This window comes from Plecotus auritus (assembly GCF_963455305.1).
Source record: "Plecotus auritus genome assembly, chromosome: 6".
Taxonomy (NCBI): domain Eukaryota; kingdom Metazoa; phylum Chordata; class Mammalia; order Chiroptera; family Vespertilionidae; genus Plecotus; species Plecotus auritus.
In genome coordinates this window covers 61,074,124-61,145,588 of record NC_137773.1, presented here as the reverse complement: position 1 = coordinate 61,145,588, position 71,465 = coordinate 61,074,124, and the positions used below count along the sequence as shown (strand labels likewise).

The 71,465-nt window shown below is 47.7% G+C and overlaps 1 protein-coding gene across 4 annotated transcripts; it reads right to left on the bottom strand.

The window, feature by feature from the left end:
- Positions 1 to 27,080: 27,080 nt before the first annotated feature.
- On the bottom strand, positions 27,081 to 67,323 carry FHDC1 (FH2 domain containing 1). 4 transcript variants are annotated; one of them, XM_080673930.1, is made up of 12 exons: positions 67,199 to 67,323; positions 60,160 to 60,788; positions 51,125 to 51,186; positions 50,358 to 50,460; positions 44,198 to 44,283; positions 44,011 to 44,111; positions 41,906 to 41,976; positions 41,698 to 41,805; positions 39,497 to 39,567; positions 36,596 to 36,713; positions 33,071 to 33,235; positions 27,081 to 31,314 (listed from the first exon to the last, which is right to left on the bottom strand). In XM_080673930.1, the coding sequence occupies exons 2-12, from the start codon at positions 60,649 to 60,651 to the stop codon at positions 29,248 to 29,250; spliced, it is 3,444 nt and encodes a 1,147-aa protein (XP_080530056.1). In that variant the 5' UTR covers positions 60,652 to 60,788; positions 67,199 to 67,323; the 3' UTR covers positions 27,081 to 29,247. The 4 variants fall into 4 exon arrangements, with proteins under 4 accessions (XP_080530056.1, XP_080530057.1, XP_080530058.1 ...); XM_080673931.1 differs by lacking the exon at positions 67,199 to 67,323 and adding an exon at positions 66,951 to 67,057; XM_080673932.1 differs by lacking the exon at positions 67,199 to 67,323 and adding an exon at positions 66,409 to 66,442.
- Between the last annotated feature and the right edge of the window lie 4,142 nt (positions 67,324 to 71,465).

Below are 71,465 nucleotides of genomic sequence, written 5' to 3'. Positions count from 1 at the left end.
CTTAGTTGTCCAGACCTTAAGTCTTGCCTTGCTTTGGGGTAAAAGAGTTTATGCTTTCCTGCAGCTGAGCTCAGCTGCTCCTTATCAGAAAGCAGCTCCAGCCCCAGGGGGGACCCACAAGGCAGCAGGCCACAGCTGCCTACACACCATTCTGGAAAGGAGATGAGCGCTTGGCTTGCAGTGGTGGCTGAAAGCTGCTTTGCATCTGCTTTGTGTATGTCACTTCACTGTGGGGCTTTGTAAAATCTTATTTATTGATCACCAAGGCACTGAAAGCTGGAAACCTTTGTTCAATAATCAATATGTGATTAATAGGGACTGTGTCTATTTTTGCTTTCATTGTAACGCAGGGACTAGCATGATGCTCAGCTCAGAGGAGGCTCTAAGAATATTTAGGTAATGAACAAGTGAATACATAAATGAGCGCCATATCAAAATGCGAGTGTTGGTACTATGAACAGGAAGGACTCAGGGGAACCAAAGCGATCCAGGAAGTTTCCATGAAGGACTGGGACCTGGGCCAGGCGGCTGACACTGAGTGGGATTTAACCAAGTCATGAGAAACCACAACTATTTCTGTCAAAGATCTTCTAGGGAGGAAAGGACCTGTGATGGTGGGGATGTTGGGGGCTCAGTCAGTCAACAACCACCATCTTGGAGGCTCAAGGGTATTTCCCCATGGGACCAACTTGGATCCTGCCTTGGGAGTTTTAAGAATTTGCGATCGCACAGTGCAGGACAGCAGTAGAGGCCATGCAACCGTGGGTACAGCAATGAATGTGAACCCAGGGCCTGCTCAGGCAGTGGGGCCTGAGAAGGTGTATTTTATGCGCTCAAGGAGAAGGATTAGGGAAAGTCAACATATTCCTCCCACTCAGTGTCCTGACTCTTACCCATTTGCACTGACAGGTTTTCTACTTGAGCTTCTTGGATTTTCCCTAAGGAAGGTTTTCAACAGTACCACCTACTCCCAGTGTATCATCTTGGTTCCCACATAGACTCATCTATTTCACACATACTTATTGAGCACCTGCCATGTGCCAAGAATTCTCCTAGCGACAGCAGACAGCTAGACAGTCATGGTCCCTGCTATCATGCAGCTTACATTCTCCAGCAAGGAAGACAGAGAACAAAACAAGTAAAGAAAAAAAAAAATAGCATAATTGCTGATGTGAAAGGCACAATCGGGAACATCAACCAGCCCAATATGATAGAGAGTGACAGGTGGGGATGGCAACTTCAGGTATGGTGGTCCGTCAGAGAAGGTAGATCTGAAGAAGTGGCATGTGGGCTGAAAGCTATAGGTAAAGTAAACTCATGCCAAAAGTCAATAAAGAATAGGGAATAAAGTTTTGAAATAGTATCTGTTAGAATCTGAGATGAATTGCTAATAACAAGAACCAACTAAATTAGAGGTTTATTTCTCTTACATACAGTAAGTACAGAGGTAGGCAGCCCCGGATAGGACCTAGCTCTTTCTATCCTTCTGTTCCACCATTTCTAGTGCCTAACTTCTAGCCTTATAATCACATCATGGCTCAAGACCGCTGCTTGAGCTTCAGCCATCACATCTGTATTCCCAGCAGAAAGAATAAGAAGGGAAAGGAGCAGTGGGGCACTGCCCAGCTATCTGTCTCCCTTTGAAAGAACTTTCCTGGAAATTGCATCCGGTGAATATTTATTGGCAGATCGTTGACCAGAACTTTGTCTCATGGCCACACCAAGATGTAAGGGAGGCAGAGCCTTTTGGCTGGGGACTCTGCCACTTAGACACTGGCTAGTGAAATAGTCATCTCTGCCTCCGGAGGCCAAAAGATACTTCTACTCCAGACCCCGAGAGCATGAGCTTCTGTTGACAATACCGATGGGATAGAATTTAAAAAGGAGCAACTTCCCCACTGGTGATCTACATCAGAATGCAGGGGCTGGCTGCTCCCCACCCCCTGTCAGAGCCCACGCTCAGGTTTCCCTTGACTTTACCTCCTCCTATCAAAGTCATTTGGATACATTCTGTTCTCTTTCCTGAAGAATAAGGAGTGAGTCCTCCCTCCCTGCCTCCCCCGCGACAAGTACTTGTAGTATGTCTCTTGGTGGACACCCAAAGCTATCAAGTCCTTATTCCCAGAACTGGCAAATGTTACCTTATTTGGAGAAAGGGTTCTTGCAAATGAGATTAAATTAGGGATTTTGAGCTGGCATTGCCCTGGATTGTCTAAATCGGCCCAGAATGCCATCACAAGTATAGTTCTGAGAGACAGAGAGAAAAGAAGAGGAAGCAGTGTGTCCAGGAGGTGGAGATTGGAGTGATACGGCCACAAGCCAAGGAACACCTGGAGCCACCAGAAGCTGGAAGAGGCCAGAATCAGATATTCCCCTGGAGCCTTCGGAGGGAGATGGCCCTGCCAACACTTTGATTTTGGACTTCTGGCTTCCAGAACTGTGAGAGAATGAATGTCTCTTGTTTCAAGCCACCCAATCTATGGTACTTTGTTACAACAACCCTAGCAAATGAATCTAGCAGTGTACCAGCCTGGGGGGGGGGCGGGTAGGGGATAGAGTTAAAGGCACATTTTATAGTATATATACATTAATGGATTAAAAAGTTACATTTTAAAAACTATTAAATTGAAAAATAGTAGAAAATGGAAAATACATCACAATCCCGAGACTATAATAATGTTTTTAGTTAAAGAATTTTAAGAAATCTCAGTGAAAAAAAAATCTACCAATTAAGACATATAACATTGTTAAACCTCTAAAATGAAAATGACAGAGTAAAAAATATTTAGAACTTATATGACAAAAGACTAAAGCTAAAATATATAAAGAGTTCATTTAATTTTTTTTAAAAGAACAGCTAGACCCTAACATAAATGGAGGAAACTATGAACAACTCTCACAATGGAAAATTCATTGAATAAGCATGTGCCATCATAATAAAAATAGTTGTTTTTTATTGCATCAGGCTCTATGTTAGATTCTTCAGAAACATTATCTCAAATCCCTACATTAATCTACTACAAGGTAGGTGTTATTATCCCCATTTTATAGATAAATAAACTGAGGTCTGGGGAGTATGGACAAAGCTTAGGGAGATGAAATTTGAACCTAAGTCTGAGAAAATAATTATCATTGCAGGTAATTCATTAATTTACTGTATTAAAACAGTATTTGTTTTGCTTCTACCCTGTAGGACTAGGCATTGTGCTAGGATAGAAGATATAAAGAAGGACAAGCTGCCTCACTTTTCTTTAGGGACCTGGAGACAGGGGAGCAGGTAGGCAGTGAAACACCAACCAAAGGCTGTGATAAGTTCTGTGATCAGAGCATCTAGGGAGAACCAAAGAAAAACCTGTCAAAACATGGGTGGATCTTCAGAGTGCCATGCTAAGTGACATAAGTCAGACAGAAAAGGACCAGACTGTGTTATTTCATTCAAATACGGGATATAAAACCAAAAGCAACAAATGAACAAACCAACAAAAAACAAAACAGGCTCATAGATACAGACAACAGAATAGTGGTTACCAGAGGGGAAGGGGGTGGGGAAGGATGAGGAAGGTCATGTATGGTGATGGAAGGAGACTAGACTTTGGGTGCTGTGGACAAGAGTACACAGATGTTGTATTATGAAGATGTATACTTGAAATCTATATAATATTTCTAACCAATGTTACCCTAACAAATTAAAAAAAAGAAAGAAAAAATCCTGTCATAGATTCCGATTCGCATTTGGGCTGATTTTCAGCACTAACACCCAACAGCGGTGTAGTACCAACTTTGGAAAAAGCAATTTTGCAATTCATGTCCTTTGACCCAATAATTCACTCCTGGAAATTTATCTTAATAAAATCATTCAACAGAAGAAGAGAACTATGGTACTATAGGTTTAGCATAGCATTTAAAAAATAACAACAGGAAGCAGAGAGGAAGCAAGAGGCATTTTGAGGCATCCTGGGACAAAAGCTTGGGTGTGCATGACTGATGGATAAATAAGAGCTGAGATGCAAGTTCAGCAGGGCTGATCAAACAGATCGTGACTGAACCTCTTGGGGCCCTGGTGCCCCGGACATGCCCATTGCCTCTGCCTCTGAGTCACAGATTTAGTCCCCACATGTATCTCTGTGGCCAGCTTGGTCCTGACCCTGTCTGTACTCACAGCCAAGATGGGGAGTGTGTGTTCATAGGATGTGGTGGATAAACACCATGAAATATCATTTAGCTGCTTAAAAAATGGAGGAAGTCTATGTCAAAATATGGAAAAATGTTTCATAGCAGAAACAGCCTAGCTGGCCATAAGGGAAAAGATTTAATGGGCTGTGACAGATTAACACAATGGAACATTATAGTAGCTATTTTTTAAAAAGGATAATTATGAAGACCATGTAGGAACATGGAAAAAATGTTGGATATGATGATAAGTAAAAATAGCTAATACAGAATTAAATATGTGAACAGACTATATAAAATGTTTCTCTATTTCTCATTCCTATAATGTTATATAATTTTTTTTATCATGAGAAAAGGGGATTGCATACAAATAGAAAGTAATATGCAAAATTTTTTTAGTTACGGTAGGGTGAATGATTAAAACTTCATTTTTCATTAACATTACCTTGGTGTTTTTTCAGCAAGATGAACAAAGCTTTTAAATAATAAATTTCAAAATTAAGAGAACTCTTCCAACCAGCAGAGGCATAAATATTTCTTGAGCATCTTCAAAAACATTGTTCTGGGTTCTGGTAGTGAAGGATGAAGGAGCCACACTGGGCACCTGCCTCGAGCTGTCCACACGATCTGTCTCCATCCTCGTGGTAGATTGCCTGCAAAGATGACCCTCCCCAGTTCCTCCACTCCTGTGCACGCTCCCCGCCATCAAGACACAGAGACTGCTTTACCTCCCCTTAAATCTGGGCTGGCCCTGTGACTTGCTTTGGCAATAGAATGTGGTCACACAATATGATTTCTGAGCCTGGGCCTGAAGAGCCTTCCTGCTCCTGTATTTTTTTGCCTTAATGGAAGCGTGCTGCCATGTAAACAAAGCCAACTGTCCTGCTAGAGAGAGGCCATGTAAGGAGAGAGGAGCTGGAGGAGAGAGGGTCAGCTCAGCCCGCCCCTGGCTGTTCCAGCTGCCCCAGCTGAGGTGCCAGACATGTGAGCGAAGCTATCCTGTAGCCTCCAGCTCTGACAGAGCCATCCAGCCAAGACTATGGGGAGCAGAGACGAGCCGTCTACACCGAACCTGCTCAAATGGCAGAACTCTACGCAAATGGATGCTTCTTATTGTTTTCAGTTACTAAGTTTTGGGGTGTGTTGCTATGTAGTAGTAGCTAACGGAAACAACTCTAATCTTGACTAGACTGAAGGACTCTAGGACCAGGACTGAGTCACTTTACATCCCCCTCCCAGCACAGAGCCTGGCACTTCAGAAACATTGGATGGGTGGATTCAGGTGAGAGAGAGGAGAGAAGCAGAACATAGAGTGAGCACATTGTAAATTCCTTCTACACACTGACTCAGTTATCCCGCATCAGTACCGTTAAGGAAATGTGGCACAGAGAGGATAACTCTCAGCCAAGGTCATGCCCAGGGATACAGTTGGGTTTCACACCCAGACAGTCCAGAGCCCATGCACTCAACTGTTTTTATTTGAACTCTTAGAATGCCGCGACGATGAAATTAAGGGGTCTAAATGCTGGCCCTCGACAAGCCCTTCCTGCGTAAGTATAGAGAGAACCAGGACAGGATCTGTACCAGGCGAGGGCCCGTGGCTGAGGGATTCCTGGGCCGGGGGAGCTGTGACCTGCTTTCAATGAGCCCCGATTCCAAGGCAATTCTGCAGGCTGACTCCACCTACACCTGCAGCCGCCCGAACACAGATTTCCAGCATTCAGGGGTTCTCACAGGCTCACTCATGTAGATAGATATAGAGAAAGTTACATAGAGAAACCAACTTTGCCTTGGTTTCAATTAGCCACTATGCTGGGAGATGGTGAATCTTGAGAAGCCGGAACCACGTAGCTCAGGGCTTGGCCAAGCATAGTTGGTGAGCCATATGCAGCTTGCTATAACTTTGTATGACTTGTGAGCTAAGGATGTTTTTCAATGTATGCATGGTTTTCTCAATGACTGTTTCCCAATATTTAACAGCTAAAACAAAAACCAAAATAATAATTCTACTTTGTGCCACACAGAGCTCCAAGGCTGAGTGGAAAGATCTGATCAACCTGGTTGTCTGGTGAACTGAACTGATTATAACAAAGCCGGTTCCCCAGAATCCTCTCAGCATCTCCGGACAGCTCCAAGTTAATGCATCTTCCAGAATGTGCTTGCCTTCGCCACAAGGATTCCCATAGGAACAAGAGCAAAAGAGGAAAGTGGTCTCACGAACATGGGGCATGGCCAGCTGCAGCCTGCCAGACCTGGGCACATCCCTGCTCCGACCCTGATCACCACATTCAACCAAGGAGAACTGGATACAACCAGTGGATTCTCTCCTGCAATTCAAAGCTGCTCAGAAAGGCGTCTTCATATTTGCCTCTCCTGGGGACTCAATTCCCATTTGTTTGCATGCAAATAAGCCCCTTTCCTAGACAGGTGTCCTAGCAACTCAATGTTTTCAGGAAGTGAGATGAACCACTTCCACTGCTGTTGTAACTCTCCTGGGTGGAAGGGGCCACAAGCAGCCAGGATACCTGGGTTCAAAACCAGGTTCTGACACTTCAGCGGGGTAATGTGCCCATCTGTAGAAGAGGGTTAATGTTTATCTAGCAGCCACAAGGGTCTGCTTTGAGGCTTAAATGAAATAAAGTGGGTGAAAGGTCCTGCAAACATACCGCGTTTGTCTTTCAGATCCTCTCTCTTAGGTTGTTCATTTGGCTCCTTTGGAAGTGAGAGATGGTGAGGAAAAGTAGGAAGGGAGGACATGGCTACCCATCTCCCAGTCCCTTCTAAATGACACAAATTCAGAGCTCTGGTTAAGGTCCAAAAGCCCCTGACACCTCTCAGGGGCTTTTGCGAGGGAGGGGGTGCGGGGGTGGGGGGGTGCGGGGAATTGATTGTTAACCTGAGTTCTACACTTATCTCATTGCTATAGTAGCTGCCAAATGCTGCCACCCACCCTCTCCTCCTCTGCTGGGTGTGCACTGTTATAAATCGGTTTCACGACTGTGAGGTGAACTCAGGGGCCCCGAGTAGAGTTGGGTGCTTTTGGAGGCGGGGTATCTGCAGCACAACAATTAGAGTCCCTCACCCCTCTGCCCTCCCATGTCCTGCTCCTCCCATTTATCTGCCAGACCCATCCTGAGGTAGGAATCAGGAAGTGACACTCCCTGGCTGTGTGTGTGTGTTATTTTCAGCCACCATTTTCCATGGCGCCTGCCCCGGCCCCTTCCTCTAGCTCCCACTGGCCAAGGTCTCTGTCTGGAAGCTGTGGACAGTGTAGATAATGGGGACCCCTGGATGAAAAGGGAGCAGTTCAGGAGGCTGGGATGCGGTGGGGGGTGAGGGGGGCAGTGATGGAGGCTGACCTCCCTCAGGACCCTGGGACTCCAGCTCTGGAAGCTCCTGTCTCAGGCTGTCCTCGCGGCCTCCCTGAAAGGGGTCTGGCTCACGCTGCTGTTATTGGAGTTAAGCCAGACTACAAGGGCTGCTTCTCCTGGCCTCCCCTCCGCCTCACCCCACCCCGTGCCTGTGTTCCAGGACCCCAGCTCCACCATTCCCTACACCCCAGCATCACTTACAGTGCCTGAAAACAGCACGGGAGGGGCCCCCTGACCCCTGAGGAGCACCTGGAGCATGTCAGGCCCCGGGCCAGCCTCCATGCAGACCGCCTCATCTGGCTGCACACGGATGGAAATGGAGCCACAGAGAAGTTCAGGGATTTGGGTGCCAAGACCCAGGACCTAAATCTCAGGAGGTGGTTTTGAAACAATACCTTCTTTTCCTAATGTAGTAGGTTTGATGAATCTAGACCAGACTCATAACAAGGACTGCTTCCCAAAGTGTGTTTCTATAAACACTGTCCCCAGGTGCCCATGGAAGAACACAAAATGTGTCCTAAGGCCAAATTCAGAAATTTAATTTAATACATTTAATTTGTAAATTTAATTTACATTCAAGGCTCCGAGAAGATCTGAAGTCAAGAAAATGGTCTAACCCAGGTGCATTCTTTTGCTTCCAAGTACCACAAACTGGGTGGCTTAACCAGCAAAAATGGATTGTCCTACTGTTCTGGAGGCCAGGAGCCGGAGAGCAGTGTCAGGGGTTGGCTCCTTCTGAGGGCCTGAGGAAGGATCTGGTCCAGGCCTCTCCCCTAGCAACCTGTGTTTGCTGGCAATCTTCGGAGCTCCTTGGTTTGTAGAAGCATCACTCCCCTCTCTGCCTTTCTCTTCTCATGGCCTCTCCCTGTGGTGCCTGGGTCCAAACTTCCCCTTCTTATAAGGACACCAGTAATACTGGATTAGGGGTCCACTTTACTCTAGTTGACTTCACCTCAATTACCTCTGCAACAACCCTGTTTCCAAATAAGGTCACATTCCGAGGTGCGGAGGGTTAGGACTTTCATGTATGCATTGGGGAGGGATGTGTGCACGGTTTACCCCACACCACCAGGTTTCCCCACATTAAATCTGGCCTTGTTCATGCTGGAAAGGACAAGGATGGCATAGCTCAGGGAACCGGAACAGACACTCCCAGGAAAAATCAGTCCCTACCTTTGACCTTCCCCAAACTCAGTGTCACTAGAGAATCTGCCCCCCTCCCACTTCGCACCCCTGCCTGGGAACAGATTGAGGCTTCTGGGGCTCAATGAGGGCAGCCCAAGGCCCAGCCCAGGGGAGAAACAGAATCATTCTTCTCGGGCTTGTCTCTTATCCCATCACTGGATGTTGGCAGGAAGACCTGCCCTCCATGTTGAGGGAAGAAAGATCAATTCTCTCTTGGTAATCAGCAGCCTCAGGGCAATCATAGTTCCCAGTATTCAAAGGGAACTGAAGCTCTGAGGCATATACAAATGTGCCATTTGTCTGGGGGGTGAATTTTACATGACTGATGGGACTGACATATGGAAGTCACTGAGCAGTGACCCAGGGTGAGCATCTCAGAACAGCCTCCCTTCCTCTGCCCACGCACTCTGGGGAAGGGTTCAAGGCTTTCTTGGGGAAGAATGGCCCATCGGAGATCTCCATGCTGATTATCCCAAGGAACAGAGGGGGAATGGAAAGCTTTTCATTCAAATGTATGCCCAGCTGGCCCTCAACAAATCACCAAAGTTGACATGAGCATCTTATTAAATGTCACAGACACAAAAAGTCACATTGAAGGACAGTAGACGGGTGGCATCTAGATGAGCCCAGAGAATCAGCTAGGCCAGACAAAGAGGGAACCTCTGGTTTGGAAGATGAAAGTCTAAAAGCTTGAAATTTAAAGGATCATGGACATCTCAGAGGAGAACAGTTTAGAATACTTGAATGAACAAACATGTCCTTGAAACCTTAAAAGCAGTTATAGGACAAATAAAAGAGATGACTGCTTTTAGAGTAGGTGCTAGACACAGAATTTATTAGCCCAAGATATAATAGAGGCCGAGGATATTATAAATAGGTGTGAAGAGTTTGCATCAATACACTCAATCATGGACTATAAGTTTAGCTATGTGAGGGATCACTGGGATTCAAAATGTCCAGAGGGAACAACTCCTAAACTGCACACGCCAGCGATGAGCCCAGGGCCCGTACAAATCCATAATGCTTATAAAACTGGTTCTAATTTTAAAATATCCTTCTACTCTCTTTTATCTTCTTTATACTAGCAACCACTGTAGGCTGATATTATGGAAAGAAGGTCACAGGCTTAAGGATCAGAGGGTCGGTTAGTCCCTACTTCTCATGGGGTAAGTTTAGGTGAGTTATTGAACTTCATTCTGTCCAAAAAGGATAATATCAAACCAGATTTTTATGAGTCAGTGAGATAATTTATGTAAAGTGCTTGGCACACAGTAGATGCTCAATAAAATTAGTTCCTTTCCCTTTTCCCCCTCAGGATTCTATAGTAGAAAGTGGCTTTTCCTGAGGCTGGACAGACAAAGCACAGATATTGGCTAGATGGAGTGATAGAGAAAGTTCATCTAAATTTACGCCTCTGTCCCACTTTCTTGCTCCTCGTTTCTCTGATCCCATTCCCTGTATTAATGGGACTTTCTTAGGAGCAGGAGGCCAGACAGGCCCTCCTTGCAACTCCCATCTCTCCAGGAGACCGGGACAGTGACCTAAGGCTACGTTCCACATGACCAAAGGGTCTGAGCAAATTCACCACTCTTAAGAAGAGACTTAGAAATAAATGAAAAGTTTGATCATCTCCTCTCCTTCCCTCTCCCCCTCACCTGTCATCACACCCACCCTGTGAAAGCAGTCTTCTCTTTTATTTGTATACTCTTTGAACACATACTAACATGCCTGGTTCCGGGAGACAGAGGGGCACAAGGAAGACTCACAGCCCCGTGAGAAGGAATAAAAGTTAACACATAAAAAGCTGCCTTTCCCTTAAACATTTAAGAATCTCTCCTCGGGAACAGAGTCAATAATATCATGACTATGGACAGTGTCAGTTGGTTACTAGATGTATTGTGGTGAGTACTTGGTAAGGCACATAAATGTCTAATCACTACGTTGTACACCTGATACTAATATAATATTGTATGTCAATTGTAATAGAAAAAACCCACACTTTTTCTGAGGCTGGGAAGTAAGCTTGGGTGAAGGAACCTGCCAATACCTTCCTTTACCTTCAGGATATAGTGATGGAGGGGTGCAGGAAGGGGAAAAAGAAAGAAATGAAAGCAGGGTGAAGAGCCAGGGAGAGAGGAATGATTTATTAGGACTTGAAGAGGCAAAGGAGAGGACAGGTGAGAGAGTGGATGGGAGGGCAGCCGCCTCAGTCCCTGGCCTCAGGCTTGCTCAACCCCAGGTCCAAGAGCTGAACATCTGGTTGTAGACAAATCATGTTCATGGCAGGAAAGGGGCAGAACAAACAGGGCTTACGTGGGGTTCTGCTCAGAAGAGCTCTGTTCCCACCTGTGTGTGCTGCCCCCAGAGGAAGCTATGTGGGGTCCCCTAATTCTCATTGTGGGGGTCAAAGTAGTTCTATTCTTTACCTTCACCAGGAAACAGCTGCCCAAAGGTGTGAAGAGTTTGCATCAATACACCAATCATGGACTGTAAGTTTAGCTACGTGAGGGATCTCTCTCCAAGGTGACCATTTGAATGAAAGGGGGGGCGAGGGGAAAGAAAGAAAAGAAGTGTCCAGAGCAGGCCACCTCACTCATCTCTCCCAGGTCTGCAAACTCCAGAGCCCATTCTGAAAAATAAGAAATAGAAAGGGTGTGTGTGGGTTTGGGAGGTGGTGGCAAGTCATTAGACAGTTGGAAAGTTAGGCCCGAGAATCTGCCTCTGCCGCTCCCCTCCACCCCCAGAGAACTGGGGTGGTGGCGGAGGTGGTCCTGACAGTCCCCAATCCCATCGCCTCTGGAGGCCCACAGGAAAGACCTGGCTCTTCAAATGGGAAGGGTGGGAAAAGATTATACTAAGCTTTTATAAATGCATTTAAACCTCGAGATCGATAAATCTCCCAGGAACATGGCTCCAGCTCTCTTAGGGTTGCGACTCCTCATCTCATATCCCTCCTCCCCAGGAGGATCAGGCTGAGACAGCTGGCTGTGCCCTTCTCGGAAGCATGATGCCGAGCTTTCCTCTGAGCACAGCTGGAAGGGGTCACCCTGGAAAATAAACCAAGTCAAGGCCCATAAGAAATCCCCGTGAGCCTTTGAAAGTCGGAATAAAAGCCTTAGAACCCCCAACAAAGTAGTATTTTTCTCAGCCTCCTTGTGAAGGTATCAACGCTTAACAGACGCCAAGATTTTCAGGGGAGTTTGGAACATATTTGCCACCAGCAAAGGCGGAGGGATTGCTAGATGGTTCAGGGTCTCAGGCCAAAGTTTCCCAAGAATATCTCAACCTCCTATAGCTGCAAAACGAACACATCTCCAGTCCTTTCTAGAAATCCAGGAAATATTTCTTTAATTTTGATATGTTTCTTTTAGTTGTAAAATGGAGAAGTCTCTAGTCATTCCTGTGATGCCAAGAAAGTGCTTCCTCGGGCTATTGAGAGAAGAAAAAGGCAGTCTGTTGCTGGCTTGCTGTTGTCCCTAAAACATGTCACCACAAACCCTCACCAGCCATTAGTTCCCACTGGTCTCCTGGGCCAGCTTTGGCCTCCAGTCCCCAGGCCTTTAACTCTATAAATGAACACCGTTCTTTTTACCTGCCAGGGGACTTCCATTTAAGTGTGTTTCTTGAGATCCATTCTTTTATGTGACATTTGATTCTTCGGGAAAGAGTGCCTGTCATGTGGTCAGCATTCAATCATAGTGCTTTATTATTGTACTTAACATGGTTTCACTTAACTTTCATCATAACCTGAGATGGGCGTCTCTCTACTTAACAGGTGAGGCTCTGGAAGGTTCATTGACTCTCCAGGGTCACGCCACCAGAAAGCGACTCTGCAGGATCTGGCTCTCAGCCAGCACTCCTTCCCCTATGACCCTTGTTTTCACAGGTGAGCAAATTTCTGACACTGTAAGCATGCGTTGAGTGCCCATTGACCTAAGTACCAGGGACAAACAGAGGCACAAGGGACCTATAAAGGGATTGCCTAATCTCTGAGTAACAGCGAGCATGGAGGTGTGTTCTGCCGCTGGGAGGGGCAGCACCAAAGAGCAAATGAACCTTGAAATGGGTCCCATAGGGTGACAGTGACCTCTAAGCAACTGGGGAGGGAGGGAGGCAGTTGGCCAGTCCCAGACCAGGGCGGTTGGTTTGCCTGGAGACTGGGCTGGTAGAGGTGGGAGTAGTTACTGATGGAAAGGAATGGTACTTCTTGCCCCAATCACTCATCCTCCTGCAGGTATCTCTCCCTCCCCAGCTTTAGGAAAAGGTTTTGCCAAACTCGCTACGAGTAGCACGAAGGTAAGACTGGGGTGCATGGGCAGAGGTTGAGGGCAGAATCAGGAGAGAACTGAATTTTCCAGCTTTTCATCATGTGTGACTTAGCCCTGGCATCCCAGGGCCCACCACCCACCCCTTTAAGATCCCTCCTGCCTCTGGTCACAGGGTGAGTCTACAGACAGTTGAGGTATGTTCCTGGGACTACAGCCCTGAACAGCACCCACCATTCATCCTCCCACAGAAACTAGGAAAAGCCTGCAGGGATGGCAGGAAGGAGGCCGGTGTGAGGAGGCCTGACCCCCTTGCCTGTCTCCAGAAACCTCCGTCGAGCTCTGCAAGTACAATCGCATCTGTTGGTACCGCTCATCCACTCTCACCACCACCGAATTTGCCAATGGCTCTGGCCGAAAAGCAGAGACAAAGAAAAGCAGTCCTGCGTGCATACCTGACGGCTGGGAAGGTTTGGCTGAGCATTTGGAGCTCTGCCATTGGGTCAGACAAATTCCCAAGATTCCTGGCCTGACGGGAACATTTCAGCGGTTTGGAGGTCACTGCTTTCCCTTTCCCCCTTTCCCCATCTGCCACTCCTTAGAATAACACAGAACGGGAAGTGTCACCCACGGCTGCTGAACGAGAGCCTGCTCTTTGTGGGTAGATACTGATCCGGAATGTTTCTCCAACGGCACACCCAAGTTCAGATCCTGAAGGTGGTGCCATCTGGCACTTTCGACCCCTTCATTTGTGTCAGCCCACTCCCAAGCAGCCTCTGGCCATTCTGGCTCCCGCAAAGTTAGAAGCCTCTCTGGCGTGAACTTGTGTGTCACGTGATATATGAGTCTGTTTGACCGACTCACTTTCTTGCACTGTATGCCATTCACGGTTCCTAAGCCTGCTGCACTATGAATGAGCATGAGTCAGACAGGAGAGATTTCCGGGGAGCCCTCCTGTATTCCCCTAAAGCAAAGGCTCCACCGAGACTGTCTTCCCAGGTGTGTCCTTCCTGACTGGCTGAGATGGGAAAACCTGGGCATGGAACAAGGGTGGAAATCCTACCCCTGTTGGAGTCCAAAAAGCCCAGGTCCCAGACCCCCAGGCACTGTGCACACTTTCTAAGTGACACGTGAACCTGTAAATTAAAAAAAAAATAAAAATGGTATGAGTCATTGCACTTTGAGGGAGGGAAGGGGAGAGATCCTCTCCACTCCTTCCTCCCACTCCTTCCTCCCACTCCTGGTTCTCAAGGGCTAACCTGGTCCTCTCTGCAGAGCAGGCTTTTCTTGGTGCCTGAACTCAGGTCCCCTTCTGGGCTGGTCCTGAGAGCACTCAGCAAACCAGTTTGCAGTGGACCCACGCCCAGGGGGACTTACTTGGTGGAGCTGGGATATGACAAGTGGACTGGGAGCCTCTTCAGCCAGAGGGTGTGATCTCTGGCCCACTGGGGCCTCTAGCTCCCAAGGGCCGCCCTCCCCACGTGGCTCCGCTCTGCCCTGCCCGTGGTTTATGGCTGTGTGAACCCAGTGCTCTTCCAGCCCCCTGGGCTCTCAGCAAAGGCCCAGAGGGCACAGAGCCACGTTGAACTGGTACAGAACGTATTGGTTTCGGGGCTCGGTTCCTCTTCCTGCTGTTCCGTGTTCTCTAGAAATTTGGTCACTGTTTGATGAGGGATTTTTATCAAAGACCTTCCCTCCTAGAGGCTGCAGCCACAGAAAAGGGACTCGGGGACTAGTCACAGAACATCATCTTGAACCTTCTGTGTGCTTTCTGCATGGCTGGAAGGAGACAGGGGCTGACCCGTCCTGCCGTCCCTGTGCAATGGAGGAGAGTGAAGTCCATGCCTTGTCCCATGTCACACAGAGGCTCCTGGCTGGACCGGAGCTGCCCCAAGCCCTCTGACTCTGTCACCTGTCAAGGCCCCGTCGGCTCTCCCTCTGGTATTTTCTGTATGGCAGTGACTAGTGTCTAAAATACCTCCATATTTCCATGACTGTCTCCTGTCTCTCCTCCACACGCACACCCACCAGCTCATGAGCTCCTTGGAGCTTTGTTTCTCTTGTTTCTACCTCACCCCTGTGCCTGAACAGTGATGTGCAGTGGGACCTCAATGAACAGTTGTGGATAGACTGATGGGCCCGGAGTGCAGGGCCCTTTCCATGCCTCTGATCTCCCTTTATTAGCGTTTAAGGTGAAACCTCAATGGTGGAAAAAATGGCTAACCTTACTAGACCCTTCACCGCAGCGGACTGGGCTAGTCGCACACTGGACCAGTCAGGAGAACTGGGCTTTGAATCACTCCCTTGGCTCCTGCTTTGGCACCAGCGAGGTGACCTCACCCACTGCAAGGCAGGAAGAGCTCCTGGATGACTCACCTGGTGGAGCTCGGAACCAGCAGCAAGCCCTGGCTGAGTGTGCACGAGGCAGTGCCGAGAGGGCAGAGGTGGAGGTGGGACAGTCTGCTGAGCAGGACCCTGTGCACGATGCACACCTGCTCAGTCTGCATGCATGTACGGGAAAAAGGGCCCGAAACACACGTGTTCCCATGGGCGCTGTGAACAGTGGGTGCTCTGAGGAGGGGAGTGGCTTAGGGGTTGGTAATCAGGGAGGGCAACTCTGACTTTGTACTGTATATGTTTATATAGCATATGTGTTTAAATAACTCCTATGAATAATTAAAAATAAGCATATTCTTCCTGAGAATCCAAAAGAGCTAGGCTGTCTGTCACCTCCTCCCTCTCTCGTTCTCTTCTACCTGGGCTGTAGGCAGAACGAGAAAAACCTGGCCAAACCATAGCAAAATGGTTGAATTCAAAGACACTGAAGAAAGCCTAGGCTTTAAATGTTTAGACCCCTGAGGAATGAGGTCAAAGATTTCATTGACCAGTGGGGTCAAATAGCTCGCTGGGTTCCATGGACACTAATTGCCCCTCCAACCCCAGGCAACCGCCTCCTATTTTTCTACCCACTTTCCCAGGCCTGTAGACACCGGCTGAGATTTAACATCGAAATGACCCGGGGCTCGCCTAGTGCAAACATCGCACTAAAAACATACGAAATGGCAGCACTTTCCAAACCTTGGGCTGCACCAAATGCCCAGGGAACTCTTGCTAGGACTTGCACCCTCCTGCCACTTCCTGAGGTCTCCCTACAGCCCAGGTAGGGGAGGAAGTGGGAGAGAGGAGAAGGCGAGGAAAGCAGTGGGACCAGCACAGCTGTCACAGGTTGAACTACTTTCTTTTAAAAAACATAGCTGAATGTATTTATTTTTTAATTTAAAAAATGAGCTCCCTGGTGATTTGACATCTCGCTAGGAGGACAGCCATAGCTGTATGTCACTCTAACCAAGCTGGGCTGGAACCTGTCCCCAGGTCTTATTTCCACTGAGACTGAGAAAGCTGGGACTTCCTTTGAGGCGGTGTGCAGGTGCTGGAGGGCTGCAGGCAGGCGTGGAGGGAGTGAGTGTCCCCAACATTGAAATGACATCAGCGGCCAACTTTTAGTACCATGTCTAAGCACCGGGAGCTCATTTCTGCCAGGAAGCTGGATACAGCCGCGGGTCTTCCTGGTGGGACAGGGCTGTGCTGACAGCCTTTGGGGGGCCTGGCCAGGCATTGGCTGTGGCTGCAGCTCCTGGCAGCTGGAGGGCTGAGGGGGAAGTTGGACAGTGGAGGTTTTCAACTTGGTCACCTGGCACGGGATCTGAGGTCAGGGGACAAAAAAGAGATTCAAAAGGAACAAACCCACTGGCCTGTTGGGGGGTGGGGGAGAGGCTGGGAGGAGGAGAATAAAGACCTGAAGGCGATGGTAACCCCCAAACACTTTCTCAGAGAGCAGCCGAGCCTGAAAGTCCAGTTCGGTAAATGGGTGGAGAGGAAATGAAAGTTTCTCCTGGGCAGAGCCAGTGTTGGAGTAAGCAGAAAGATAATTATTTCTCCCTCAGGGAAGGAGGCTTCCTCCGCGTGGTCAGGATGGCCCTACGAACTCAAAGGCTGCTTTTTAGGTTTTAGTTTCAGGAGCAAGGAAAGGAAAGGTTCCCGCATCGTGGCCTTCGAGCACGGGTACAAAACGAAGGCGCCCTGCCCAGGGCTGTGCCCGCGTCACCTCCCTCCTGAGGATGGGGACAGCCTTTCCCAGGGTCTAAGTGGGGCAGGGGCAGGTCCATCGTCTTCCAGTCCACGTCCTTCATCTTCTGGTCCAGTGGTCTTTCTCGCTTCTGGAAAACATATTTGCCTATGGTTGTTTGCTTTCCAAAGCTGGGGGCCCCTATTTTATAGGACAGGTGTCTGTCTCGCCCCCTCTCCACTGACCCCAGTGAGACCCCACCCGCTGGTTTCCAGAGTCTCAGTTGTTCTCTGGGTACCCAGGGCCATGATTCTACACCCATTGGCACACCTGCGCCATCCGGTGCAGGCAGGCTGCTCCTGCCCTGCTGGCAGTTCTTTAATAAGTTGCTGCCCCCCCGCCCCCTGCCAGGTGGCCCCTCTGAGCTGTACGCCACTTGTACCCCTTCGGTCTCCCCTGCAGCCTCACCTCCCTGCTCCCAAGACATATTACCTCCGCCCAGCCTCGAACCTCACACTCCAGGAACACACTCGCAGACCACACTGTGTTGTTCTGACTCAGGCCTTTGCACAGGGCGCCCTGCTCAAATGCCCTTCACCCATTGCTTTCTTGACAAAATTCAATCTTAGCCATCACCTCCTCCATGCTGCCAGGGTTAATCACCCACGCTTTTCTGCCTCCAGCGTTCTGGGCGACAGCTTCCTCCTTTTTCGTTCTTTAAACTCATCTCTGTGCACTACAGTGGTCATTTTCATGTCCGCCTCCCCTACCGGACAGGGACTGTAAGAGTTTCTCTGGGCCAGGTCCTAACACAAGGTCCGGCACATGGTGCTGCTCAGGGAAAGGGAAAGGAAGGGAGGAAAGAACAGAGGAAGGTGCTAGGTTAGATGCTAAACTCGAGGTCAAAAGCTTTCTAAGGCGAATGCTCCTGAGATGAGAGCAGGGTCTAGGATAAGGCAAGAGACTCTGATCTCAGGTTGTGCTGTGCAGGGCAGCTCCTGAGAGTGAGGCCTCCTTAAGTGTTGGGCCCCCAGCACCTTCCCTTCTTCACCTTAGTCCTGGCCCTGCTGAGGCTTTGTTCCTGTTCCTCTCAGCCCAAGCTCACTCACTGATTGGTAAATCCAATGGCTGTTTGCTGGGCACCCACTGGATTAGCTCTGTCTTAGGCCTGCAGCATAATACATCTATGAGGGAGAGATGTACTGGGCCTGCCCTTGGAGAACTTGCACGCTAGGAGGAGAGAAGGTATCAGATAGTAAATCAAGTCACATTTAATTAGAAACCATTGTGTGGCCTGCAACGGAAGGGGATACGTGTCTCTCAGAATCTGAGCTAATCAATGAAAGATGTGCCTTCCCCAGAGAAAAGAATCTACAGCCGGCGCCAGACAACCCAGCCAAACAACGTTCTTGTTCAGCAGGCCCTTCTCCAGGCCCTGCCTTCCCAGCTGCCTCCCCCACCCCCACCTCCTTGCAATCTGGCTGTACCTAGTGACGACAGTGACTATACATACATTGGCTATGGTGGCAGTTCCAGAGAAACTCTCTCTACGGTCCTTAAGGGGATGTGTGTGGGAATGTTCACTGTGGTGCCATGTGTGTGACATGTATGACTAGCCTAGGTGTCCATCAATAGGGGAATGGTTGTGAACACTGTGGTAGCCACATACTAAGGAATGTTGTGCATCAGTAAGAATTAACAAGCTAGATGCACACAGAGAAACATGAGAGGATCATAAGATATAGTATAGAGTGAAGAAACCGAATGGGATTCATAGAATGCGGTCATTTATGTAAATTAAAAAATACACTCTAAAACAAGGCTACATATTTTAAAAGGACATATTTACATGTAGACACACACATATCTAGAATAGTTATCAAATACGTTATGGTGGGTGCCTACTGAGGACAGGGGAGTAGAAATGGAGATTAGAGATGGGGGGCAGGGAATAAAATAATATCTGACCTGAAGGGGCTTTACACAGACTAATGATAATGCTGTGACAAGAACTGGGCATGGTCAGCTTTCTTCTCTGCTCCTATGGTCCAACACAGACAAGACAGTAAAAACCAACCCACCAGTAAAAACCCTGACTGAGGATGCATCACATGGGCACGGTGATTTCATTCCATTTTTTCAGGGGCCACTGGAGTTATTCCAACCCAACTCCCCACTTTAGGGTTGAGAAGCCCAAGGCCCCTAGAAGGCATGTAAATTGCTCCAGTTGCACAGCTCCTTGGTGGCAAGATGCAGGTTCTAGCCCCCAGCTGGCGCTCTATTATCCGCTCTCTATCTGGTTCTATTTTCTGACTGCTCAACCCAACCACCTCCCAGTGTTTGTTTAAAGGGCTTGGCCATGTCTATGTTAGCACATGGACGCCCCAGTCTGAAACAATGCACTGACGTCAACTGGCCTTTCCTTCATAGAGTTCAAGGCGAAAACCTCAACACGAGCCGGGAAGCTCAGGTACTACTTTCTTTGTTGTTCAGTGTTTTTTCTCTTTCCAGGACAACAGCCTCGAAGCTCAGATGAGCTCATTGACTCACGTGGGTAGGTAAGTGCCAAGCCTGGACATGGCTTTAATGGGAGCGAATACCGTTGGGAGGAAGGACAGGAGGAGCTTTTTTTAAAGGACCCGTCTTTCCCACAGCCCGTTCAGCATTCGCTCTGCCCATGGCGTGTTCACAGGCCCCTGCACAGTGTGAGTACAATGTGTTGATGTCGACAGTTTTGCTGGATCCCACAGACTCATAAAACTACTGACAAGAAAATTGAACAGGGTATTAATGTAGGCGGTTGGTGGAGGTTTATGGCAGGAGTGCTGAGAGACAGGGATGAACAATAAGTGTGAGCCTCTTGTAGGAGCAGCCTTGGAGATGGACTTGTTTCACTAGTGCCCCTTATAGCCCGAGTGGCCAGCTTTTAGTAGTACAGGACAGCACACATGCGCAGGGCAAACTGCATATACCATAAGGATTCCACCTACCCACGCACTCAATACCCTGAGCAAATTACAGAACATTCCCAGACCCCAGAAACCTTTTCAGGTCACTGACCTCCCTCCAAGGGTCGCCACTGTGCTGACTTCTGACAGCACAGATGAGTCGTGTCCCCCCTGTTTCAACCCCATAAGCTACAGGGTCCATAGTTGATAAAAAGCCCTTTTAAAATATGAGTTCCCTTGACCCCACTGTTTTCTAGTGGGACAGGCAGGTGACAGACAATATTCCCGTCCTGGGGCTGCTGACGTACAAGGAAACCTAAGTGACTTGCATCGTCTCAGGGTCTCCCGGGGCCAGCAGAGACCCGGCTGCTAGGCCAGCTTGCCCTGAGCCACCTGACATCTGTGGGCCTCGTGCCACAGGCTGCAGCTATCTGCTGGGCCACCTGGGTCTTGCTGGGAGGGCACAGGCTTGAGACATGATATAGGCGCCTGGGACAAGCTCCTGGTATTTCCCTCCAAGAGGCCGCAATGGTGAGCAATCCCAGCACCTTAATAATGTATTGGCTTGTGGGAAACAGCCAAACATTGTAGCCACATGTGAGATGCAATGATCGGGCATGCCTATATCACTCGAGAATTTTTCTTTTAGAAATTCCTTCGGAGCCATCTGATAAGCCATAGTTCTTTTATCGTGTGGCTTGTCACCTGATGATCGCATTGTGATGAAAGGCAGGTATAAACCTGTTTGACTACCCACCATTTTTCTCACGTGTGCTCATCAGAAACAGAGCCCCAGCCAATTGTCACAGGAAATATTCACAGAACAGACTTTCCTCATAAATCCAATTACCATTCATTGAGCACCTTCTATGTACCAGGTATATCTACCATTTTAATAACAATCCCCAAAGGTAGGCATAATTTCCCCCACTTTACAGATGAGAAACTGACTCAGATAAGGAATGACTTTCCAAGGTGACCCAGTTAGCGGAGCTGGGGTTTGAAACAAGTCTGTCTGGCTCCAAAGCCCACCTCTCCCCCATCAGTTGCTCAGAAAGACCCTGCAGGGTAACCCCGAAGTCCAGTGATGGGCAGGCTCCTTGAGCCCCTTCTGAGGAGATGGGTGAGGCCACTGATGTATGATGTGAGCCAACGGAGCAGAAGGGGTGAACTATGACGTGGCCCCAATATCCCTAAGACTCTCACCAAGAAACCAAGAACTGTACTATTAGAATCAAAGAACCTCAGCCGTGACAGCAACATGGAGGGCCTGGAGCCCACCTCCTCTGGAGGAATGAGGAAGCAGACATTTAAAAGGATGTATAACTGGCCCAGGGCTACCCGGCCAGATGAGGAGGTCTCCTCTCTGTTCTCAACATCTGGTGGCCTCCTTTTTCTGTCTTACCTTCCTTGCACCCAGGGTGACAGGTTTTCTGTGGGCAGAAGACCCCCCCTCCAGGTGACCACAGTGAAGCAGGTGGTTGATGATCTCATGGGGAGTCAGGAAGGAGTCCACTGGGCTGTGGAGACAGACCCTCCCTCTCCTCTTTCTTGTGCGGGGCTCTGCTGACCTTGAGGGAGACTCTAGGTACAGCGTGTTCCCTTGGCCTTTCCCTGAGCTAGCAGTCTGCTGTGTAGAGAACATTTTCCCATCATATACATGCTGGGCAAACATATTCTCAGAGAAGGGAAGTCAGGAGTCGGGATGAGAGGGAACCCTTTGCAGACTTTGACCTTGAGGGTGACATCATGGGCCTTGGGAGCAAATGCATTTTATAGACCCAATAAATTAGACGCAACCTGGCCATGTACGTGCTGTCAGTTGTCATGGAGCCCAGGCTTGCTTTTGACGCTGGAAGAGGAAGCAGAAATAGAGGCAAAGCTGGGTTCAGTGACTTGTCCAAGGTCACACAGCCAGACAGGGACAGAGTCCAGGTGAGGACCCACGACCCTGAGAAGTTGCCAGGTGGGGCTCTGACCCAGAATAGTGATAAATGGCAAATACTTACACTGTCTTAACATAGTCATCTAACCCTCAGGACTGCTCAATGATACACAAGGCTATGATTCCCAAGCAGAGGTATGAAGCACCTTGCCCAAGATCACACAGCTAATAGATGGCAGAGCAGGAAGTGGCCTCGCTGCCATGGAGGTCAGGCACCCAGCCCATCCATGTCTCCAGCACCCCTGGGAATATACCCAGTTGTCATTTCCCAGGTCCAGAGTCCTCCAAGGAGATAGACAAGTAGCTTTGGAGTGAACTCCTCCTGTCCCTGGTGATTTATTTCCATTTGGTTTGGAACAGCACAGAGTAAGAGTAATCTCATCACCAGGTTTTTATTGTCCTTTTACAGTGTAAACCGCCTTGGCAGCCTCATCTGCATGCCTGGTGCGCAGGTCTTGGCTGTCCTGGTCGTTCTTCTCCATCATGCTCCAGCTCATCAAGGTTCATCCTGTAAGGTGTCCCGGGCAGAGGACTGGACAGATGTGGACTGACCAGCTGGCCTCACGTTGGGTGCTATGGCTCCATGACTATGGCCAAAATGGTGCTTTGGGCAGCCACAGGAGACCACCAGCTCACACGCTTCCCTTTCGCCTCTCCCAGAATGAATCCTTCCATTGAAAAGTGGGAATGACAACTTCTGGGCCACTGGGATGGTGGGTGTGTGCTGAGTAACTGTCTGCAAAGCTGTGAGTTTCTTGGGAGAAAATAGCTAGCCAGAGTTCAACCCATTATGAGCTGGTTGAGAAAAGCAGGGCCTTGGGAAAGAGCTGAGAGCACTGGGCATCTTGTCCAGGTGCTTCTCTAGTGACTTATTTCTACTGTATTGGAGTCAAACCTGAACTTGGGAGTAGGAGGCCCTATGGGGGTGGGGAGGACACTGCTGTCTGTCTCTCAATGGCGGCAAGAAACCTGCCCTGGAGGCAGCCCTCCTCTTCCCTCTCCTCCCTGGGATGAGTCAGCTGGTGGGAACCACTGGTGCCCTGGGAAAGAGGAAAATACAGCTGACCAGGGAGGCTGACGGCTCCGTTCAGCCACAGCTGAATGGAGACACTGTTCTTTCTGCCGAGGTAACTTCCAGAGCTGAACCATCGTGTGAATCCAAATACAGCTCAAACCCCTCTATGGCACCTGCCCAAACCTGCAAGATGGATGTCCCTAAAAGTGGTAAGACTGGTCCAGATTCTCTCAGCAACTTTCTCTGTCTGATGCAGAGCAGTTTGCGGCCCGAAGTGGTGAGAGGTAGATTAATCCGCGCTGACAGCTTTGGAAAGCACTAGGGCCCAGTCCTCCCTCCTGGACACACTTCCACACTCTCAGTGAGGGTGGGGGTAGGAGGGTCCTGCCAGCGTCCCTTCTTCTGCCCGTTTTTTTTTGAATGCAGCACGTGAGCCTGCGCACTGCTCCCAGCCCGCACTGAGTCAGCACCCTGGAGAGCTGCGCCCCACCCCCTTCCTAACCGGTGAGGTCAGCACAGATGCTGGCCTGCCTGGCCCCAGGACACAGAGGGAGAAGGAACCGCAGCCTCTAGGCAACGCTCCTGAGAACCGAGCTGAAGTCATGCTGGTGGAGGCTGTGGAAACCCAGGGAACAGGGCTCGTAAGAGCAGCTTTGCTGACAAAAACTCACCACAGACACTCAGATGGGTGTGACATTGTTCAGCACTTATTAGCAAATTGCTTCATAGATACTGAACTGCAATCTTCTGAAAGGGCAGCCATGGCAAGTCTCATGAAGTGTCACTTCCTATGTTCCGCTGGTGCCATTGTTCTTAAGCTCGGATGCTACATCACCCAGAACTGCAGGCTTAGGGGAGTGGCCAAGCGTATAAACTGGAGGCACTCCTGTTTTAAGATGCGAGTTAGACCACCCGCTCAGAGTCCAAGGAAGCAGCTCTCCCCCTGACCCGGCACTGAGGTCAGAGCCAGTCTCTGCCTTGCTTGTCCAGGAGACACTGGGTGGCCTGACAGGCTTGGAGAGGGGCTTGGGACTGAGAACAGCCCACAGCCCCACATCAGAACCCCAGCCTCTGGCCTTGCTCCAGCCCACTGGTTCTCAACAGCAGGGTGAAAAAGGAACCACTGGGGAGTTACCTAAAATGCAAATTTGGGGGCCCTACCAGATTCTGACTTGGTTTAGGTCTGGGATGGGGCTAGGAATCATCCACCTGAAATGTGGGTGATCTGTCACACACTGGAGTCCATCCCACTGTGGCAAAGTGGGGGCTTAGATGCTCCCATGCTGTCAGAAGTCAGGGGCACCTCGGAGAGCTCCCCGCGGGCAGCGAACGTCCAGCTCCCAATTGAAGTGGTCCACTAACCCAGCTCCCAGCTGTCCTTGGCTCATGAGGCCATGGCCCTGGCTCCACAGGCAGCCCCCACTTCTACCCCCGCCCCCTCCCCCCGCCACAAAACCCGGCCCTCTTCCCCCTGATTATCTGGAGGCCAAGGGAGTGTGGTTAGCCCCGCCTCCCTCCTGGACAGTTGAAAGCAGAGGGTGTACGCCTTTCTGCTGGGCCGGTGGGTGTGCTCTCTGTGAGGAAGCACAGACAGCAGGCAGTCTCTGGTAGAAACATGGCCTGCATTCACTGGAGGTGGCCTAGGACATGGGAGCCCCTGTGTCTGACCTCCAGAGTGGCGAGGCCTTTTCTTATCTAGCAGTGGACAGTGGACATTGCTGTGCTCAGGCTGCAGTCTGTAGCCTCTACCTGAAGTCCTGAAGGAGAGAAGGAATATTCCTAGCACTGTGGTGTTTTCCTGAGGGACTCGGCTACAAGTGAGGTTCTATGGAAACGTCAGTGCCACCGTCCACCCACGGGCGGACAAAAGGCTGTTGTGGAAACCTACCTGTAATGCATGACATCGTTGCTCTGGGAAAGTGATTCTGAACTCATATCTGATTGCAAGCAACTTGGGGAACATCATCTGCCTGTGAGTTAGGGAGTGCTTGGATGACTCAGCCCTTGAATGTCTCCGAGGAGTTTGGGGCAAAGCCCAGGCCCAGATTCCAAAGGTTGGGCATGAATGCAACCATAGGGACCTCAAGCAGCATCCTCATTAAGAGGCTCAGCCATCTTCGTACCACAGCCCAACGGGCAGGTTGTGCCAAGCTCTTGGTGGGTTCTCAGTCAAGGGCCCGTGAATGAGTAGATTGTGAGGGCTGCTTGGCATCCTGACCTCTCTGGCAGTGGGGTCCAGTTTTCCTACCTACCAACCAGGAAGCCAAATGCCTCATTGCAGAGCTCTGGTCTGGAAGACAGAAAAGCCATTATCTTCAACGGCATGCATGTTGCTTTTATCTTCACTGAGGGATCCAGTAAGCCCGGAGGACATTTTACTGGAAGATGTTTGCAGGTGAAAAACGCCCAAAGAGAGGTTGCTCTGGGTTGTTTTCAACCCTGCCACAGAGTCAGTCCCAGCTAAGCACTGTTAGCCCATCGATGCTGAGTAGCATGACTTGCAGACCCACAGTCTCCCATTCTGTTTGTGCTCAGGGCACAAATAAATGTTTAAAGTACTTATGAACCAAATGCAATGTCCCTTACTCAAATTGGATGTCTATGTGTGTTTGGAGACACATATCAACAACAACAACAAATCTCTTTTATTTGCAAGACTGGCGCACGAGGCAAGAATATCATAAAGAATTAAGAATAAAGTTTGTTTCAATAGAAAATTCTGTGAAATTGCAAAACGTCATCATTGCCAGATGGGAGGAGATGGGGGGATTCCGCACCCTTAGAGGCAAAAGTTGGTCATTTGCACACCTCGGAAGGTTGACTTAAGAGTTCTACCAAACTGTCTGGCTGGTGTAACTCAGTGGTTGAGCGTCGACCTATGACCCAGGAGGTCACGGTTCAATTCCTGGTCAAGGCCTATGCCCGGGTGGCGGGCTCGATCCCAGGTGTGGGATGTTCAGGGGACAGCCAATCAATGATTCTCTCTCATCATTGATATATCTCTCTCTCTCTCTCTCTCTCTCCCTCTCTCCCTTCTTCTTTGAAATCAATAAAAAAAATATTTTTTAAAAAAGAGAGTTGTACCAAATTATTCCGGAGCCTCTCACCACAATACATAAACATTCAGAATCTGGAACGAACAATTAGGAAACTGTGGTCCCTTTGAACTCAGCACCTATCTTTGGGAGGAGGACTGCATCACAGCGTCCTTGTGACAGCCCTCAAATAAGAGGGTAAAAAGAAAACTGCTTGGGACCCACTGCGGAAATAAAAGGCTCTAGCAGGCAAAACCAGGTTCTAAATGTCATAGGGCCAGCAGCAACTCACAAAGACGTCATCTACGCTCTCACCCATGGGTGCCTGACCCAAGGCTACTCCTTTAACCATTTCCAGATAAAGCAGGAGTGTAACCAGACCTAGCGCCTGATATGAAAGCCCAAGGTATGAGGTGGGTCTCACACATGCCCCCCTCCCCTCCCCCCGCCTTTCCTTTCAAAGCAGCATCAACCCTGCATTTGAAATAAAACCCCACCTTCCTCCCTCTCTGCTCATTCCTGAGGCAGCTCAGCAGTGAGCTGTGATTTCCCAATAGTGTCCTGAGCCAAAACACACGAGGACACACAGCAGCAGATCCAGACTTGCCGGCCCCATGGAGATTACACAAAACTTGGCCCCAAACGTGGAATAATGTGAGCATGTACGAGGTGCTGAACATTCCACCGATGGCCTGCCTGTCAGCTGCACGCCTGCTTTCCCACAGGTCTGGCGCAAGGCCCTTGATTAAATGCAGGTTTTGCGCTACTAAGGAAACACACCAACAGCCTAATTTTGGCTCTTGAACCATTTGAGAACAAGACTTGTATTCCAACCCTCTCCTACCTCCTGCATCCTGCCTTCCTCTCCTGCCAGGATTTCTCTCTCTCTCTCTCTCATACACACATACAACACACACACACATGCATGCGCGCATCAAGAAAAAACACAATCCCATAAACAGGAACTTTATTTAACTACTTGTTACGTAAAAGAACATATAAATGGACCTTTAAATACATCTTAATTGTTCATCTTAAACAATTTCATATAGAAACTTATTTACATTTCTCCATTATATACTTAAATTATTTTGTCGAAGCGTACTACCAATAAAAGGTAATAGAATGATCACCTGCTCGTACAGATGCAAACACAGAAGTTGTCCACAGGGCTAAGTAAAATAAAACACCACTTCTCAGGGAAGTGGCTTAGTGGATTTCAAAGCAACAACTCATTCTGGAGGTGTTTTGAGCAGGCCTTTGCGGGAGGCCTCTGCTGAAGAGATGCAGGGGGTTGGTTCTGAGAAGCTGGTCCCAGGGCAGAGCTGAGTCCCTGGTTGTTTATGACTTGGACTGCTGGAGCTAGAAGGACCCCTGGAGACCATCATGGAGCCCATACCCCCACTGCTGCAGACTGGGAAGCAGAGGCTTAGGGACAAGGAGTGGCTTGCCCAAGTTACGTAGTATCAGCGGTGGAACACGGAGGGACTTGAACCCTGGTCCCTAGAGTCCCACCAGGAGTCCTGACCCCCTCTCTATCCACAAACTTTTGACCTCTTTCATCCATTTCCCATCCACTCATGGGCCCTATGTTTTGACCGCTGTTGTCTGCATGGTTAAATATATGATTTCTCAGTTTTTTTGAGATGGTGAGAAACAGCTCAGGATTCCCATTAACCATATCTGTGGAGCCCCAGAAATACCTACTCGGGGCTATTTCTGTAAGAGGTTTTGTGGTCAGGTGCCTTCTTCTACCATAAAGTTTACCCTTTTAATTTAGCGGACTCATCAAAGTCAAGTTTTCAATTAATTTGGTTGGGAGGCAAAATTGTATGGGAGGGAGACTGTAACACATCTTATTTGCCTAAATCCGTCTACCTCTGTTGGATCTGAAATGAGTTTTCACTAATAAGTGACCAAAAATGGGGGGGGGGGGGCAATTTTTTAAAAACAAAAAAGTTTCAAGAATTCCCCCATTTCCCAAGTAGTCTCAGAGGGAAATAGTGAAGTGGGAACTGGGTAGAAAAAAGTGCCCCCCCGCACCCACCTTTCTTCTGAATGAAGGCCTTTATTCCAAATTTTCCCTAATGATCTAAATTCTTCTAACAGTTATTTTCTTTTTATTCTAATTTTAAAAACTTGATTTGGTTTTTCTCAGGATTTCAAAACCACTGTACCAAAGAATAGACGTCAACCTTTAAAAATATTATTGTTGAGAGAGAGATAGAGATAGATAGATATAGAGAGAGATACTCCAGGCTCCAGGTCACATGAGCCAAGAAGGGCTGGGAGCAAAGAGAAGAGGTAGAAGAAAGACTGGGAGACAGAAAGGTTTGTCCACACCTGTAACCAGAGCGAACACAAGTCATAGCAGCCTTCACTCAGTTGTACAATAGAAACACAAATGCGAAAACATGGGATGGGGGACGTGTGATCTGCTGAACAGCCCCCATGACTTCCAATGAAAATATGGCACTTCTAAATCCTGAAAGATCCCGCATTCTCCCAGGGGCTGCCTGCCACCCATCTGTAGGGAGGCCCTTCCTGCAGCCACAGGCCCCCAAAATGCCCATCCCGCTGCCCACGGTGCGCACACGGAGCCACAGGAGCACCGGTCTCCACCCACCAGTCTCACTTTCCCTCCTGCTCACACGCAAACCCTCATCCCAAGTCAGGCAGGGGGAGGTGAGCCAGGAAGAGTCTCAAGGACTCGGTGCAACCACAGGATGCCCAGGGCTCATGGCGAAGCCCACGGACGGTGTGCGGGCAGGTGGAACCTGGGGCCAGGGGACACAGGAAGATGAAAACATCTTCATACAAAGCAGTTTTTCTTTCGTCTTTTTTTTTTCCATTCACTCTGCAAAAGGAACCAACTCAAACACTGAATTTTTATATTGAAAAATAAGCCTCTGATTTCTAAAAACTGGCCAAAATTCCTTGTTTACTTGTTGCATAAGAATGCCATTTCACAAGCTCGAGTCTTTGTTTTGGCGTAGAGTGTTTGCCTGTGCACACTTTGGGGTGTGTGCGGGAGGTGCCGGTCCAGGACAGGGGTGCATGGGGATTCCATGGCAGGCGTCGGTGCTGCAGGTGGCAGTCCACAGGCCTCCCAGAGTGTGCCTTCAACGACAGGAGCACTAGCAGGTGGCCCCGGCGATTCCCTTGAAGTAGAAGAGTCCTTCGGTGTTGGCCTTTCACAGCAGTCAGTCCGCATATGAGCCCAGGAGGTGAGGGGGACAGGCACCCATCACTTCCACAAGGGATTGAGGATTTTCCCCAGTGTGGTCCGGCCGGAGTCTTTCTGCCTGAAGGAGGTCCTTTCCCCCGTCCTCCTGGCCTTCAGAGAGGCCTCCATGTTGGCACCAGGACCCTCTGGTGACTCAGGACACTTTTTGGGGGCCCGGGAGCTGTTGGCCCGCCGCAGAGTGCCGCTGTCCTTGGGGACCGCATCCTCAGAGCCACCCTTCATCCTCAGCTGCCGCTGGGAGACTGTCCGCGTGAGGCCGGGGGCCTTGGTCACAGGGAGAGAATCTGTTTTCATGAACCGAGATGAGGAGGCTACTGTGTTTCGGGCAAAGCCTGGGACCTGGGATGGGACACGGGGGACGCTGGGGGTTGGTGGAGGGGGCTTGGGCTCTTCTCCCGGGCTCTGGGGGTCCTGGGAATTGGAGCGGCAGATCTTATTTTCCTCGGGTTTCTGTCTGGGGACGTTCCGGAGGGGCTTGGCGCTGGGCTTCTTGAGGGAGCCCCTGGGCTGCAGGGCGGGCTCCTTGCCCGGCCGGGTGCCGCAGGAGCCGACCCTCCCTCGCGGCGGCCTCTGCTCCTCGGGCACCTCGGCGACCACCACAGGCCCCTTTGAGGACCTCTTGGGTGACGTGTCCGAGGTGCCCTTCAGTGAGTTTCGGCGTGACCACGGCTCCTGGGGGCCGCTGGGGGACTCCCGAGGGGGCTGCTTCCAGCCGGCGGAGCCCCTGCTGGCCCTAGAGATGGGCACGACCTTGCGCATGCTCTCGCTCTCCGAGGAGGTCAAGGTCCGCACGGGCTTGGGCGCCGTCCCCTGGCCTCGCGGGACAGTCCCAGGCTTGGGGGCTCCCTGGGACGCCTCTTTGAGGGAGTTTCTCTTTGGTGTGGTCACTTCCTTCCCTTTGGAGGATCTGTCTCTGGAAAGGCCACCCCTGCAGCTGGGCCCGCTCCTTGCAGAAGCAGAAACAGGGGTCTCCCCAGGGGGGCTGGAGAGAGGGTTGGAGGACACTTGGCTGCCACCCGCCTCCCCTGCCCCAGAGGACACAGAGCCATCCCCTTGGCCGGCCTCCCCCAGCTCCCCACCGCCAGGCCTGGAGTCAGTTTCCTCTGAGCAGTCCAAGGTCAGCGAGCAGTCGGTGGTATCCGAGAAGTAGAACAGAGGCCCAGGGTCTTTGTTCTCAGGGTTGGTGCTGGGCTCATCAGGGGCCGCCCCGTCACCCTGCAGGGCTGCACTGAGACTCCCCTGGGCACCTGTACCCACAGGCATCAGGCTACCGTTGCCAGCACCAATGCCAGCACCAGTGCCTGCTCCGAGGGGCTGCATGCTCCCATCCTCCGGAGATGCCAGCTCCACTGGACTGAAGTTGGTTGGGCTCCGCTGGGGCGTCTCCTCTGGGTCCTTAGGACCCTGGACGTCGAACTGGGCCAGCCCGGTCACCAGCTCGTGCTCCTTAATTCCCAGAGCCAATGGCGAGAGTGGAGGGGACCAGGGAGACGCCAGGCCCACAGGCTCGCTGTTCCTCTTTTGGAGCATGCTGAGCCCGCTACGCCGAGTTCGGAGCAAAACTGGAGCAGAGTCTTCCATCTGGGGGGCGAGGAGCTGGCCACAGGAAGCTGAGGATGGGTCGGGGGCTCCCTCCTGGCCTGCGGAGGCCTGAGGTCTGTGTGTGTGGCCAGAGCCCTGGTCCCTCGGCTCCCCAGACTCCCTCCAAGCCATCGTGGGCCGGGCCAGCCGAGGGCTGCTCCGGGGCAAGCTGTTGAATTTGTTGGCCTCCTCGGGGCTGCCCATGGAGTTCTCTAGGAAGGTCAGCAGCTCCCGGTCAGCGGAGGCGCCCAGGGAGAGGCGGGAGCGGCGGATGTTGGGGCGTCGGCAGGAGGGGCTGACGGGCCTGCGGTGCAGGAAGGGGGGCAGGTCCTCCGCACCCTTCTTGCCCAACTGCTCCACGTCATTCTCACTGCTGCTCCGGCCGAATCCCACCAGCTCCCCAGTCGCCCAGGAACGCCGCTTCTGCTCCAGCTCCTGCAGCCGCCGCAGCTGCCTCAGCTCCTGTACCTCCCGGTTGTGGTTGTCCTGAACAAGGGGTGGAGAGAAGCCCAAAGATGCATCAGACACGTAGGACCCGTGCCACTCCAGAGCCACCTACCCTGAGACCGCAGTGAGACACACATGGTGGAGGAGAGACTGGGCCATGGGCATCGGGGGGAGACTGTGCATTTGTCCTTGTGTGTGGGGACTAGGTTCTTCAGAGCTATGTGGGGGTGACCAGAGGAGACACTACTTCTGGCCCCAAAAGTCCCTCTAAGGTTGTCATCAGATCCCTGGGCCCAATTTCCAGCTTTCAGGTCAAGGCACTGTCCCCACAATGTGGGCTATAACTCCACTTATACCTGTGACCTCAACTCCAAGGAAACCCAATTTGGTCCTTGCATGGGCGCGCGCGCGGACGCGCACACACACACACTCCTGTGCAGCACATTCTACCTAGTGGGGGTATGGATGCATAAATGATGGACACCCAAGGTATTAAGAGTGGCTTTTCAAATCTCTGTTCTCGGACTGCTCCTTGGTAGAAAAAAAAAAAAAAAAAACACACACACACACACACACACAAAAACAAACACCAGAAATGCCAGGGTGGCTCGGTCCCTTTTGCCCCATGCCCTTCCCACAACCAGAGAGAAGGATTTGCCTTACAAATCCTCCACCTTCCACCCTGCTCTGAGTGGCCAGTCCTCTGGAACCAGAACAACTGCACACAACCAAGCATACTTTACTGCCTGGCTGTGCACTTTGAATGTACTCCTGTCATGGAAATATGTGGAAATTACCACCCAAATCTGTTATCGGTAGCACATTTTACTTGAAAGTCCATTTCCGCAAATGGCGGACGTTCCTGTCCAAGTTTCTGTGAGGCTCTGGCTCCGGCTGGCTGCCGGTGCCGGGGGAGGGGCCAGCTCTTGGCTCTCAGGGGTGGCTGGGCTAAGAGCATCACACAGGTGGCCCCGAGAGCCTATAGGATTCCAACTGGGAGTGAGGGTCTCAGCAAGAGCCTCTTTGGCACCTACCACCCACCACTGCTTCCCCTGCTGAGCTCACTGCTTGGACAAGGGAGCGTAAACGTGGCCAGAGGCTGACCCTCCTTCTTTTAGTTGGACAGAGGAAGGAGGGACCGAGAGATCAAGAAACTTATGGCTGGAGAGAAATTGGACCAGCCCCTCAAAGAAACTCAGCTACGGGCAAGTCTGCTTTTGAAATATAGAGAAGAGAGGGTGTACACGTATTAGGTTTCTCATCACCACCAGAAAGGAAGGGAGGTGAGGTGCTTTGTTTTTCACTGAAATGAAAGTTTTATTTGCAAAGCCAAGCAACCCAGAGAGTTTTCTGGCTTTTGCAATGAGCTCAGAGATGCCTGGAATTGATGGCTGAAGGGCAAGGTGGGCTCAGGCAGCAGAGCACGTTCCCTAGATATCTGAGCGTTCCCAAGTCGGCTCTGGCCAAGGACAGCCTGGTTGCCATGGCTTTTAGGGCATTAAAGTGGGTAATGGTCTGAGCCTCAGAGTTGCAGATGTTGGCATCTACCACCCGCCACCGCTGTCCCCACATGCTGGACACCTGATGATAACGGAAGCGTTCGGGCCTGGGGTGGCAGAACCACTTCCCACTCATCCTGACCGAGAGCCTGGTGACGCTGCCTGGGCCCGACCTTCCTGAACCCCCAGAAATGCTCAACCGTCTCCCTGCCATGGGCAGAAGGCTGGCTGGGTCTGGAAGAAGAAAAACAAAAATCTGAACCACTCAGAAAATACAGAGATGCCATCTTCCGTACCTTAACCGCTTTGCTGAATTTGGTGCAAAAGTCTCGAAATATCTGAAGGCATTCGTCCAGTTTCATCGTTTCTTTGTCTTCGCAGAAAAAATCTATAAGGGTGTGGGCCTCGTCCTGGAGCTCCCGTTTCCAGTGTTCCAGTTCGGTCAGCTTTTCTACAGCAAACTGCGGGCAGACAGACAAGCACACGCTGAGGCAAGCAGTCGGCGGGCAGGCTGGTGCCCAGGGGAGGGGTGCTCCCGGGTTCAGTTTCAGGTCTCAGAAAAGGGAAGGCTTATTGCGTGTCCAATGTGCTCAGAGCCAAAAGGACAATAATTCAACCCAAACACAACCTTTGGGGAAGCAAGGTGAGCTCCTGGGTGAGGCCTGGGAGCAACAGAAGAGATGGAAGGGCCTTCACCTGTAGAATGCCACCAAGGAAACGTTCACCTTTAATGTCACTGAAAAAGTGACATAGGTGTACACTTGCCTTTATTAATAATTTATATAAATATTATTATTTATATTCTGTATGTTTTTCCTTCTCTTAAAACTGGGTGTTATACTGGCCAAGTGTACTTTAGGGACGTAGAAGTCACTGTTCTATTGATGAGTTGTCCTGTTGGCAGGGAGTTTAAACTTAATTCCAAATGAGCCATGTCAGGGTCAGGGTCACCCCTCGGGACTGAAGCCCTCGTGCCTGGACCAAGGTCCCAGCAAGGGCTTCCTAGCCAGGGGTGCTCATCTACATCAGCTGGGGTGCTGGGTCTACAGTCCATGCCACTGTGTAGCTGTGGGGTGGACCCAGCCTGCATATCTTATGAAAACTTCCTCAGGAAATTCTGATAGGCAGCCACGGTTAGGAATTTCTGCCTGTACAAATCCATCCTCTTTACTTCTTCATGGTCTCCGAATTCTTCTAGGACAAAGTCTCCAGGGCCCCTACAGGTTCAGGTTACTGCTTCAACCAAGAAGTGGGAGTAAAAGAAGCTTGCTTTCTTCCAAGGAACTCCAACCAACCCTTTCAGGAAGGGATCTGCTGGGGCCAAGGGGCACAACCACACTCCCTGACGCAGCTCAGGAACAGCAAAGGTTGAGCTGAAATAAGGAAGCAGCGTGGTCTGAGGAGCCAGCCCCCTGGGCACTGAGTGCCGGGACCACACTGAAGCCTCGTGCCGCTTTCTTTTCCATTGGGTTACACGGCTTATATGAAGAAGGGATGTACAGATTACTACTTTAGGAAATCACTTGTATCATGTTTTCATAAAGACATACTTGGAGACTTCTTTGCGTGGGGGACAGGCCTGGGAAATGGCGAAGATACAGGCTGCCCTCCCTTGAGGAGTGGAAGCGCTGCTTGGACCTGCTTGGAGCTACAGAACCTAGAGACAAGTTCTGAGAAGACGCATCCCCTCCCACTCACTCCCACACACTCTCCCCCTGAAAGCCCTCTTCCTATACCAAACACACTCAAGAGGATGCTATTTTCTCAAAACTATTTAGGAGACCAAATACCAGAGAAAGTAACCATCTGAGCCAGTAGCCCAAGGCAGTGTGTGCATTCATGGTATATTTTTCTCTATGGAGAGAAGGGTATTAATGAAAGGACATATCCCTGCCTGTCATTCTTCCACAGAAGGAAAGATGGATTCCAGCCAAGAACAGCTCCACTGCAGCAAAACAGGACTCTTGACAAGAATCTACATAGGCATTTACTCCACCTCATGGGCCTCATCCTTGGAGTCTGAGGGGACTGAGAGGACACGGGGAAGAAACGACGTCAGTGCACTGCAGTCACCCTCAGGACTTGGGAAAGTGAAATAGTCCAAATATGGGTCTGACAAGTCACCACGCTCAGAGTCATTATTTCCTGAACCCTGCCCACATGATCGGGGCCAGGAACAAAAAGAGTCCAAAGCTACACTGGCAAAACGTGAATGACAACAGGTTAGCAGTGTAGCAAATTCAACTTTCCATCTCTAACTTGAGTTCCAAACCAGTTCGCTTGGTGTTTCACACCCAAAAGGTCAAAAGTCCTAAAGAGATCTGCAAAAACGGTGGTCCTGTCATTTTTTCTGCTCCAAAATCTCCAGCGACTCCCCACGGCTTAGAGCACAAAAGGCCGCGGTTTTCAGACTGGCATTCCAAGCCCTTGCTTGCCTGACCCGAACCTACCCTCAAAAAATTGTATCCCCTTATTTAAAGAAATCGAATTAAATAAAAATAAATAGCGGGGTGGAACATTTTAATTTACACAGCTAAAAATGACTACCAGGAAGAAGCGTTTAGGGTTAAAACAAGTTTGCCTTAAGACGGAGGTGCAGTTAAGAAAGAGCTGCTTTTCACTGAAGATCTTTCTGTCGGCTATTTGGCATACGGCACTAATGTTTAGTGTAAGAACTGAGGAGTGAGGCAACCGGTACTCTCACGTCCTGCACCGTGGGCCCTCTCCCTGACTTTCTGGATCGGCTTCAGTTGTCTGAATGTGCTCACTGCTGAGCGTTTTCCTACCCACTGGTAGGGGTCTCTGTGCCGGTGTTTGCTTTGTTCTTACACTTTGAGAAAAATCTGTGTGCTTTCAAGGGGAAAATCAGAGCCTGGTTATATTTCAAAGAAAACATGGAACCCATGTTTAATGATAAAGAATAAAATCCCAACCGAGCCAAACAAAATCAAATGTTTGCAGATGGAAGAAACTGAAGCGCATCATATTTGCAGCTTAATTACGAGTACACGGGTACAGGCTTCGTTTGGAACGAGCCTCCGGAGCACAGTGTTCCTTCCCGGTGCCAAGGGCAGCCCTGGCACCTGGATTCCACCCCGCGAATCTCAAAGCACTGGCATTTAAGGCAGCACACCACTTCCCTGAAGATTGAGAGCGTGAAAAGGTGCCACTCTTTCCTTTTAATGAGGAAGATAAAAGAAGTATGTCAGACTGTGTGATTAGTGAGTCACAGTGAGCTGTCACAAACAGGTCCACTCTGCTGTTTTCTGTTGTTATTCCGAGCAGCTCCTGACACACCCTGTTGGGCTGATGAATTTCGGGTGGTGATAGGCACAGCGACCGTGTTCTCCTGCTCTCATCATAAAACATGCCAAAACGCAGCCTGTGTCTTTAGTAAACACAAGCGGAAGAACAACAGTCCAGGTTCTCAGGTATCTTTACGAGTTCTGTGGGACTTTGGTTCTGTCGCCCACCAGTTTGATTGGGAGTCGGGAACCCGGAAACCAGGATTTAGAACCACAACTTGAGTTGCCAGGGTAAGCAAGCACCCTAACCTGATACCATTTCACATCGAGCAGTGATACATAGGAGCCCCCTCCCTAACAATTACCTGAGGAAGTGGAGGCCAAATTCAGTATGTTCTGCTCAAAAACAATCCAGCCAAGAATGGGCATTGAACTAAGACGCTCCCTTTACTGACTGGGGGGGAAAATATGAATGGGAACCTACTGCTTCCCTGAACACACCCAGGCACATGCAACCCGCCTCAGGGAGCTGCTGGACGATGAAGTGAGAGGCACTGACTTGCTTCACCCACAGACCTGAAGGAACTCTTCCATCTGCTGACAGAGCTCATCATCCCGCCGGATGTTTTCCTTCAGCGACCGCGTCCTGACAGACAGCGAGTGCAGTTCTGCCTCCGTGTTATCCAGAGACAATCTGGAAGAAGAAGGGGGACAGCGCGCAGTTGGCAACGGGGAGTCATGTGTCATGTGGGCACATCAAACCAGTCTAACTGCTGGTCCATCTTAAAAACAGAAGGGCAGACACACCTGAATCTAATACAAAACACTGAATGTAAAGAAGAAAACAAACACAAATTAACTATCACATATCTGTTCGAATGCAGAAGCAGTGATAAGGGTCCAACTACGTTCTATTAAGTTAGGGCATTAAAGAAATTTATAAAAAATAAGCAAATTAATAGAAGGGGAGGGAGCCATTGCGAACACATTAACCTATCCCTGTATTTAGACTTTCCTCCTATGTTTTTTACTTATTTATTACCTAATTTTTATCGTTGACACTCTTACAGATGTCCCCATCTCCCCCTCCCTCCACCCCCCGGTTTGCCCACCTCCACCCAGTCCCCCGCTCTGGCCATCATCACACTGTTGTCTGTGTCTATGGGTTGTGCATATATGTTCTTTGGCTAACCTGTTCACCTTTCATCCAGTCCCCCCACTCCCCTGCCCTCTGACAGCTGTCAGCCTGCTTATGTTGTTGCTTATGTTGTTTTTAAAGAGGAGATTCTTTCCTAAAGACACACACTGGTTCAAAGAGAACAGGCTGTAATGTACGCAACTGTGTTCTTGCTGGTGAGCTAACCAAAACCATGGGACTTGTCTGAACACCTTTATGCAATAAGCATTGAAAAACTAAAAGCTAGCAGGACTCAGATGCACTTTCCTCTGGCCACGAAACACAAATACAGAAGTTCTAACTCATGAAAAGCAAGGCAGCGTGTGCTGATAATCCTGACATTAAGGGTCATATGGAGATACTGAGCGGACATCATGCGGCTGGCCACTGACAGCCAGAGGAAGCGCTCTGTTTTGCTGAAAACTAACAATCATGCAAAGGCTTTTGTTATTTATATCAAATCCAGGTTGGTCGAGCATAAATGATGTTTTTGTCACCTGGTAAAGTGAACACAGATGACCCTTAAAATCCAGGGGGAGTTCAATTAGCAAATTCATATATTTGGATGCTTTCATGCTGCCATTGTCAGTTCTAACTTTTTTTTTTTTTTTTTTTTTTTTTGCAATAAAGTCTTCTGCCTTCAATGGTCATTGACACCCATCTATGGTCTGTTTGCACTTCACCTTCCACTTCAAATAAACAGACCTTACTGAATAGGGTTTTCCTAAGACAATAATAGCTAGCTAAACTTCCCCATCTAACTCTGACCAGAAATATCAGTTTAAAACTGTACTGGTTGCCCTAGCTGGGTAGCTCAATTGGTTGGAGTGTTGTCCCATACACCAAAAGGCTGTGGGTTCAATTCCTGGTCAGGGCACATCCCTAGGTTGTGGGTTTGATCCCCAGTCAGGGCACATATGGGAGGCAACCGATCGGTATTTCTCTCTCTCAATCCCTTCCTCTCTCTAAAATCAATTTAAAAAACAACAACATATCCTTGGGTGAAGATTAAAAAAAAAAAAAGTAATGGTTATTTCTCTATTTCTGTCTCTTAGTAACATTTCTATACTAGTCGGAGGAATAAATATTCCCAATTCCTTTTAGTAATTCAAAACGAAAACAGTTTATATCTTATAAGAAAGATGCTCATTCTTTTGGGGGAATAATCTGTCTATCAGTAAACATGAACTACGAACTGCTCACACCTTTGGACTGACTGATGGTCCCACTTTGGGAAAGATGCCATCTGTGGTTAGATGTTCACAAATCATCACAGAGACACTGGCCAACGACAGGGCTTGGCCTGCAGAGCTATGGTTCATGTGCTTATGCATGTGGTTTGCGTCATAACTGGATATAGTCACTCAGATAATGAGTAGATGCAATAAAGACTATTGCAAATAAACCCATGAACGAGGCGGATGAAGAGGTGGGCTGAAGCCAGATCACAAGAGGTGACATGGGTACAGGCATCTCTTCCCAACTGCGCTTTAGTAACGCCACATTGGTAGCTTGGAATCCGCTATGATAGTAGTATTTACACCATGGAAATCAACAAATAATACAAATCAGACCCTTTTTCTCCCCTGAAAAGCTAGTTTTTGAACACTTACTGCTTTGATGCAGGGATGTGTATTATAAATTTGAAAACATAGAACTCGAGCTAGCATGTAGACACAGATTAGAGCTACATTAAAACACATGACTATATTAGGATCAGAAGCAAATTAAAGTGTTAGAAATGGAGCTCCATGCTTGGTAGATACTTTCTCTGTAAAGCCGAGTGACTAATTTAAGACAAAATCCTTTCACAGCCCTTGGTATGGTTCCAACTTCTAATGTAATAGAAAATAAATGTACCATGTTAGATTCTACCAGGAAAACAGTGATGGATGGCCCTGCCAGTGTGAATGACAACATACCAGCTCCCAGGGTAATAGGCTATGTTGTTTGAGCTCTATCTTTTGGGTGTGGAGGGAGCTGAAGTTCTTAATCCCTGTTTTTTTTACACTGATGATATTCATTAGAATAGATGGCAATAGGTCTTTTTTAGATTAAAAAACTAAGGATTAATTTTTCAAAACCCCCAAATTTCAAAGGTGTACACACACACACCTCTGTAAGCAAATGAAAAGAAGGTCTGAAAGTTCAGTAAGACAAAACTTTTAAAAGTTCACACCTGAATCCAGAAGTTATAAAACAGTCATCAGTTTTCATAAGAAGGGTTGTGTGTTTTTTCATAGTTGAAAAAACACAAACCCTTAAATCTTCACAATTCACTTTCAGTCTTTCTTGCTTACCTAGCAGCCTCCTGAACATGATGTAACTTTTCAGAAAAGTTTAGAAGAATGGCATCGTTCTTTTGGGCTTCCTGAAACAAAACCAGAATTTTCTCTCACTATATAGATGGCACTGGAAGGAAATCATTTGCTCAGGCTTTAAGGAACCTTAAAATCACTGTTCCCGTTTTTACCCTTGATGCATTCAAAGCCATTCACTGAGGCAGGAGCTCCGATGTTCTTAGTAAGATCTACCAGAATGCCAGGACTCTCACTGTACATGTAACTTCCCAGAGCAACTGATGCTGACATGAAACATAACTAATGTGCCTGAAAACTCAGGGGAAGGAGGTGGCGGCTTAGCAGGGCCCACTGTCTCCCGGAGAATCCAATATGTCCTGTTTAAATACCACCCATACCTGTGAGTGTGCCTTTGAATGACCGAGATACCTTCAGCGGTTAAACCAGTTTGCAATCTGAGTTTAATCAGAAGGTGCCCAAGCCATGGAGACTCTGGATTCTTCACCTGTTCACAGAGTACGAGGAAGGCAGGTATAAAGGCACCAATTAACAACTCGGGAAACTTCCCCACATGGGCAGGGACACAGGACACACCTGGATACACGGATCTAAAAGGGCTGCCAGAGAGTCCCTCCCAGTAAGACATGTGGGAGGAGGAACCTATTTTCTGGTTTTAATGTCATGCAAATTAGCTTTTATATTAGTCCTAAGGTCAACATGGCCTCCACCTGGAAGACTATAGTCATAATTGAGAGCTTACTATACGGAATTACCTCTGTGAGCCTCTCGGTTACCTGGCTTTGAGGTATCACTATCCCCATCGTTGGATGAAGAGATCCAGGGTCTCAGGTTTAAATAACTAATTGGTTGGGCATCCACCTATGACCTCCTGAAACCAGGAGGTCAGGGTTTGATTCCCTTTCACATGCCTGGGTTGCAGACTCAATCCCCAGTGTGGGGTGTGCAGGAGGCAGCCAATCAATGGTTCTCTCTCAACATTGATGTTTCTATCTCTCTCCCTTCCTCTCTGAAATCAATAAAAATATATTTTTTATAAATAACTTGTCTGAGGGATTACAGCTCATAAATGACAACTCAACCTCTCTCAGTTCTGCCAACTCTCTCAGTTCTGCCCCATCTGAAGCTCACACTTGAAATAATCACATGACAGAGCTTCCTCCCCAGGCTAAAGCTACGTCGCTGTATTTGCTGTCAAAACAACAAGGCCTTGCAAGAAGGAAAGACAAACCAAGACAAACCGGAACAATTCGTTACTTGAGATAATTTAACAACAAAGAGATAATTGTGCTGGGCTGATTTTTCACTTTGTAACTAGCTCCTTTGGCATCACATAGACCCAGTCAAAAATGGAAGTGATGGCTCGGTTGGTTGGAGCGTCCTCCCATGCACCCGGGGGTTCGATTCCCCGTCAGGGCACATACCCAGGTTGCAGGTTCAATCCCCGGTCAAGGTGTGCGCAGGAGGCAACTGATCGATGTTTCTCCCTCACATCCAGTGTTTCTCTTTCTTTCTCCCTCTGTTCTCTAAGTCAATATTTTTAAAAATGGAAGTGATGGGCAGGGTTCAGAGTCTAATCCCTGGGCTCACGGCAAGGCACGCTAACCCACACTTCACAAAGGAAAAGGATGGAAGTGATCTTTGTAATTGCTCTGACTCTCTCACGGTTTACACATAACGGGTCAAAAATCTAGTCAATTTAACACCAGAAATGTTTCAACACCCATCTCTGTGTCCATCACTCTGATTCTCAACTCTTCCAAACAATAATTAGTGCCAACTGCCACCAAGAGGTGCCCCTCATTCTAGCTCGCTCTGCACTCCAACCCATCCTCCACAATTTCCTCAAAACAAAACAAAAAAACATGCTGCACACACACCTCAGTTGGCTCCCCACTGCTAAAGCGAAGAATCCACATTCCCCAGCTTTAGGATCCAAATCTTTCATTATCTGTCTTCATCAACCCTTCGCCTCACGCCCCAGACCCTTGCTCTCCCCTCCAGTCCGAGGACTGTGGGCGCAGCTCAGCTCACGTACTTGCAGACAGTGCTTCTGCACAGAGAACCTTCTTGGGACCCACCATGTCCTTTCCTGAATCTGACACCATCTTAGACCTGGGGAAAACGTCACAGCCAGCATGGGGATCCACCACATTCTCTCTCCATATCAACTACTTCCATACCTGTGCAACAAAGTGCAGAAGGTTCATCCCAGGTTTGTTTGCTTTTGTGTCTGCCAATTTGAGCAAAGAAGACAGCTTAAATCCTACTGCATTGCCAGCATACCCTCCCTAAAGAAGACAAATAAAAAAAAACAAACCCACACCATTATGTTTAGACAGATCAATACAGTTGGAATACAACATTTTAATTTTTTTGAATTTTACTTACTGCATTCATGATATTTCCTGCCTGTAGCACCAAGTGTAATATGGAATGCAGCTCCTCACATGACATCAGCTCTGTCAAGAAGAACACACAGAGTGACTTAGAGAAGCCTCCAGCTTAAATGTAGAAGAGACAGCTACCAGCTACCACATCCAAGTTCAAGGGTGTATGGAGCAAGCTCTGACCATGGACTGCATACAAGACTATGAAATTAAAGAAAGCAGCACATCCTATGGTGTATCTAATGCGCATTTGCTACTGGCAATCCACAGCCTGGTGTTGAACTGGGAATCAAATGTAAGTAATACTTAAACATCATAAAACAGTTCAATTATAAATTTATCCCTGTGTCACAGGGATAAATTTCCTCTCGGCAATGGTTTCTTTTTTTTTCATTTATATCCACTAGCCTTTGAGACTATATTGAGGAAATGTGAAAACTAATAGTGAGCAACATTTTGCTTAGTCGATGAGCTATGAGGAGATAAAAAGTAAACAAGCTGGTATGACATGTAAATAAGGTGCAAAGCATCGACCCTTAGGGGCCAGGCACCCAGAGAATCTTCCTATTTTATTCAAAACTAGACATTTCATGTGGATTGGCTTGAGGACTTAAAAAGAAACTTATCGTTGGAATATATTGGTAAACTAGCTCTTTAACCACAGAATCTATTGTACATGCACCTACACACACACACACACACAAAAAAAAAAAACACCATTCAAAATTGTTAATGTATTTGGAAGGCTAAAGAAGTTTGATGATTAAAATGACAGTATACATGGAGAATAAAATGTCACCTATGATATTTTTAAGTTAATATTCTCCATTAAGTCTGGTATTACTTTCCAAAAATTACAGCTGGATCGCTGCCTACATTGTGTTATCTCAGGAGGCCAGTTTTTGAAGGGTAACCAGATAAGAAACGTTTGCGCCGTGCCCACAAATTTGCCTGCTCAATACGAAAACATGTTCTCCCATCTCTCTCTGAACAGAAGCAACAACCCTGTTAGAGCTGCTGCAATAGCCTTGGTATAGGAAGAAATTTTAAAAGGACTCCAGATTGAAAGAAGAAAAAAAATCTTCATTCTTAATCTCCTCTCTAAAATGAAGAAACTGTGATGGGCCGAAGAGCAAAACATTATCTCAAACCCAGGTCGGAGCAACTAGACGGGAAAACCAAACAGGAATAAACAGTTCTGCACGATAATGAAATCCAGAAAATGAGCGAGAGGGAGTCGGGGGCGGGGGGCGGGCGCTGATGGTGCTGGAAAATGTGAGGGTCAGGGAGGGCCCGAGACTGCCCAGAGATGAGAAGGAGGCAAACACAAATGGGCTGGGCCTGCGCTCCCAGGGTCAGCCAAGGCCAAAGCCACGCTCCCACCCATATGGAATGAGACGCCAGAGCAGCTCCGAGGAGTCTATCCAAGCTGGGTAAGCAAGAATGTAGCAAGTTGTTCAAAGACATGGAAATGGCCCACTGGCCCCTCTCAAACTAGTTAGCCAACCAGCTGTTGAGTCTGGAGGGGAGGCGGTGGGGGCAGAGACACCAGGAACCCTCACAAAAGAGCCGCGTGGCCATGTCTGGGAGGAGTCAGGAGGAAAGGGGGTCTGCTTCTGGAAAGCAGGGTCCTAGGCACCAACAGAGTCCAGAGAATGGGAGGAGAGATGGCTGGGCTGGCCCAGAGCTTGCGCACCTTCTGATTAAACTCAGTTTGCAAACTGGTTTAACAACTGAAGGTATCTCAGTCATTTAAAGGTACACACACATCACCGACACACAGAAAGCAAACCTACAAGAGGAACAAGAGTGAGCTGCAAGCAGCAAGGTGGACTCCGAAGCATGAGATGAAAGAAAGCTTCTCTTACAGAAGGATAATGTGCTAACTAAGTAATCAATTGATTAGTCAATTAATTAATTAATTAATTAGGGGGGAAGTAACTGTGGATAAACCTTCAACGCCATCCCTGGTAACCTGATTCCCCTTTTTAGGGTGTATCAGAAATGGGACTTTGCATTTCTAATTTCAACTGAATCGTTTTTTAAGTTAAACTGCTATCCAAATAAATAAAAACTAATTACATGAAGCATCATGCATTTACTCACCTTTTATAGCCATTCTTAGAATTCTTATATCCGTGTACAGAGAAGAGCAAGAAGGTAAAAACTCCTTCTTTAGCACCATGGCTTCAATCCGAAGCGAATAGCTGAAAAGTAAAAAGTCAAACTGTAGTTCTGAGGTCACGCGTTTAAAAACCTTCCTCTGTAAAGAACAATGATCGGTGGTCCTTACTTTGGCACCTGAATTAAGCAGTGCAGAAAGGAGTCTGCCAGGGACAGCTTGGACACATCGTCACTAAATGTTTTTAATTTCTTTATCTAAAAGACAAATGGGAAAGGGGGGTAGAGAAAAACATAACTTGTGATTAAAATGTAACATGATTTAAATTGCATCTTAGAATCCCTGCAAGCAAATAGAATTTCGGTGCTACCTTCAAACTAGTAAAAGCGGAGACCTGAGAAAAGACAGAAAGGGAGATCATCACGTCTACTACTTTGTCCTTTTGAAAGCAGAAACACCAAGCAAACAACACAAATTAGAAAGAGAAGAGCTGGGTCACTTCTGTGGGTGTAAACAATCCCATTCAAGCCAGGGAGCTGGACTCCTCAGGAAGGTTAGCAAAGGGAGCTGAAAAGGGGCCGTTCTGAGGGTGAAATTTTTCTGTAAGTTATAACCCGGGAGGGAGATCATTGCTTTGGAGAAGAAAGAAGAGACGGAGTATTCCTTAAAATACAGTCCTTAAGTCACAGGTGAAAACAACCTTATTACTTTTGAGTCTTTTGGATATAACACACTTAGACTGGGTAAGGTCTAAGGCAGATCTTTCTGTGGTCAAGTCCCCTTCACACATATTCACTTTATAGGAAGGGACTACTGTATGTTAGGTGAGTGCACTCTTACTCTCCAGCAGAAAGAAATAAATGAAAGTGGCTTAACAGAAAGATCAATGTCAAGACATCCCTCTATGAAAGAATCAGGTTATAAAAGCATATGCACAGTGGGATCCCTTTTCTATAATTTTTTTTAAAGCATTGACTAACCCCTGACCCTCCATGCACAGACTACATATACAGGAAAAAGACTAAAGGTCCCCCTACACTAGGTGACAGGATTCCAGTGATTATATTTTCTTCTGCTGCTTATTTTTATTTTCTAAATTGTCTACAATGAACGTGCATTTTCTTGTAAAAAATTAAACTATGCCCGGCCGGCAGGGCTCAGTGGTTGTGCATCAACTAACCTATGAACCAGGAGGAGGTCATGGTTCAATTCCTGGTCAGGGCACATGCCATTTGTGGGCTCAATCCCCAGTGTAGGGCATGCGGGAGGCAGCCAATCAATGATTCTCTCTCATCATTGATGTTTCTATCTCTCTCTCTCCTTTTCCCTCTTGGAAATCAATAAAAATATATTTTTTAATTAAACTGGAAGTTATTAAACACACAAATATTGTTTCAAATGTCAGAGAGGACTAAGAGTTCAGACGCAGGAATGTAGCCAAACAGCTGGGCAAGTGGGGATGGAGGGAAAAAGAAAGTTCCCCCTCTACACCAGAGCGAGTCGTGCCTTCCCCACACAGAAAACGGGACCAACCCAGCGGCAATAGCCCTTCTCCATCCACTGAGTCTTCCAACGAGAACACTTTACAGTAAGTAGGGCCTTCAGACACAGTCAGCCTATCTGTGCCGCTAATGGTAGCCCGGGAGCACTCACCACTTATTAGTCTTCATAAAGCTTTCTCTCTTCCACCTCCTGGATTATGTTGGCTGCCCATAAAAATAACATGATCCTTAAGCCTCTTTAAAAATTAGGGAATGATGTGCAAAAACACAGAGGGAGTATTTGCAAAGATCCACATATTGAAATATCTACACCAATTCCCTGAAGATACAAAATGTGACAGTGTAGATGCACATCCTAGAATTGAGTCTGATCCTTAAGACCACATCTTTTTCTTCCAAAGGACAGAAAAATCGCCATTTTTAGAATTGCACTATTTCCCCTGCCTTTCAGGCCCCAATGGTGATTTTTGCCATTTTTTGGCCTTACTAAATGAAAGGGCAGATGGAATCTCTGGTTTAGCTAAGCCCAAATCAGAGGCTTGTTTCTGACCTGAGAAAGCTATGGGATGAATTCTGATCCCTTCCAAACTGGTCTCACAACTCACTATATATGGGCAGGGCAGAGTGAGACCTCATATGCAGCACGTGCAAAACTGCTGGAAATAACAGCAGTTTTCTGTCTAAAGCCTCAGAACAGGTTGTGCTAAGTAATCTTGGTTGATATTTCTATTAGACATGTGCTAAACTGTAACTGAACAAAGACTAATCTCCTTCACTTATGTAACGAGCTAGCAATGTTTAGATTTCAAGAGAATGGTGATGAAAAGATAGTATTTGATTTAAATGCCCTGTATGCAGTTCTTAACTCCATTCCAAAACGGGATTTATGTTCATTAAGAGGGATTACGGTACCTTCACAGTGGTAGGAAGGTTTAAAAAAAAAAAAGAGAGAGAGAGAGAGAGGTGAACCAACCCTATAATTATTATGCATTCTCATCATCATCAAAAAGCATTTATCAAACATCGTTAGGCATGATGCTATTGGCTGAGCCAAGTGACTCTCATTATGACCCGGCTACACGGTGCTGTCCTTATAGCAAACAGAATGCTCCTTAAGACGCACACATTCCCAGGGGCAGGCCTCCTCCATCCCATCTAATTCCACTCACATGGCCTTAAAAGAGCAGGATTTCCCACCCACAGACCAACAAGAGATTCTGGAGCTCCCCCACTGGCATTTCCCTCCCAGGGGCAGAGTAAACAAAAAGGTAGAAATGAGGTGATAAAGTGTCAGAGGAGCAATTCAATCTGCACCCAGAGAGGACAGAACATTTCTATCACCTTCCAGTCCTGCATCCCCAACACTGAGACGATGACGATGACAGGGTACCAGCCCCATCGGAGGGAGGGGCTTGCCAGCTGGGTAGGGTCCTTCCTCCGGCCCACCTGGCTCCGACTCCAGCCTCCTCTCAGGGCACAGGGATACCTCACAGAGAGCACAACCCTCCAGTTCTTTCACTTCTAGGTCTACCTTCTTCCTCTACAAGTTTTAACCACGAGTTTCAGGCAAGATGAACAAACATGCCAGACAAAAGATTTGTGGCAAAGGGCAGAGGAATCCTGAACACAGATCAACCTTGGGTTGGCTTGTCAGCTGAGAATGCAGAGGAGAAAAGAGCTCTTTCCGTTCCTATTTTTCCGCCTGCTGATAAGATCGCAGTATTATCTGGGTGACACTCACGCCAGTACTGTGTGACAGCGGCGGTGATGAAAAGGCTGGGAGGCCTCTGAGAACCTTCTGAGCATGTTGAGAACCTCTGCCCTTCCTTCCTTCCTCCAAGTGCAGCCCCAGGAACTGCTCTGGGGTCAGACCAATCTGGGTTCAAGTCCACCTTCCTCCGGGGCCTGTCCATCATGTGCAGCCCAAGGAACTGCTCTGGGGTCAGACCAATCTGGGTTCAAGTCCACCTTCCTCCGGGGCCTGTCCATCATGTGCAGCCCAAGGAACTGCTCTGGGGTCAGACCAATCTGGGTTCAAGTCCACCTTCCTCCAGGGCCTGTCCATCATGTGGCACTGGACATGTTCTATCCAACCCATGTGAGCCCCAGTTTCTCACTTGTAAAATGAGGACTATCTTACATCGCTGTGAGGATTAAGTGAAAAAGATACACTAAATCATTTCAGCAATGATTTATTGACTATCTATGTGCCGGACACTGGGCCACGCACTTGAAATGCAGGATCTCGCTTGGTTGAATTCTGCCCTGTCCAGTGCCTGGGACACAGTGGCATTCAACAAACATGTAGTCCCTTCTTGTGCTAAAAATGAGCACAAATGTTATGCCACAGGCTCAGCAACATGCGGTTACTCGTACACTTATGCACTTATTAGCATATTTCTGCCACATTCCTAAACCTCTCTCACTTGGCCCTGTCTCCTCCTTGGCCTCATCTCCATCCTCCACCCTCCTCCAAAGACTCTAGGGTCGGCCCTGGGTCTGGGTGGTGCCAGAGGCCACACGGCACTCACAGCTAAAGCTAATCTGACCTTGCAGCGGGCATGGGTCATGAGGTGGCTCTGGCTTTCACCGGGCCTCCCTCTGCCAGCACAGATCCCCCGGAGTGCGTTAGGGAGGGATGCCAAGTGGCCCTGGGGACTGTCAGGGTGTTCCTGCTGAAGGAAGCTCCCAGTTGAGTTTGTAGGGTGTGGTGAGCTGAAGCCAAGAGTCAGTAATGTAAACAAGGAGGAGGGTGACCAAGCTTGTCAGATATTCAGATGGAGGATGACCCTGCAGCAGGAGGGTGGTGGGAGAAACAGCTGGGCCTGGCTCAGGAGCTGGGAAGGCAGGATACCACGGCCAGGCCAGAGGTTAGCTAACAGTATGAGGGTGAGAGAGTACCTGGGGACTCAGGGAAGCCTTGGGTGGGTTTTATTCATCTTGCCCTTGACTTTCCTCCCTTTCAATTATATCCCACACACCACTCAAAAAAAAAACAAAAAAAACAAAACCAGAGCTTTTTAAAACAAGAGCAGTTTGACAGCTAAGTTGCTTCTTTGAAAAATCCCTTAGTCTTCCACAGCCTTTGCATTCCCAAATCACCTTTGATTTTTAAATTAGAAGTAAAGATATTAAGAAAGCCATATTTAATCTCCCACATCTTCGTGGCGAGAAGCCAGCAAACTCCCTCATGCCTGACTTCTGTTTAGTGAAAAACTTAGAGCTTTTCAGAGCACTTTCACTTGTGCAATCAACTCTGACCCTCCCTTAAAAACGGCAAAGGTCAGTTAGGAGTGGGTACCAGAGCAGTGCTGAGGAGTCATGGAAAAAGCCCTAGCAGGATTAAGATATTGAGAAAGACGAAATCTTCTTTAAAACCCAAATTAATTCAACCATATTCATCCTAGTTTTAAAATTTGGGAACTCCCATTTTCCACATAAAAGAAAAATTAGAGTGTTCAGTAAACAAGATCTGGGTAAATAATGATTTAATCTTCCTTTATCTCAAAACTTTAAGACCCTTTTATTAACACTGATAAATCCTATTAATTAATCTTGGCTAAGATAAATTATACTTAACTTTAAAACAGAAAACCCAAGATAGAGAGGGGCTGAGATTATTAGATGTATCTAGAATGCCTAGTTACTCAGTAAGACTCTCGATTTGGCATTGTGAGTTTATCACTGATGTAAAAAGTATGAATATATTTATCTTATTGTTATTAATGGTACTAAAGTCAAGTTCCACCTATCCTGTGTGGGAAGAGGAGTGGGATGGGAGAGAGAGGAACTGCAGTATGTGTAAAAGAGTAACATACCTTTTATTTTATAAGACTATTATTATTCAAATGTTTACAAGCACAGATATTCATGTATTTCTTTTAGAATTTTTTTCCAAAGGTCACTTCTTCAGAAATAAAAGACAATGTTAAAATTTTGGGAGGTTTCACAAAATTATTTTTCTGTTTTCTTTTCTATCGAGCTCCTAACCATTCAAAAAGTCAGTTAAATCAGTCCAAAAAAAAATCAATAACTTTATATTGCAGTACTACATTGCTTCACACCAATCTCCAACTTTCAGTCAATTATATAGACAACATTCATTAACAATTTACCTACCTTCCCAAATTTTAGAGTATCTTTATCCTAAAGTGGTTTACTTTGTCTTTACTTTTTTTTAAGTATACACATTATAAAACAACGCACATACACCATAGGCAAAGATCATCCGCCAGATGATGGAAAATGGAATTAAAATGTATTGAGCTTCCATGTGCCAAGTACCATGTCAGATGCATAACTACAGTTTAATTATCTTGACTATCCAATGAGGTAAGCATCACAGCCTCACTTTACAGGTGAGAAAACTAAAGTTCATGGGAGTTAAGAAACTTGCCCAAGTTTCTCAATTAAGGGTAGAGCTCTAACTTAAACCTAGGTTCTCTAATCCCATAACCCAGTGGTCGGCAAACTCATTCGTCAACAGAGCCAAATATCAACAGTACAACGATTGAAATTTCTTTTGAGAGCCAAAAACCAACTTCGGCGCATGGGCCACAAAGTTTCAATCGCACTGTATGTGCGCGCCCGCACGTGGTATTTTGTGGAAGAGCCACACTCAAGGGGCCAAAGAGCCACATGTGGCTCGCGAGCCGCAGTTTGCCGACCACTGCCATAACCCATGCTCTTTCTACTGGGTCACGTCTTAATTTTATGTGAGAAAACTGGCTCTGGGTAGGAGAGTTCCCTTCCCATGTGATTTTTGACATTCCTACAAATATTAAGCTTTTATCATCACTCCTCTAAAACTCACACGCCAAATTCCTTACCTCCTCTGACTCTGGCAAAAGTTTAAGAAATTCTCGCAATGTCTCTGATCCATAATGCTCACTCTTTCCTTGATGAATATCTTCTACAATGGACTGAGGAGACCTTGAAAAGACAATCAATCAGATTCCATTTCAGGTTTGCTCGAGTGCCAAAGAAACACAAGCCCGTGGAAATTAAAACTAACCACCTCCACCCTCCTTTCCATCCCGCCTTCTTCCCAGTCTCACAGGCAGTTGTGTGTCAGTGATAACCACAGACCCACTGCCAAGAAAAGTGGAGATCCTGAAACACCACTCAGAGGCCACTTCACCCAGGAAACCACCCCCACTCCCTGCACCCCGGGCATCCCAGAAAAGTCAAAGTGGCAACGACCACTGGAGCCTTCTTCTGGGAGAAGGAAAACCATCCCCTTGGGTCTCATGAAACTCCAGTAGAGCCCTCGCCTTTGCACCCTGGAACACCTGAACTTCACCACTGTTTGACTCACCAGCCCAACCTGCACTCAAGGGGCAACACTGCAGATGAATTTATAAACTCCCTGACGTACCGGGCTTGAATGGACATCCTGGGGTAATTCTCCCTATTTCAAGCCACTACATTGGGTTTTCATGAGGAAAACAGCAGAAAGTGCTGGATTCATCAAAGCCATGTGCCTGAGAAGGATTTGAAGGCCTGAGGAATGATTTTCCCTCATATTAGAATCTAAATTTCAGCTCACACCCACAGACTCTGATGCTCAAGTTTCAATAGTGTGCAAAAATCTTACTTCTTAAATTGCTTAAGAAATATCCCAATGTTCATGCTCCGTTTTGCATCCAAGATAGTAATCTGTAAAAAAAATAGAGACACATAAGATCATTCAAGTAGAAATAACAACAGTTGGAGGAATGAAAAGGATGAAAACCTATAAAAATATAATTCCAATTTATAAGAGAATAATTCCCAGTGTGTAAACCTGGTGATTAATTGATATACCTAACATAGTTTTACAAATAGTAAAATGTCTTCTCCCCAAACATTCTGCAATGATATGTTTCCTTAATTGTAATAATTACACATGATATTATATAATTCTTAATAAATTATATATTTTTAAATTTAGAAGCTTCCTTTTAAAATAATATAGTCCACATTTAAAAGCCTTCACTTGGAAAAAAATGTCTTAGTATAGCAAGAATCACATGAGCTTTGAACTGAGAAAGTAAAAAATAACTCTGAAGTGATTTCAGAGTGAGTCCCAACCCTGATTTAGGGATAGAATTCTTATTTTTTTTCTAAAAGAGAAATTTCTTTTCATTGAAAAAGAATATATATGTCCAACAGCCCTTTTAGGAGGAGGTAAGAAAGTGCCCTACATTTTATTTACTCATAATTTTAAAAGGATAACTCTTGTGATATATTTCATCAAGTCGAAGACATATTAATTTTTTTTGGCATTTTAACATCTCTGGAATCATCTTTAATTTAATGAAATATGTTGGCTATTCCAATGTACCCTCAAAACCCAGATTTTGGCTGCAATAGGTTTTAGTTGTTCAAATGAAAATTCGGAAGAGTTTTGTTAGATTACAAATTAGAACTTTTTTTGGCGGGGGATAAAATAACGAACCCATTTCTTTCTCTGGAAGTAAATGTCCAGGATGTGTGGAGGAACGAGAACCCTAAAACTGCTGCACTTTTTTCCGTTTGTTTTTTGGTAAAGGGAGACTCACTAAAATAGGAATGTTGTTATAATGCTCTTCCTTTCCAAACGTATGTGATTCATTGCGAACAAAAGAGAATCAGGTTTCAAATTAAATTCCTGATCTCTGGGCCTGCTTCTAAGTGTATAGGAAACAGCAAGACTAACAAGACTGTTAACCCAAGTTAATGGCACTTCCTGGCTATAAGGTTAAATTTTTACAAGAGTATGGTTACCTTCATTTGAACACTAATCTTCAACAATCACATTATTTACTATCCTAAGGGTTTATTTCATGTTAACACAATCACCTGCCAACCATAAAATAAACTCGCAAGTTAAAAGGGCCAGCTCCTTATTGGAATCCTACCCTGGGGTTGCAGTTCAAGTTCAGGGTGAAGGGAGGGGAGGGAAGGGGGTGAAGAAAGAGTGGTGAGAGAAAAAAAAAACAACAACTGTCAAAGTTATCACCCTTTAAGGAGGAAAGCTTATACCAAAGTTATTACGACAACTATGTGTTTATTATAATTCATAAATTAACAAGTAAGAACATGTATATTGATTGATATCCAAAAAACTTTCTCTGTACTCACTTCCACCCAGAATGGGGAAATACCTTTTTTTTATTTCTCTCATTAAATTACCACCTCCTGCTGTATTTAACCCGTGATGGTGGCACCCTCCTGGGTCCCCAATACCCCAAATCCACCCCCATCATCTTCACCCTTCAGCCCTCTGGGACTCTGCACACTTGGCTGAGATCCACAGCTATTGTTGCTGAAAAAGTGATGGAGACATTAGTCTTATTACTCCTATTTACCATATAAGGAAACAGTCTCGGAGCTGTCATTTTTATAACTTCCCCAAAGCAATACTAGAACTGAAATGTTAGCCTGGGTGTATCGGCTTCCTTTTCACTCTAGTTCTGGTGAGTTTTAATATCACTGAGATACAGGAGTAAAGAGAATTGGCAAATATTCCCCCTTCGGTCTGGTTTTCACATTGGAATATTTCTCCAGAAGTGGGGTCAGATCTGAAGAAAGCCATCCACGGGGTTGGCCAAGTTCCCTGGTGACCCCAGTTGTATGTATGGGATGATGGGTAGAAATGTCACCGGCTGTTCAGCTAAAACAGCCTGCAGGAACAAAGAGGCTTCCTTATGCTCAATGCAGGGGCAGCCAGCCTGGAACAGCAGTTATCTCTACAGTCTGAAGCAAGGCTTCAGAAACTGGCCACTAAGGGAATTCAGCCATATTCTTTTTTCTTTTTTTAAAATATATTTTATTGATTTTTTATAGAGAAGATGGGAGAGGGATAGAGAGTTAGAAACATCGATGAGAGAGAAACATCAATCAGCTGCCTCCTGCACACCCCCTACTGGGGATGTGCCCGCAACCAAGGTACATGCCCTTGACCGGAATCGAACCTGGGACCCTTGAGTCCGCAGGCCAATGCTCTATCCACTGAGCCAAACCGGTTAGGGCACCAGCAGTATTCTTTTTTTTTTTTTTTTAAATATATATTTTATTGATTTTTTACAGAGAGGAAGGAAGAGGGATAGAGAGTTAGAAACATCGATGAGAGAGAAACATCGATCAGCTGCCTCTTGCACACCTCCTATTGGGGATGTGCCCGCAACCAAGTTACGTGCCCTTGACCGGAATCGAACCTGGGACCTTTCAGTCCGCAGGCTGACGCTCTATCCACTGAGCCAAACCGGTTTTGGCCACCAGCAGTATTCTTAAGAAAAAACCTGGGTTGGTCATGACTGACTGCACCCACCAGGGAAAACAGCCCAGTGCCTCATCAAAAAAACAGGAAAACGAGACAACTGATAACGTTCCAGGGCCCGTCCCCGCCCACCCCCCTCCCCGCCCTCAGTATCCTCAGATTTGCCGAGTGCACAAGCAGTCTCTTTCCCACTGGTTATCTCACTGGATCCTTCCAAAGCAGTGTTATAAAAGTGTTTGTTAAAGTCCTTCAATGAGGGTTATCACTACACATGTAAATTAGCTTATCTTACTTCCCAAATGCTTGCCAGCTCAAAAAGCTGGGCAATTCAGAAATGAATGTGTGTGGGACTGCTGGGGTGTTGGAATCATTCAGAGCCACGGACTCTAACCGTGGGCCCCCTGTGAGACTCTCAGGCTCCACAGGTCAGACCAACTGCTCCAAGAAAAGGGAAGAATCGACGGGTCCCTCCCTCTCCCCACCAGTTCCAGTCAATCGTATCTACTTTTCTGGACGCCGCAGCACGTGGAGGCAGGACTCCGCTCAAGTCAAGAGCAGGTACAGCCAGTGAGCTTCCTTAAAGGCCGACCAAGGATTTATGCCAATCCTGGCCAACAGCTAATGTGCTCAGCTCATTCCCTCCGGAGGATGACCCACCAGGATGTGAGGGGACTTGCTATAATAGCAGTCTCCCCACAGTTGACCAAGGTTGCTGGGGTTGTCCTAACACCCTCAGAGACCCTGAAACCAGGGTGCATACTGGGTACTCCACAAATGATGTGCATGGCTACACCACCCCCCTTGTTAACACCTCTGGGTAAGCTCTCCTAGATTCTTCTACTACAACGCATGTACTTTCACCTAGTGTCACATCACTACAAAATCTGCCTCCCATATTCTCAAAAGGAAGAGGAAACGTTTGCTTTCTAGTGGTAGTGAAATACACATAATATTATTTACCATCTTAACCACTTTCAAGTGTACAGTTCAGTGGCATGCAGTACATTCACACTGTTGTGCAACCATCATCACCATCCATCCATTCATAGAACTCTTCAACTTGCAGAACTGAAACTCTGGACCCATTAAACCCTAACTCCCCATATCCCCTCCCCCTCCCCCTCTCCTAGCAACCACTCTTCCACTTTCTGTCCCTAGGAGTTTGACCATTCTGGGTACCCCATGTAAATGGAATCATATCTTATTTGTCCCTTTGTGACTGGCTTATTTCACTTACTATAATGTCTTCAGGTGGAAGAATAAAATTTTAAATGATTTTTGGTTATTTCAATGCTATGTCAAATTCTGAAAAGAAAAATTTTAAAAATCTTCCTGAATGCTCCGATACATACTTAGCTTTGGGTTTTAATGGTTTTTTCATTTTTGGTTGGCTGTCAAGTGGGAAATGTTCCTCCCCCAACTTTGCAGGGGAGGGAAATGAAAACCCAGTTGAAGCTTTGCTTTTAGTCCCCTTTCAATATAGTTCTGGACTGAGCATGTCCCAGAATTCTACAATATACTGGGATCGTAACCAAAGTTGAGAAAGAATGACTGAAACCTGAATTACAGTGTGGGAGAATAAAACATGACTTCTCACCCTGACTGGTTTGGCTCAGTGGATAGAGCATCGGCCTGCGGACTCAAGGGTCCCAGGTTCGATTCCGGTCAAGGGCATGTACCTTGGTTGCGGGCACATCCCCAGTAGGGGGTGTGCAGGAGGCAGCTGATAGATGTTTCTCTCTCATCGATGTTTCTAACTCTCTATCCCTCTTCCTTCCTCTCTGTAAAAAATCAATAAAATATATATTTTAAAAAAAATGACTTCTCATGAATTTGAAAAACCAATCTTCCATCTTATTTTTTCTCTTGCCATTCCTCTTTTCCCAATTCAAGATTTTAGTTAGGATTCCCCCACCTAGCTAATGAACACATCCATCTCCTCACATATTTATCTTTTTCTCTTTGTTTGGTGAGAACATTTAGCAAATTTCAGTTTTAGAATACAGTGTTCTCAACTGTAGTCACCATGTTTTACATGAGATCCTCAGACTTTATTCATCTTATGTGGTTTCTTTGTGACTCCCAGTTTTGATCTATCATGTTGACTAACACCTCATAAGATAGTCCCTTTGCCCCTCGGTTCAGTTACCTTTAGTTTCTTTGAAGACTACCAAATGGGTAAGACTGTTCCTTTCCTCAAGAGTGTTTCAGATTCTAGTGAGAGACAAGTACAGACCCAACAATCAGTGTGGGGCTCTGAGGAGACAGGTTCAGCTGAACGGGGAACTTCTCAGGGGTGAGATCAGCGAGCTTACGGGGGGTGGGGGGGTAGATTGTGAACTGAATCTTTTTATTATTATCACCAGTTATATACTAGTAAATCTGTTATTTCTAATTACTTTATTATAGATTAATTATTATTGTAACATCTGTAGCCTCTTCAAGTTAATTTTTTAGGTAACAAAGATACAAGGATAGTAGTAATATGTCATAACCTCTTCCCCCTTATTAAATGTTCCACTTTACTTGTTAAGTGTTATTCTTCCTTAATTCAGTGATTCCTAGCCCCAGGTCTTCCCTATCTTCCAGCAACTTCTTCCTTTGGAGTATAATGGAACTTATTTGTAAGGCTTTATAAGCCCTTGAAAGTATGAGCCAACCACATAATGGCAGGCCATTGCTGTAGGAGGTGATTATATTTCCAGGGGACATACTGGTAACCTGATCCTCAGCACGTTTGAGCCTCCAGAGTTATGGGCTGTGTGGTAACGGCTGGGATGCCATGTTTCCAGGCTCGGATGGGTCCATCTGCCCCACATGCTGTGGAGGGTGTTCTCCAGTTCACACAGTCAGGCAGTGAGGACTACTCCTGTCAACTCTGGGCTTCACCTACTACAGAGTGAACTGGAAGTTGTTTTTTTTTTTAATATATTTTATTGATATTTTACAGAGAGGAAGGGAGAGGGATAGAGAGCTAGAAACATCGATGAGAGAGAGACATCGATCAGCTGCCTCCTGCACACCTCCCACTGGGGATGTGCCCGCAACCAAGGTACATGCCCTTGACCAGAATCGAACCCGGGACCCTTCAGTCCGCAGGCCGACGCTCTACCCACTGAGCCAAACCGGTTTCGGCTGAACTGGAAGTTTTATTACTGGTCCTTGTTAGACTACCACTCTGCTGAGCTGTAGCTGCTTTAGAAGAAAATCTAACGAGGGAAGAAAACCACATGTCCTGTATTCTTTACTGGGGAAAAAAAAAAAAAGGTACATATGATACATCTAGCCATGTTGGAGACAGCATGGAAAATTGAAAATAATTCTGGATAACCCTGTTCTGTGACCATATTAAGCAATATGCACTTATCCATCCATCTACTAAACTACTTACCCGACCTGAATACTGAAGAACTGAAGAGTTAGGCTGCTTGCTTACACAGTTATGGTGATTTAACTTTTCTTTCTAGAATGCTGTCTCTCAGATTAGGACCTCCAAGTGTTAAAAGTAAAGCTATTTGCAAACCCATGTTCATAACAGCATTATTCACAATAGCCAAAAGGTGGAAGCAACCCAAGTGTCCCTGGACGGATAACTGGGTAAACAAATGTGGTGTATGCCTACAATGGAATATTATCCAGCCTTACAATGCTGACATGCTACCACATGGAGGAACTTCGAGGACATTATGCAAAGTTAAATGATCCAGTCACAAAAAGACAAGTACTGTGCAATCACACTTATATAAAGTACCCACAGCAGTCAAATTCATAGAGAAAGTAGAAGGGTGGTTGCCAGGGACTGGGAGTTTCAGTTTGCAAGATGAGATTTCTGTGAAGGGATGGTGAGGGTGGTTACACAACAGCGTGGATGTTCCAGTGCCACTGCACTGTACACCTGCAAATGGTTAAGATGGTCGATGCATATTTTACCACAATTAAAAAGATGATTATTCACAGACAGACAACAGTATGGTGATTACCAGAGGGAAAGGGGGTGGGGAGGTAGGAGAAGGTAAAGGGAGGATAAATGGTGATGGGAGGAGACTTGACTTGGAGTAGCGAACACACCATACAATGTACAGATGGAGTATTATAGAATTGTACACCTGAAACCTGTATCATTTTATTAACCAATAAATTCAATAAAATATAAACAAATATAACTAACTAGCTAAATAATTATTCACTTTCAGGTTTGTTTGTTTTTTAAGTTAAAGGAAAAAAAGTAAAGATGTACCTCAGTTACAGGGGTGAAGGGGGTGAGGAGAAAGACTTTTCCCCCCTGAATTTTAGAGCTGGCCTAGAAATGGACATTTCTGCTTCTGCCACAGTTGGGAAAAGACACCACACTCCCTGCCTCTCTTCAATTCACAAACATAAAGCAGCAAGTACCTCATAGCATTTGGCAAAATAAATGTCCCCAATTTACAAGGGCGAGCCACCTCCCCAGAAACATGCTGAGCCAGACCCCCTTCTGTTTCCACAGGTGCTTTTTGGAGACATCACCTTTTTTCCACATGCGCCCACCCACTCTTTCCTTTAAAATTCTTGAAATTCAGTAAGTGGAGCTCAGAAACAGTGGTGAGAAATGAGCTGCTGTACATTCAGAAGCCTCTGCTGGCAGCTGGGGCGAAGGCCAGAGTACTTAGAAATGACTTCTTGCTTCTTCCAGGATTGAAAGGGTCTGCTACGAAGTGAAAGGACTTTGCATAAAGCAAAGAGCGGGGGAAACCTGGGCTTCACACTCAGGATTTTCCTGAAGACTGCCTCTCAAATGTATGTCACAGTAAACTCAAATCCCAGCGTTCTCCACATTTTATAATAAATAGACACTTGGCTATTTCAACAGGGCACCAGGCCACCAGCCTCAAGGGCCCCCAAGGGAATTCGTGGACAGAAGTTAACATGTTCCTGAGCCAGAGAGAAAAGAGGTCAATATTGTCGGCTCGAGAATTCAATAATGCAGGGAGCTGCTACTTCATTCCAGAGCCCTGCCTACTCTTATCTCACACCTCCATCTCTGACCTATTTTCTCAGCTCCCTGACAGCAGATTAAAAAATGATGCATTTCTGTTACTTTTTTGTTTTTTTGGTGGGCAGCATTCTTTCCTTTTTATTTCCTAATTATTTCCTCTTGCAAGTAGAAGCTTTTACATGTTTACTTGTGTTTCTACAGAGAGTACGAGCAAACACGATTTTGGACTCAGTTTCTATAATATATAGTGGCCTGTACCCCGAAGGCCACGCTTCCAGTGAACTTCTTATAACTTGCTAGCTTTATTTTCTTCTCAAAGTAACACACCGGCCCTAACCGGTTTGGCTCAGTGGATAGAGCATCGGCCTGCGGACTGAAGGGTCCCAGGTTCGATTCCGGTCAAGGGCATGTACCTTGGTTGTGGGCACATCCCCAGTAGGGAGTGTGCAAGAGGCAGCTGAATCGATGTTTCTCTCTCATCGAGGTTTCTAACTCTCTATACCGCTCCCTTCCTCTCTGTAAAAAATCAATAAAATATATTTAAAAAAAAAAAAAAGTAACACACCGGAGTGTTAACTGGAAATATGCCTCCTAGAAAGTCTATCTGAAAACAGCTTTATGCGTTGGCTCTCTGGAAATCTCTGGTCCACAATGGCCATAATTCAATTCAGAGATCGGAGGAGTGAAGGCCTTCGCTAAGCACTGTGCAAGGAAAACTGGAGGAAACACTACGGCTAAAACTCTGAGGATGTGCATTACTTAATGATGCTATTTAACAAAAGGCATGTTGTCTCAGAAAGCTCCAGCTGATCGCAGATGCCTGAGCTCAGGAACTTAGGTTTTTGTGTTTGTTTCACTGGAGACGAGTAATCCTGGCCTCCAGCAGAAGTGCTACACCAGGGGAAACCGCAGATGTGCAGAGACAGGGCAGCGCTGAGAAGCCAAGGACGATGGCCCCACAGAGCATGTTCTCTGCATGAGGTCATAATCCACCGAGATGCCTGGGAGGGTCCGGCATGCACGCTCCTTCCACTTTGTTACTACTCAGCTCAAGTTCAGCATGTAAGGCCCTTTCTGTCATTCCCAGAGCACAACATTCCCTTGCCTTACGTTCTTTCCTTTTTAAAAAATAATACATTTTTGTTAATTTCAGAGAGGAAGAGAGAAGGAGATAGAAACATCAATGATGAGAGAGAATCATTGATTGGCTGCCTCCTGCTCACCCCACACTGGGGATCGAGCCCACAACACGGGCATGTGCCCTGACCGGGAATCAAACCATGACCTCCTGGTTCATAGGTCGATGCTCAACCACTGAGCCACGCCGGCTGGGCCTTATGTTATTCCTTAGTGATTCTAGTAAGTTTTCAAACGTATGTACACCCCCAAACTCAAAACAACGCCCCCTTCTTACCTCATCTCTTGCTTCCTTGAAGGACGAATTTAAAGATCCTCCTCTCCTGGTAAGGGCAGGCTTGGTGGCATCTTCCTGCTGCCCGAAGAGCTCCTCGATGGTCTTCGTATCTATTTGGTAGTGATGCTGCTGCCTGGCTGCCAAGGTCCAGATGTTGGTTTTGCCTCGTACTTGCTCCTCCGGAATCGTTTTCCAAAAAAAGCTTCTCATCCGCTTTTTCTTACCGAGGTGGCTGTAGCCATTCAAGTGAGATGCTGGGGGCAGTTCTGGAGGGGGAGGAGGGACCGGAGGCCCCCCGGGGAGTGCATGTGGTGGGGGAGGGGGAAGAGAGGGAGCAAACCCTTCCTCTGAATATGGACATGGTGGAGGTGGAGGGGGTGGAGGAGGAGGAGGCGGCGGGGGCGGTGTTTCCTCAATCATGAATCCAGCTGCTGTGGCGATAGGCCCATTTTCTTTATCACTGACCAAGGAGACACAATTCATAACATGCATAGTATTGTTGCCTTCCAAGGAGATAATTTCTTGACCTTGGGGAAGCAGACACAAACCTCAAACTTGTGTCATACTTTTTCATGCGCTGGTCCGCCACCAGGAAAAAAGGCACCTGTGTTGTGTGTCATCTTCCAAACCTACAAAGATAAAACGAGGTTAAAGTCAGTACAGGAAAACATTCCAATCCGAGCTATTCCCGTCAGAGCTTGTGCAAGCCCTCCCAGAGAAACTGGGTATGAAAATAACGAGGGGCAATACATCCCAGAGAGCAATAAAAGGGACTAATACTTTTCTAAAATGTGAGCCAAATTTTACTACCTGGAAATGTTGCCAAAACAGCAGCAATAAATCCAACTTGGAAAACTTCTGTTAATCAATAAAACACATTTGCTGAGGACCCACTATAGGTTCAGCAAGTATTGCTCACTTTCTGAATAAACTACTTGTTCATGACCTGGCTTAGTGTCTGGGACAATGGATACCCAACCCCTAGGGCAGCGGTCGGCAAACTCATTAGTCAACAGAGCCGCAGTTTGCCGACCACTGCCCTAGGGAAATTACGCACGTGACAGAAGCGTTAGGCATTAGTGACCTGCCTTTCTCCAGTGTGGATATGTTCCCTACCTTGCACATAATAGGTAGGGATTTGCAGATGATAAAATAGTGGCCGAACTCATACCCCTGGAGTCAGAGCCACCACGTTCCTGCTCCATCCATGTCACTTAGTGACATGGCTTCCCAGAAAATACAGCAAACACTAGACACACAGATTAAAGGTTCCAGTTCTAAATCAAGCTTTACTGCTTACCGTTTTAGACTAGTCACTTCACCTCACTAGACTTTAGTTTCTCATCTGTAAAATTAGGAGGTTGGGATACATTACATGACCTCTACTATCGCTTCCGATGCTATCACTTTGGATTCTAGTTAAGCCACCAGAACTTCTCCCTGTCCCTTCTGCTTCTTCCGTGACACTATTAGCAAAGACACAAACACACAAGGAAATGCTGCCGTGTCACACCTGCCACACGTTGATCTTTTATCCACAGTCACTGACTTATTTTAGTGGCTTGTATTTTTACCGATCTTTACATGTTTGTTTTGGGGTTGGGTTATGGACCTGATGTGAAAACAGGGGTCAAAACAACTACATTTCTTCAGATATAAGGTAGGTAACGTGGAAGAAGGGAGCCCGTGCAGGATACGGAGTGAGCACCTGACGGGCAGGTCGGAGTGGGAACAGGGGTCGCCAGACCCCACCCCCTCACCCCCGAGGTCCCGGGCTTCAGAGTGGGTGTATGAAAGGGGGACTTTTTCCTCCAGGTCATAAAGGGCCAAATGGAGGGGCTTTTTAGACTGGACTTCTGAGTGTAATAGTCCTTGTACAGCATCACTGTCAAAGCTCACACTTACTCTTACACATTGGTCAAAGAATGCTGGGTTACAAAGGAGTAAATTGTCTGACTGCACTAATCCAAATATTGTTAAATTTTTTACTCAGAACCACATACAAGAGGCAGGATTTCCGCCTGGCCTGTGTGGCTCAGTTGGTTGGGCATCGTCCCAGGCACTGAGAGGTTGTCAGTTTGACTCTTGGTCAGAGCACATGCCTGGTTTGTGAGCTCCCTCTCACATCAATATTTCTCTTTCCCTCTCTCTTTCCCTCTCCGTCTCCCTTCCTCTCTCCCTTCCTCTCTTTCTTCCTCTCTCTCTAGCTTATCACCATTCAATTTTAAAATCTTTAAAAAAAATTTTTAAAAAGCAAGTTTGCCTTGGAAGTAAGAGCGGAGATTCCAGAAATAGGCTGCTTTTCCTCAGATCTTTGGATGTGCAAACTAGGGTGAGGCAGGTTATTTACCCTACGTTTCAACATCCTCTTCTATAATATAAGAATATACCGTTTCACTGGCTTGTACAAGAATATATGAACTAATTAATACATGTACAGTCCTTACCAAGATGCCTGTATATAATTAACTATTATTAACAACTGGTGTCATATGTACATATGATTTCTCTTTACTTCCCCAGGCATTACATTTGCTTTAAAATATGTATTGGGCTTATAGATAAAAATGCTCAGGCTGCTAGAAACCTTTAATATTTCCATTCTCTGCTTTCTTAGTTACTAGGTTTCTGAGATTTGTCCTTTTTTTTAATACTCAGTAATAGTATGTTAAATTATCTCTATCAAGAATGGATGTTTTCCCGAAATGTTTGAATATTTAGTTTCTGAAAATTACATATGGCTAGAAAATAGCATTTACAACTATTAACTGGATGATTCCTTTTAACCATTTTTACCATTTTTACATTAAGTTCATTCACAGTGTTGTGTAGTCATCACCACTGGATAATATTTTAGAAAGTAAAACTGAAAATATTTATCCAAGCCAACTTGCAGCTCACTTGAGATGCAACTGGCTTTTAAAAGGAGTTTTCATAATTATCATTAGGGGCATAACCAGGCTGTTTTCATAGTTGGCACCCCTAAAGCAAATGACTCATTGTCAATTACAGTTTACAGTTATATTTGAACTCTTCTTTTTTCAAGACTGCACAGGTAATCTTGGCAGTTTATCCTTACATATTTTAAAATACTTCTGTACATGAAATGTCTCATGTATAGAAGAGTTCTAATCCTCCAATTCACTAATTATGTATAGAAGAATGGCTAACCCTTCAATCCCAGATATGCTGACTTGTTGATAGATTATTCCTGCTAAGAATGATGATAAGCTAAAAAAGTCTCATCCTAGAAAGCAATAACTCGTTCAGTGCTGAGTAAATATATGCACAGATGTGCCATTAAACCTCACATGGCAAATGTAAAGATACTAATAAAGAGTGAGAAAGACTATCCACACAGAAGTTATGCAACAGCACTACCTTCCAATACCAAAGCTCCAAAGAATGCATGTCTTTTCGAGTATTACGAGTTACACCGGGGAAGTACCAGATAAAAGCTTGTCAAAGTAATAAATAAGTTAGCGATGCATTGGCATAATTCTAACCACTGCCCCATCTTGAGAAAGAATGCCATCTAAAAAAGCTAAAAGAACAAAAGAAAACTTACCACATTGTTCCTGGTATGTTGTCTGGCTAATTTTTCCCCAAGGTAACATACAAGAATCTTAGGGCCCCCAACGGCTTCTAATGAATACGTTGTCCAGCAATGATTAGCCAAGATGCTAAGGCTTTTACAACTGGCGTCAATAGGGCTTCCTCCCTGGCCCGGATTTCACATGTCAGACAGAGGTAGGGAAAGGAGAGTGCAGACAGACATTCTAACCCTTTCCACAGTCTCAGGGGACATTAGACCCGGAGGACACACAAAGAACATTTAATTTACTATGGTACTACCTACAGTAAAGATGCAAACATATACTTTCTAAGTCCGCCAGGAGAACACAGGTGACCTAAAGACGCTGGCTGTTTATCACGGCTGTTAATGGCCAGTAGGGGCAACAGAAATAAATGGCCTCGGCTCTGTCTGGAAAATGTCAAGTATCCATCCATCTCCCCTGGGCAGACAGACGGGCTTGTATTTAACATCTCATCTCCAGGCTGGGGACCGCAGCAGCAGCGAGGGTGGCTGCTCAGGCTGAAGACGCCCCTCTCTGAGTGAAATGGAGAGCTGTCGTGGCCCGGCTCTGAAGAGAACTTCTCTGTAAGTCCCCCGAGTGCTAGGCATGACCCAGCACAGGTGTGTCTGAGAGATAGGCGCTCCTGGGGAGGCTGTGTCTTTTTTACCATGTGAATTTTTAATAAGGGGACGCTGTCACCATGGTCTTGGCCTTTAGCTGATCAGCAAGCAAAAAGTCTTAGAACGAGTATGTTCATTGGGGTCTCCAAAGAAGCCCTCTGGCCCCTTTCTAAATGCTCCTGCCCAAACAGCCGCATTCCTTTGCTCTTGCTTGGTGCCAAAGCTCTATTCCTTGAAGGGAGTGGGTGAGAGGGAAGGAAAGAGGGTATGTATGCTTCATTTCGGCATATTTCGTGGGAAAACAGTCTCCTGAAAGTCCGTTCAGAGCTCGGAGCTTTCCTGAGAGAGGGGTTGGGGGGCTTGTTGCTCAGTTGGTCACTCACCCCCAGGTCAACAATCATCAAAAGGAAAGCCCACACCAGAAAGCCTTCCCGCTGGATTCCTGACATGTGTCACGGATGAGGTGGGAGCAGGAAGGGCTGGCCCATACCCTTCTGATGACAAACGGGGGCAGAACATGCCAGGCTTGGCGAGAAGAGGCAGAGAAACTCACAGCCCTATTTTATTTGGGGGGGGGGGGGGGGAGAAAGGCCGGGGAGAGTACAGGCAATTCTAAAATATGGAATTTTTGCTCCCCACGAACTCATCGGGAAAAGGCTCCTCCCCCACGCCTATCTTTCAATACCTTTACTAAACACCATGTCAGCCACACAGTCGAACGGGAGCTGGCAAGGAAGACTGTTTCCAGCCAGCGTGTTTAATCTGCAGCACAACATAAACATTTCACAGATGCCTGGGAGCGGGGAAAGAACGCCTGTTTTTGAATCTGCATTTCCAGTGTCTCTCAATGCCCCCAAACCAGAGAGAGAAAAAAAAAAAGCAAACGTGCGCCAAAGGATGGAGAGAAGGAAAGAAGCGCGGGCTACTCATTCCGGGCAGACAACTGTGGGAGAGTGGAGGGGGAGTCATAGACCACCGAGCGGTTTCTGCGCAAACAGCTGTTTGAAACTGACTCGGTCCTGAAGAAACTCCACGCGGGGGACACCGGGGCACGTTTTCCCTCCAGAAGTCTGGATACAGAGTAGTTTCCTAAGTCTTTGCATTGGCGACCGGTCTACCACGTCCTTCCGCCCCCCACCCCGCCCCCGCCACTCACCAAAACGCCCGGGCTGGGCCGCACAAAAGGCTCCGCGGGCCCCAAGCCCCCGGCCGGGACTGGCCACACGACCGCGTCCGCCGTAATCCCCAGGGAGCCCCGTTCCGCGTCCGGCGGCGCCAGGAGCGACGGGAGTGGGAGGTCCCCGCGAACAGCACGCGAGCCCCAGCGGTGTCCTTATCTGGACCGCGGCGGCTGGAGGGCGGGGTAGCAGTGCGAGGCGCAGGCGGCCGCCTCCACGCGCCGCGCGGCTCTGCGGACCGCGGCGACGGGCGAGGGCGCGCGCTGCGGAGGGGCCGCCGCCTGCTGTGCGGGGACAGCCGGGACTACCGTGCCGGCGCCCGGGAAGGGCCGGATCCTCTGCCTCCGGGAGCGCAGGCCTTATCTCGGGCAGAACCAACAGGAGCAGCCGCGCACCACTTCGCCCCTCCCGGCGTCCCTACCGCGGGCGGGTCGAGGTGGGAACGGGGGTCGCCAGACCCCGCCCCCTCACCCCGAGGTCCCGGGCTTCAGAGCCTGCCCGGCCCCGCCGACCCTCCCTGGCCCGCCCCCTCCGCTGTACAAAGCTCCCAGAAGCGGGGGAGGGGGCCAACGAGGGAAGGTGTCTGAATCCAAAGGGGAGGCCTCCTGGTCGGTGGACTCGGCCCTCCTCGCACCTCCGCGGCGACACCTCCCCACGTCCGCGGTCGGGTCCCGGGCGCAGGGGAGAAAGCCTCACCGCCGCACTGCGGCTCAGCTAGAGGCAGCGGGAAGAGCCGGCGAGAAAGCCGTGGAGGGAGACTCCTGGTGTTTGGTCGGAGGATTAAACCCGGAGTCCGCGGTCCCAGCCGCTGGAGGTGACCCGCCAGCCCACGAGCTTCCTCCCCGAACTTCCTTCCACAAGTGCTGGGCGCACCTTCCAACCTGAACTTCGCACGGCCAGAGCAAGTGTGCAAGAGCGAGAGCCACCTCGTCCTCGGTCCTCGTCAACCCCGCACCCACTGTCAGGAGGGGCGAGTCCAGTGTCCCCGCCGGTCAGGAACCCGGCGCGGCGCCCCCAGTTGCGCGCTCTTGGGCGGGCGGGTATCTAGCGGGGGCGCAGTGTATCCATGAGTCTTAGCAGTTGGAGTTAAATCAGCCGCCCCGGTCCAACACGGTGGTGGCCCGCGACCTAGCTCGCTCCCCGGACAGGGGTCCAGACCGGCGCGCCTTCGCCTCCAGGGACCGATCCCCGTCCTCAGCGGCCAGGGAAGTGCAGCCGCCAAAGTCACCCGGGTGGGTGTGGAGGGCGCTCAAATGTCCCGGCCTTCCTAGGGAGGCTCGAAGGCAGCCAAGACTCAGCAACCCAGCCCGGGGTCCTGGCTGATCGCCCCCGACCCTTCCGAGCCGGGAGTCGCCGGTCCCGGTGGCCCCCGAAGCAGGGATCGCCTCGACCTCAGCCGGACGGCTCACACTCACCCGCGACCGGCTCGCCCTCCTAGCTCCTAGCGCCGCCGCCTCTTCTCGGGTCAGTGCAGCCCGGCAGCCCCGGGCCGCGAGGAGGCAGGACGACGCGGGGCGGGGCGCAGCCTCTGCCGCTGCCGCAGGTAACAATGCTGCGGCCGAGGCTGCTCCCAGCGCCCGCCGCGAGGCTAGCACGCCCCTTCCTGCTCGGCCCCTTCCCCCTCCCACTCTGCCCACGCCGGCGTCCGCGCTGCCGCGCTCACCTTCACCTGCGCGGGGCCCCGGGGGCCTGGAAGCCACTACCTGGCATGCTGCTCCCCGCCCCCGAAGGCTGTCCCGGAGCCGGTTGGTCGGGCACCGAAGGAAGTAGGGCGGTGGGGGACAGAGAAGTACGGACCGTGCCGGAGAGCCAGGTGTCCGCGGGGAAGCAGCAAAGGAGAGGCGCCAAGCTGGCTTCTGGACCGGCAGGAGCCTTCCACAAAGGAGCTCTGCGGCAGCTCCCGGGCACCCTCCCTGTGCACACGCGCGCGCACACCCCCAAATGAGCACCAGGCCATCCTCTGCCCACACGTGTTTCTCCCTGGAGCATTAGGCAGCGCTTGGGGGGATGGTCCCAGCCCGCGAAGGAGCTTCCAAAGGTCAGCTCCTCTCTGGGCTCGGGCCTGCCAACCTGTAAGTTACTTTTTTTTTTTTTTTTTTTTAATTCTCACTGGTGACTATCACAGGAACCTTTTCGTTATATGAACAGACGGTGTCTGGGAAAGGCTCCGCACAGGAGGAAACGGGAGAACAGTTTAATCGCATATTTTTCAAAGTGACTAGTGATGCCGGGCAATGGGTAAGGAGTAGACAAGAAAACCTATCCGGGCCAACCGGCTGATGGGAAGTCAGCTGCAGGGGTGGGGTGGCGCCCTCGGTGGGGATGAAGTCATGGCTACCTTTGCCTAGGTGAGCCCAGATAATGCTTTTTCAGCGGCATGATGGCCTCATCTCATCTCTCCACCCTGGTTCTGTGCTCCTGAACTCCAGGACAGAATATACAACCCACGTGTGAATAGAAAAGAGAATCAATTAGGGTAGAAAACAAAACAAAACATCCCCCAAACAAAATCCATCCCAGCCAACAGCCCATTTCTTAGCAGTTAACCAGGCTTACACTAACCATGAAGAGAAATTGATCCAACTAAGACCACAGAAAATCTCCAGGACTAGGAAATGTAATAAAACAGAAAGACAGCTCCATGCTCAGGGGGTTAATATTAATCCAAAAGGAAAACTGACTATAGAGGCAAAAGTCAAAAGTCTTTTATGTCAGCTTCCTCAGATGAGGCACCCACTGCACACTTCCCACTCCTCAAGCCCCCCTCCAACCTGAGCTCCCCCCCTCCCCAACCCCATACTGAGTGTGTGCTAAAATCAGTCACTTTTTTAAGAGGTCAAGTCCACTGACCCATCCTCAGCCAGCGTTCCTTTGATCTCTCTGCAGCACCCTGGCCTGCAGGCCTCATCTCTGCCTCTCTGGCCTCCTCTGCTGACCCGTCTCATCCTTTGAGGACAGTAACTGGATTCTTCCAACCCCTTCTCTCCCATTATCCCATGGCATTGCTTCTGACTTCAACTTGGCTGGGTCCAGGTTTTGTGGGGCCTGAAGCTCGTGTAATTCTTGAGGGAACTTTTTAAAGGAAAACAAATTTAAAAAATGCTTACAAACTCAACACTAGATTAGATATGTGTCCAGGGAAAGTGAGGGGCATGAAAACTTGAGCCCCGAGGCAAATCCACTTATGATTTCGCCTCTATGGCAGGGACTCTTGAATCTGTTGTCCCTACAATATCTCAACTCCAAATTCAGATTCAAAAACCAATTCATCTTTCTCTCAAAACTAGAACTCTTCCTGCCCACATCCCTTACTTCAGACCTGATTTTTGAAATTAAAAAACCCAGCTTTCTGCTGGTTCCTTTTCTCTTCTAAATTCCTGATATCCAAGTATTTGCCAACGTTGTGCTCTTCCTCAAGTAATATCTCCTACATTTATACTTTATATCCACTGCCACCATATCAGCCCCCATTAGAAGAAGGGGAAACTGATATTTACTTGCTGTTGGCCCTTTGTCAGGCATCACCTTTGGTTCTCACAACAATCCTAGAAACCCTACAGTCTGTTTTTTTAGCTTAGAGAAATTGAGCTGGACTCCTGCATCCACTACTTCAGCTTTCTTTCTCCTGTTCTCCCTGACTCTGCTGTCAGGTCAGTGTTTTCATTCCATTACATACTTGTTCAAAACCTTTTATAGGTTCACATATGTGCCTTCAGGGAAAAGAGGCATTCTTCAGTCAGACACTCAGGCAGCATCCTACCTTTATCTCCATTTCACCCAAGCAGCATGTCTACCAACCCTGAATGTGTCATGTTTTTTTTTAAAAAAATCTATAATAATAAAAGCGTAATATGCCGCTTAGACCGGACAGCTGAACAACCTTCTGCTTGTCCTTCCAGATGACCTTCTGGATGAAGCCGGGGCTGCGGGGGCTGAGCTCCTTGCATGAATTTTGTGCATCGGGCCTCTAGTAGAGTAATAAGTAAGTTGTGCACCAATTATCCTATATAATAAAAAGTTAATATGCAAATCAACCGAACGGCAGAACGACCGGTCACTATGACATGCACTGATCACCAGGGGGATGACTCTCAATGCAGGACCTGCCCCCTGGTGGTCAGTGCACTCCCACAGGGGGAGTGCTGCTCAGCCAGAAGCCCTGAGCTGGTCTCATGGCTGGCGAGCGCAGCAGTGGCAGTGGCGGGAGACACAGCAGCACTAAGGATGTCCTAAGCCTCCAGTTGGACATTCCCTGAGGGCTCCCAGACTGCTATAGGGCGCAGGACGGGCTGAGGGACCACCCCCCCAGTGCATAAATTTCATGCACCAGGCCTCTAGTGTGTGTGTGTGTGTGTGTGTGTGTGTGTGTGTGTGTGTGTGTATAAATTTCAGAGAGGAAGGGAAAGGGAGAGAGAGATAGAAACATCAGTGATGAGAGAAAATCATTGATTGACTGCCTCTTGAACACCCCATACTGGGGATTGAGCCAGCAACCTGAGCATGTGCCCTTGACTGGAATTGAACCCGGGACCCTTCAATCCGCAGGTGGATGCTCTAATCCACTGAACCAAACCAGATAGGGCTATGTCATACTTATTTTGACTCTTATTTTCTATGTTGTGGCTGATTAGGTGGTCAAGAAGTACTTGAGTAGAGCAGAACACAACCCTCAGATAGACTTAGTGTCTCGATAGATTGATCTAAGGCTGCAAATCTAGAGGACAACTTAATCTTCATCCATTAATATGGGGATTGTTAACCACACCCTTAATTCACCCAAGTTTGTGCTTGGGAGTTCAGATCAGCTGTTGCTCTGTTTCCCAGAAATGTGCTAGCCACTCTGTCTGGGAGGAAGGCTAGAAAAACTTCTGAGGTCAAATGTACCGAAAGTCAGCCCAGCCCCTGGAATTTGTGGCTTTTTAGATGGCTGCTGCTGCCACTGCAGGGCTCTTGACCAGCAGTCAGTGTGGCCAGCTTGCACTCTTCTAAGCCAGCCAAACGTGTGTTCGTAGCTTCATGTGGCCCAGGCAACAGGCCTCGCAGGTGCCAGCCCAAGCCCTGTAGAAGAAATCTGCTTGCAGCTTGCTCTCCCCCTCCCAGGCTGTCTTTTACAGATTGCTCCATTTCTTTCTTCTAGCTTCATCTCCTCAGCCCTGAGACGCTCTCTGTTTCCTATGTCAAATATTTTGAGTCTGTCATTAGGAGCCACTAAACAAAGCCTCAAACAAAAATGAATCAAATTTTGAGGATCCATCCCAAAGAATAACAGGCTTATAGTGCTAACATGGGCTTATTTGCTTAAGGAGGAAGTCTAATTCATGAGCTGGCTGCATGGGCCTGCTCGGGAACCACAGTGAACACACTGAAATGAGTCCCTCTGGCATAGGACTGAGGCATCAAACTGATTTTTAAATCTCTCTCTCTACCTCTCTCAGTTGAACTGAGATTTGCTTAATCTTTAATCTTTATTCTTCTTAAAGCATATCTGATGAGACCAGTTGTTCAGATTTAGATTATAGGCTATGTCTTGGCTCTTAAAATTGGAAACACCGAAAGAAACAAACTACCAACTCTAGTTAAACAGACTTGCAAAGACTCACCAGACCTTCTAGTAACAATCATTTCTAAGAGGAATTGCTAGCTAGACCTTGTTTCCTTCAAAAAGTGGAAACTGTAGAATAAAGTCAGTAGAATCATTATGTCACAATGACTGCAAAATTTTAAAAATAGTTATATTCCAATACTATAATTTTTATTTTATTTATTTTTAAATATATTTGTATTGGTTTCAGAGAGGAAGGAGAGGGAGAGAGATAGAAACATCGATGATGAGAGAATCATTGATTGGTTGCCTCCTGCATGCCCCACACTGGGGATTGAGCCTGTAACCAGGAATCAAATCCTGGTTTATAGGTCAACACTTAACCACT

Excerpts from the sequence above, each read along its gene's own strand:
- FHDC1 (XM_080673930.1), bottom strand. The coding sequence starts at position 60,651 with ATGCATGTTATGAATTGTGTCTCCTTGGTCAGTGATAAAGAAAATGGG. Across the intron at positions 41,806-41,905 it reads CAGGAAATATCATGAATGCA|GGAGGGTATGCTGGCAATGC; the intron begins GTAAGTAAAATT and ends TGTCTTCTTTAG. Across the intron at positions 33,236-36,595 it reads AGATGGAAGAGTTCCTTCAG|TTTGCTGTAGAAAAGCTGAC; the intron begins GTCTGTGGGTGA and ends GTCTGCCCGCAG.